General features: G+C 54.4%; 4 protein-coding genes and 3 long non-coding RNA genes across 7 annotated transcripts; all 7 read right to left on the bottom strand.

Moving 5' to 3' along the window:
• Window positions 1-3,248: 3,248 nt before the first annotated feature.
• Window positions 3,249-8,380, bottom strand: PRNP (prion protein (Kanno blood group)). The gene is made up of 3 exons (XM_080568358.1): window positions 8,184-8,380; window positions 7,213-7,292; window positions 3,249-5,528 (listed from the first exon to the last, which is right to left on the bottom strand). Exon 3 carries the CDS (start codon window positions 5,524-5,526, stop codon window positions 4,759-4,761), a length of 768 nt encoding a protein of 255 aa, XP_080424484.1. The 5' UTR covers window positions 5,527-5,528; window positions 7,213-7,292; window positions 8,184-8,380; the 3' UTR covers window positions 3,249-4,758.
• A 12,245-nt stretch (window positions 8,381-20,625) lies between these two features.
• On the bottom strand, window positions 20,626-27,341 carry PROM2 (prominin 2). The gene is made up of 24 exons (XM_080568346.1): window positions 26,897-27,341; window positions 26,626-26,675; window positions 26,290-26,492; window positions 26,048-26,168; window positions 25,831-25,894; window positions 25,664-25,753; window positions 25,360-25,559; window positions 25,210-25,284; window positions 25,059-25,122; window positions 24,789-24,948; window positions 24,540-24,692; window positions 24,121-24,244; window positions 23,500-23,591; window positions 23,333-23,417; window positions 23,068-23,214; window positions 22,877-22,948; window positions 22,711-22,803; window positions 22,572-22,625; window positions 22,115-22,195; window positions 21,892-21,960; window positions 21,706-21,795; window positions 21,409-21,515; window positions 21,226-21,304; window positions 20,626-20,862 (listed from the first exon to the last, which is right to left on the bottom strand). The coding sequence occupies exons 1-23, from the start codon at window positions 27,111-27,113 to the stop codon at window positions 21,241-21,243; spliced, it is 2,475 nt and encodes an 824-aa protein (XP_080424472.1). The 5' UTR covers window positions 27,114-27,341; the 3' UTR covers window positions 20,626-20,862; window positions 21,226-21,240.
• A 4,060-nt stretch (window positions 27,342-31,401) lies between these two features.
• On the bottom strand, window positions 31,402-33,314 carry LOC308183116. Its single transcript, XR_013942296.1, has 2 exons — window positions 32,082-33,314; window positions 31,402-31,993 (listed from the first exon to the last, which is right to left on the bottom strand). It is a non-coding gene; the product is annotated as an uncharacterized lncRNA (long non-coding RNA).
• A 7,019-nt stretch (window positions 33,315-40,333) lies between these two features.
• Window positions 40,334-41,472, bottom strand: LOC308183128. Its single transcript, XR_013942300.1, has 2 exons — window positions 41,014-41,472; window positions 40,334-40,925 (listed from the first exon to the last, which is right to left on the bottom strand). It is a non-coding gene; the product is annotated as an uncharacterized lncRNA (long non-coding RNA).
• A 4,966-nt stretch (window positions 41,473-46,438) lies between these two features.
• Window positions 46,439-48,750, bottom strand: LOC308183045 (uncharacterized protein). Its single transcript, XM_080568580.1, has 2 exons — window positions 47,823-48,750; window positions 46,439-47,660 (listed from the first exon to the last, which is right to left on the bottom strand). Exons 1-2 carry the CDS (start codon window positions 48,303-48,305, stop codon window positions 47,187-47,189), a joined length of 957 nt encoding a protein of 318 aa, XP_080424706.1. The 5' UTR covers window positions 48,306-48,750; the 3' UTR covers window positions 46,439-47,186.
• An 8,693-nt stretch (window positions 48,751-57,443) lies between these two features.
• Window positions 57,444-59,196, bottom strand: LOC308182852. The gene is made up of 2 exons (XR_013942130.1): window positions 58,124-59,196; window positions 57,444-58,035 (listed from the first exon to the last, which is right to left on the bottom strand). It is a non-coding gene; the product is annotated as an uncharacterized lncRNA (long non-coding RNA).
• A 4,358-nt stretch (window positions 59,197-63,554) lies between these two features.
• Window positions 63,555-65,866, bottom strand: LOC308183048 (uncharacterized protein). The gene is made up of 2 exons (XM_080568585.1): window positions 64,939-65,866; window positions 63,555-64,776 (listed from the first exon to the last, which is right to left on the bottom strand). Exons 1-2 carry the CDS (start codon window positions 65,419-65,421, stop codon window positions 64,303-64,305), a joined length of 957 nt encoding a protein of 318 aa, XP_080424711.1. The 5' UTR covers window positions 65,422-65,866; the 3' UTR covers window positions 63,555-64,302.
• Window positions 65,867-68,431: the final 2,565 nt, after the last annotated feature.

Genomic DNA, 68,431 nt, shown 5'->3' with positions numbered 1-68,431 from the left:
GGTGATGTAAATGATAAGCCTGAATTTACATCTTCCAACCCATGTTTTGCATCCTGACCTGCCCAGGCTAGATGGCAGGACCATGCTACGAGCATCCTCCACTCAACCATCTGATTTGCAGCCTGAGTTCAGAGATGCCACAGCTTCATGCAGTCCCACCTTTTTCTTGCTTTCTTCCTCCGAAGGGTATGCAACACATAGGGCATGCACAACCACCACCCCCAACCACCTTTTTATGAAAGCAACAGCAGGCGAGGAAAGGGCATTTTTCATTCCTTTTCCTCTGAAATAACAACTCCTGAGACATCAGAGCTGCCTTGGGAGGTGTATTCGGGAATAAGAGCATTGCAAAAACATCTCCAGGGCTGCTGTTTGGAGCTGGGGCACAGCTCGGACAGGAGATGGAGCTGTCGTCCGCTTGGCGGCAAGTGTCCGGCAGCGATGCATGTCCTGCACATCCCCTGCACATCCCTCCTCCAGCTCTGTGCCAACTGTCCAGCTGTAACATCACTTGCACTAAAAACACACTTTTTAGAGGGTTTCGGGTGTTTTGTTTGTTTGTTATTTGGTAGAAAAAAAGTGTGGTGTTGTTCAGCCTCCATAGGGAATGCTTATTTGTCAAGTGAGGGTTTTACCTTGATAAAGAGATTTCAAAGACAGCAGAAAAAAAACTACCTCTAAACTATTGCATTTGCACTTTATTTCTCCTTTATCAGCATGGTAAATCAGAAACACTTTCTGTTTGTTTGGCAGCAAAGCTCCACGAACACTGCAGGATTTGCAGTATTTAGCCAATTAATTCAGTGCTGTGTGGGCACAGAGGGTGGACATAGTTTTTTTGAGCCTCCTCCAAGCATTGCCGAAGTCAGTGTTTCCACCTGCCTTGCTGGCCCTGGAGCAGCTTCATCTACTTTGAGTGAAGTGCAGGAAAATGTCTGGCTTCTGGGGGTCTGGAAATAACCATTTTGTGTTGCTGTGTGCTGAGGTCAGACCTTCCCTTACTGGAACTTGGGAACGACCCAACTTGCCATGCAGATGTTGCTAGCCCCAATATCAGTACACTCATCTTGAAAATGTGTTTTTCTTTTTTTTCTTTCTTTTTCTTTCTTTCTTTCTTTCTTTCTCTTTCTTTCTTTCTTTCTTTCTCTTTTTCTTTCTTTCTTTCTTTCTTTCTTTCTTTCTTTCTTTCTTTCTTTCTTTCTTTCTTTCTTTCTTTCTTTCTTTCTTTCTTTCTTTTTCTTTCTTTCTTTCTTTCTTTCTTTCTTTCTTTCTTTCTTTCTTTCTTTCTTTCTTTCTTTCTTTCTTTCTTTTCTTTCTTTCTTTTCTTTTTTTCTTTCTTTCTTTTTCTTTCCTTCCTTCCTTCCTTTTCCTTCCTTCCTTTCTCTCTCTCTCTTCTCTCTTTCTCTTTCTTTCTCTCTCTCTTTCTTTCTCTCTCTCTCTCTCCCTCTTCCCCCTTTTTCCCCATTTCCCTCTCTCTTTCCCTCTTTCTCTTTCTCTCTTTCATTTTGTTTTAAATGTTGAGCTTACCTGCAGTTTGCTGGAACAGGATCTGGGTCCTCTAAGCCCAACCCCAAAGAACCATGCCTTCACTGCTACCATTTTATATTTATTTGAAGTTTGAAGTTGCTCTTGTTTCTCGGTTTGCAATGTGTTAATTAATAAGAAAGGTTAGATAAAGCTTCCCCAGCGTGCAGAGAACAGCCATGCAGGCCATTCCTTGGCCATCTGCAAAGACATTTTCTCCACTTCCCCTTGGGGAAGCATCCTGCAACATCTGTCTGGAGATGGAAGGGACGAGCTGCTCCTGTGCACCTTGCACTTGGAGCAATGAGAAATCCCACCCAGGATCACAAGCAGGGCTGGGGCAGCTAAAGTGGTGTGTTTTGGGGTGCTGCATCTCTTTGCACCCCTAAAATGACCTGGGAGCATTCTAAGATATTCAACTGCAATTATTTAGGCTAACCGACCTGCTGAAGGCTGGGTTTGGGTGGCGGCTGGGTTGCTTTCACAACTGAATTGGTGCAGGAGAAAAGCTGAGTAGCAGTCCCAGGGAAGCTTAGGGAAGAGCCAACAAAGTCATAGGGGCTTTTTATTCCCCAAATCCTCCTCTTCATCACCATTTTTTTTGCATTGCTCTGGAACAGCAAGGATGTAATGTTGGAGATCTTATTTATTCCCCCTCACTTTGGTAACTAGCTCCAAATAATAAAATTTGCTCATTTCTTGCCTGCCATCTATTTTTTCACCCCACTCCCCATTTGGGGCTCCTTACCGATAGTCAGAGATAATGTGGTTACACCCAGTAGCTAATTTCAAGGAAGAAAAAACTTTTGCTCTTTCCAGACACCTATGGGAGCTCTCGATCCCTGTTAACGACTTCTTGTGGTTTCCTTCTCTGAGCAGGCTTCTTGCACTCAGAAATAATAATCTATTTAGTGCTGAATATTTTTTTTTCCCCGCCAGAAGTATGAAAAAGAGACACTTTGGGGGTTTACCTGGAGCACTGCTTGAAGACCAAATCCTTTAGTGTCCTTGTGGGAAGGGGGTTTTGCAGTACAATTAATAGCATTCTGCATGGGCTCAAACCAAACCAGTCCAAGCTGCAAAAAAAGGCACCATCACGCTGAGGTGCCCAAACCCTTCAGTTCGTTTAATTGCAATCTTTAAGCTTCGCTACATTCCAAATGGCCCAAAAGTTGTGCTGTTTTTTGAACTATGGGAGATTCCAATTTCTGGCAGCAGTAAGTATGGTTTGAGGCTTCATGTGACGTTGTTCAGCATTATCTCCACTGAAATAGCAAACATGAAAGCTCTTTTATTGGACAAGCAGAGGGAGGAATACAAGGTTCAAATGGGGAGAAGATATCCTGGTCCTCAGCTGTTGTTTTGGCTTTATTAGAAAATGTTTGTTGGATGGCACTGAAGCCAGTTGTGGAAGCAGGGGAGGAGAGGTTAACTCAGATTGTGGTTTCTGGGTTAAATTCAGTGTTAAAGGGGAACAATATGTCCACGTGATGGGAGGCAGGGTCAGAAAGGGCAAAAGAAAGCTGCTTCTATCTGAAGCACATCCCTACAGAATGCTTCCGAGAGAGAAAGTGGGCAAGAAGCGGGGAAAAGGGGAAGAAAATGGGGAAAACAGGTGATGAGACCAGGATGTCACCAAAGCCCTGGGATGGGGTGTGGGATCTCAAGATGGCAAGAGCTAAAACTGCAGGGAGGCGTTCGCATGAAGGAGGCTGACCTGCACCTTCGCTTCACCTGTTTTAATTTGCACCAGATGTCGAACACTTAGAAAAGTATTGGAAGGTAAAATGCAGTGCATGCGCTGTTACAAATTTACAAAACAGTCGCGTATCACAAAGTACATGTTAACTCCATGTCCTGCTTTTGCAGTGAATATCCCAAAAGATTTTGTTGCTCTGTGTTTATGTATATCTCCACTTAGCTTACACTGATGCGAAAATCATTTAGAATGGTTTGATATCGCCAACAGGGGCATTCAGTGCCAAAATACATGATATATATCAGATCTATGCGGTGTTAAATAGCTTGACAAGTGTAACTTTACATATACTACAGCCTATATACAAATCAGCATCAACCAAAGCACAAGAAGCAATAGTTTCAGCTGCCATTGCCATGGCAGCTGTGCCGTGAGTGTGTCAAATTATTTGTGAAAGGTGGTTTTCCAGCATCGCCAGTTCCTCAGGGTTCATTTTATCAATGCTGTTTGCTGTATCAGTCCAGTTTAGGTGATTTAAGTCCCTCCCTGTGTGACTGATCCCCCTGGGAATCCCTTTGGATATATTTTTGCATCCTTTGGGTTACAGTGCTGATGGCAAATAATGACCATGCTTCCATGACTGACTGCGCAAGATGCACTCAACACCCATAGCACTTAAGGAAAAGCATTTTCTCGGGCTGTAACATTGCAGGTGTTACTTTGGGGGGCTTTTCTTGGGCATTCAGGTATTCACACTTGCCTCCTTTGGGCAGGCTACAAAAGGCAGCAAGGCTCAGCTGAAAGCAAAGTGGTGCGGGGCGATATTCCAAACCCAGCCCTGGTGGGACTCGGAAAGTAGCTGTGGCTTCAGCCTTGCTATTCCAAACCCACTTTTTTGGGGGTGGGGTGCTGCTGCAAGAGGTATTTGCAGCATGCCAGCTGCAGCATTGATATGTTCCTATGTACATCGTGAGGGTGGTTTTGGGGGATTAAAGGGTTAAAACTACACCCAGCAGCCCAGGGTCTTGCTTGGAGCACCCCAAAACCCATAAAACCCCATGGAATGCAAGAGTGCTGAGCATTCGTGCTCAGAGTTGCAACACTGGCGTGTCCCAGGGAAAGGCGTTTTGGTGTTGCTGTTGCTAAACGGATTAGGTAAAACCCTGCTTCCTAGCAAAGAGGATTTTCAGAAATGCTCTTGCAGGGATGATGAAGGCTGGGCAAGCCCATCTCTGTTGGGCCCATCACTCTTGGGGTGACCCCAAAGAGGAGGAGGAGGAGGTGGTGATGACTGTTTTTTGGGCATCCTACTCCATCACTGGCAGCTGTCCTGACACAACCAGGACAGGGCAAAATTTACTCATGGTTGCCCAAGTTGGAGCCTGTAGGGAGGCAGTGGGGGACATCAGTGCCCACTCACCCTGACAGCTCTTCACCAAAGGTGGACAAAGTGAGGACAGGGGAGGGGAACCCCTCGGGTGGGCTCAGGGACATGAAGACATCTCACCGTTGCAGGGCCGGGGTGCAACACCCTATCAGTGCATGGCAAAGAGGGTGGCAAGCAGGAGGAGGAGGGCGAGCCAAGCATCGGCAGGGTGCAGCCGGATGCCCGAGGCCAGGCGGTACTCGCGGTACTGCTGCACGCACATCTCACGGATCACTTTCGTCACCACCTTGGTCTCCAGCTCCGTCTCCGTTTGGTTTGCCCCTGGGCCTGCCTCCGAGCCGTTCTTCTTGGCAGCGGGGCCAATGTTGTACTCGGTCACTGTGATGTTGAAGCAGTCAGCAACGAACATGTCCTGTGTCACAGGGCTGGTGTAATCCCGGTAGTAAACCCGGTTGGGATAACGTGCTGAGTTCTCGTTCCACCACCTGTACTCGTCGGGGCTGTCGAAGTGGTAGTGCATCCCCGACATGACGCGCCCCATGGCGTAGCCCCCCAAGCCCCCCACCACAGCACCTGCTGCTGCTGCCCCAGCCACATGCTTGAAGTTGGTCTTTGGGGGTTTCCACGGCTTTTGGTGGTGATAGTTTCCTCCGCTGGATGGGTTGTATCCCCAGCCGGGATTGTGGGGGTACCCTGGGTTATGTGGGTACCCTGGGTTGTGGGGATACCCCGGGTTGTGGGGATAGCCAGGGTTTTGGGGGTAGCCAGGCTGGCGGGGGTAGCTGGGCTGGCGGTGGCTCCCAGTGCCCCAGCCACCCCCACTGGGTTTGCCTTTACCCTTCTTGGAGAGGGCAACATCAGTGCAGGCACCAAGGAGCAGGGCCACCAACCAGCAGGTGACGAGGAGCCTGGCCATGGCTGCAGGTACAAGGACAAGCAGTGTGTTAGGGGCAGGGGACAGAGACCCCCAGCTGTTGTCTGCACCATTTGTAAGCATGACAGGCTTTATGCTTGCTTGCATCCAAATCATGCATCATATAAAACACACATCATCCCCTTTAATCTAGCTACAGAATGAACAGTTTGAGCTTAAATGCTTGTTTACTCCCTTCTCCCTCCCCCCAGAACCCCTGTATCTCTACCTTCCCTTGCTTGGAACCTCCTGTACAGCTTTCCATAAGCCACAAGGGCCAGCTCTGCTGCTAACAGCAATTCTCAATAGTGGAAAAAAGAATTTTGGGAAAAATGCTTAACCAGACCTGAGGTTTACACTCAGGCTCTCCCTGGAGATCTTCTGCAAAAGAATGAAATTCACTGTGTTTTGCCCAAGTCCCTGTTTATGCACAACAGACCTTAACTGAAAACCAGCTGGTGGTGTCTTTCTGGTTAATGTGTTTGCAAAGCTGCTTACTCAGCATTTTGCTGCTGGCATCCCGGGGCATGCAGGATGCCAGGAGTCCCTTACACTTACAGTAGCTGGTGGGAGGAAGAAATGCCACTTTAATGAGCTGTTATCTCCCTGTGAAACAGTGAAGGAGTAATAAACACCAGGTCTATGCCTTTGGAAAACACCTTCTGAACTGAAAACCCCCTTCAGGTTCCACACGCAGCACGAAGGAGCATCAAGTTACTGCAATCCTCATGATCAGTAAGCGTGTCCAGTAATACAAAAGGGTAGACAACGTGCTGGGCATGCTTTCTGGCTCATCTTGCAGCAAGAAGTAACCGCATTTTGGATCTTGAGTGTTTTTTGCAGGCATTAATGGTCACAAGTAAATCCAAAGACAAGTTTAATGCAGATAACAGATGGCTCTTGTGAGATATTGCTTTTAACAGAGCAAACAGCCACAACAATTTCCTCTTGAAGCCAGAACTTTTTCCTTTTGCATACCAGCTAAGGTTTTATGCTCCATGAAAAAGGACACTAATCTCTTTCTATTCAGGTAGTAATGCCCTTTTACCCCTCAGAAAATTCTGGCCTGAAACAATCTAGGAAATCTTGAATTGCGGCACTTTAACAGCAGCATTTTGGTTGGGATCACTAGCAAGAGTCTTAAATAACAACAGGGAGGATTCAGTGAGGTGACCCCTGTGATGGGGAGGAAACCCAGTCTTGGCAGCTGCTTTTCACCAGGTTTGCTGCTTTCCCAGTCCCACAGTACCCACCCACTTGGGAGCAAGCAACAATGAGATCAGCTAGTTTAAAAATAGCCAGAAGACATGTCAAAAAATTTGGATGGGTGAATGCTCCCTTGGGATCTCAAAGAAGGATTTGGAAAATAGGGAAAAAAAAAAAGCAGCAAGTTGGCAGCTCATTTTAAGACATGTGACTTCCTGAAGCAAGTTGCAAGGGGTGGAAAAATAACCCTAAAACACAGCCTTGATGAAAACAGGTTTTGGGAAGGCCCCAAAGGATATTCCAGCCCGGCAGTACCGACCTGATCCCCTAATTGTATTTCAGCTCTGACAAACCCCGGGGGGGGGGGGGGGGGGTTCGGTTGTGTTTGCACAGCTAATTACTGAGCTCCTCAGGTGGCTGAGCTTCTCCCTTAATAAACGCAATTAAAACCCTGCAAGAGATAAGGAATGCGGATGCACTTACCTGGGGGTGAGGTGCCTGGTCTCAGTAGCTGCTTTCTTTGTTTCAGAGATAATATTTATGATGTGACTGATCTGAGAAGCCTTGAATGGAGATGATTGATTAATTCAGCTGATTTATGGCACTCAGGGAGGGGTAGGAGGAGGGTTTTATGTCTGCACCCGTGTTTACAACCACAGTGCCAGCATGGCAGAAGGGAAAGGGAAAATGGAGGTTGCATAGAGCGATTGCGAACAGCAATTACATGTGTGGGAGTGTGCAGCTGTGCGGGGGGCTGTCAGATACAGCTTTGGCCCCGGGGAGGAAATCCAGCACCCCCTGCCAAAATCACCCCAGGCCAGGCCTTGCTACAGTGCCCTGGGCCCAGATGAGGGTAAAGGAGAAAAGAGAGAAGGTGGAGAAGGGGAAGGGCAAGGGCAAGGCGGAGGAGCAGTGGGGTAGAGGGGAAGACGCTCGGTTTGTGCTTCGAGCCGAGCCCCCTCTGCAATGCTGGGAATTGCTGAGTGCCGGTGGCACCGGGGCCACAAAAACAGGGCTGGGGGAGGTGTAAGACATGACAGCTGCTTTCTGATAATAACATCCCTGCCTTTCAGAAATCCCCCCTTTTTCCACCCCCCCCCAGCACCAGGGAAGCACAATTTTGCACCACTGGGCCCCAGGCTCCCACAACACCGGGCGAATAAAACACCGGGGGTCGACCGGGGGGGGGGGGGGGGAGCGACGACATTTTTCCACCAGAATCAGCCCGGAATCGGAATAACCAAGCAGCGGCAAGCAGCAGAGCTCTTTTAAGGCTGGCAGTCTCCTTCGGAGCTGGAAATGCCTATTTTAGGCAGCGAAGGGAGGGCAGCCCTCATCCCCTAAAGCGATTCAGCCGTCAACGCCGCGCAGAGCCCAGCTCCGACCATCGCCCCGGCTGCCCCCCAGCCCCCGCCTGGCTTCGTGCCCCCCAGAGTCCCTGCCCCGGCACTCACCACCGCCTGCTCGGCTCAGGGTGATCCAGTCCCGGCCGCAGAGACGGGGGAAGGAATAAATAGCGAGAGGGAGGAGCCGGCTGCCGAGCACAAGCTGCACAGCCTGGCCAGCACCCTCCTTCCCCTCGGAGAGCACAGCGTTTTGGGTTCTTCCCTATCTCTCCCGGCGTGTACGAGCAATGCAAGAGGCAAAACTGGAAAATTGCAGCGCTTGGCTGGTTTATTCACGAGTTGTTTCTATTCGGTGATATTCAAGAGTTGTTTGTATTTGGGATTTGGGGCTGGGTTGGAAAGCTCAGTGTCAGGGCTCTGGGTGTCGCAGTATGAGAAGCAAAGGAAGCTTTTAGTGGTGCCGTTTGTATCCAAATCCATTAGCTTGTAAAAACCCATCCACTGTAAAATATACAGAGAGAGATACTCTGCAGCTTGATGAGTAGAGAATAAAATAGACTTAGACCGACAGCAGAAATGATGGGTCTGTCTTCTGAGTTCATCTTGCTTTGATTGAGTGAAACGGCAGAGCAGTTGCAGAGCTCCTGTAGATGTGTGTTTTGAGGTATGCCTCTACCACAAACACTAATTAAAAATGATATGTGATGCTCATGACAAGCTTATATAGCCCCCTTTGTTTGGAGGATAAGGGAATGTATGGCTATAGTGCGCTAATGGCTCAGGCAAGTTTTTCATCTGGCCTTAATTCCCATCCTTTAGGTTAGGCTACGGTAAAAGGGTTGAGCCTGGAGCACCCAGGGGCACTGGCACAGTGGTTAGGAGATGCAATTGCACCTTGAAGCTAATTGCACCCAGATGGATTTCTGCATGGCCGCCCTGGTGGTGCTCCCACCACTGGATTACACAGTACATCTGGCCATAAAGAGGACTTCCAGCCCCTTGCTCCATGTGCTTCTCTATCCATCTGACCAGATTATATTTGAAAAAAAAATTAAAAAAAAAAAAAAAAAAAGAAACTTCTGTCTGGCAGGAAGTGGGTTGTGCTGGGTGGTTTGGCTGTGCCTGCTTGACATACATATTCATTTCTATATGAAAAAAATAAATAACTGGGTCAGGATTAAGGTCAGCTATTACAGGCCGATTGAATATTTTTCCTGTAATATGTAGACACATTCATTCCTCTTGTGGGTGCACAGATGGTTCCTGATTCCCTGGGTTTGGCTTAAGCACTCATCAGTGGACTATCTATCTAAAATCCAAAGCATCTGTGAAGGAAATACAGCACCAGGGATTGGACGGTTGAGATCAATCCAACAGTGACTTCTAAAAAACAAAATCTCTCCACCATAATCTGTTTCAGAGGAACTTCTCACCTTGTTTGGGGAAATAGAGAAACTCTGTTGGATCCCAGCTGCAGTTAGAACAGGACCAGCCAACTGATTTATTTTATTGTAGAAGTTAGCAATACTGAAAGCACCCAAACCTGCAGCATCTCTTTAACCGAGCCACACAAACTCTTTCTGCAGTGTTCCCTGCTTTAAGTATCTTGGGGTGAAATTTCTACTGGCAGAAACCTGAGAGCTGTATCGATCTGTGCTGGAGGTCAGCCCTTCTTCATCTTCAGCCTCAGCCACAGCTTAGGCGGATGCAGTAATGCAATGTTAAGTGAGGAGGGAGTTGGTGCCAGGCTAGAAAGCATTAATGGGCTGTTTTTTCTTGTAACAAATAGAAAGAACTGACTTTGTTTTAATAATGAGAGCTGTGCAAGAGCTGCAAGAGGACCCAGATCCATGTGACCCTACTTCATTGCTTCTCATTGATTTTTTTTTTTCTGAAATTTTGGTTTAATTCATGCACAACGCTTCAGTTCACATAGTGCACTCTGGCAATTTGGCTCGCCTGGGGAAAGCCACAGCTTGTAAATGCAGGGGAAAGCATGAAAATAGTTTGCGTGAGGTTTACTGGATATAAGTTTTTGGGGTGATCTGACAGGTTTTGGAGGTGGGGATTAGATCACCAAGTCTCACAGCCCATCCCTGTCCTGCAGTTGCTCCCTGGAGCTGGGAACACATCTGGGCTTGAGCTGGCTCAAGCACAGTCACCTCATCAGGAAACCTCTTTAGAATAGAATAGAAAAGAAATTTAATTTAGTTTAGTTGTAAGAGACCTTCAAATACCATCAAGTCCAACTGCCTGACCATTTCAAGGCTAACCAAAAGTTAAAGCATATTCTTAAGAGCATTATTCAAATGCCTCTTGAACACTGGAGCATCAGTCATGGAGCTCAAAGCATGGAACATCAATCACCTTGCTAGGAATCAGCTAGGAAAACATTCCCTCCATAGGAAATGCTTTAAACCCTTCAAGGGCAATAATAGCTGCAAACAGTCTTCCCTTTATGTGCTTGAAGGGTTAATGAAATACATTTTTGTATTTGTAAATTGGTTTATTTTCTGGTATCACCACTGAACAATCTCTTATGTGAAATGCTCTACTTCGGGATTTTCTTGAGAAGGCAATATCTCAGTGATATCTGGCTCTTGCCTCAATGAGAGCAGAGAAAAGGCAATCTGGGGAATAAATGGGGCAATGGCAGTGCAGGGAAGGAAAGCACCAGGGGCAACTGTACAAGAGAAAAGGACAGATGTCATTCAGTCAGGCTTAATTTTCCATGTCATTGTTCAATTAAAAACAAAACAAAACAAAACAACTATTAAGGGATTTTGCATAGGGCTTCATTGCACACACAGGGTAAAGCTCCACCAGGGTTCAAGTCCCTGGGGACCGCAGGAAAGGCAGGTCCCTACCAACAAACAAGAAATGCCGCACTGGGCCCATTTTTAGAACAAGGGGGTTTTCCACAAGGCTCTGAAGAATTACATAGAAATCTTGAATTGCACATTTATTCTGCATTGGAATGCATGAGGGGAAAGTGCAGCTCATGGATGGTGTTTCTCCTCCACTCTTGAGTGCAGTAAGTTTTCCTGTTAAAAACAAATAAATAAAAAGACTGTACAAATTTGTAGCCCTTTGCCATTGGTGGAAGCAAGCCATGATGCTCCTTACAAAACTGGTGTGAGCAGGACACTGAATGCATGCACCTTCACTCTATCACAGGCAGCAACTGCACGACCTCTGATCCTGTGGAGAAGTCACAGCTAGTTCCTAATCCTGGAGACAGACAAGGACACAAATGGCCCAAAAATGTGCCAGGAGAGGAAACACGAGGGAAAAGCAAGCAAAGCAATTTTTTCAAGCGCCATCTCATGCTGTTTCCAGGATTTTATTTTTTAACAGATGCAGCTCTGTTGCAAAGCCAAAAGCTGGAATGGAAAAATGAAAGAATAAATCAATTCATGCCTGCCCCAGCAAATGAGACTGCCTGCAGCCATGGTTCTGGGGCAGGGGGAGGAATTATATCCCCCATGCTTGTATCTCCTTTGGGTTGCAGGTCTCTGCAGCACATTCTTGCAAATCACTCCACAGGCAGACGGGGCTCAGGTACTGGTGTGACGTGATGCTGTGGGCGGAAGGCTCCTATTGAGGGCATAGCTGGGTGAGCATTGAAAGGCATTACTGCTTTTTGCAAATAAGTGAGGTAGCTTTCTTATTGCGTTTCCAAGCCACAGCTTGATCCTTGAGGAAGCAAGTTAGCTGAAGTAGTTGAATGTGAGCTTCTTTTGGAGAACATACCCTCTACTATTAGAGAACTATCTTAAAAGAGCTATAAATATACAGCCACTTGCTACAATCTGATTAGGAGTATAACAAGCTCTGTTGGTGTACACCTGCTATTCCAAGCAGGGGCATGCCTAAGCTCTTTACAGATGGGGGCATCCCTGACTACAGGCTGATGCCTTCCCAGTGATGCACTGCAGCTTTAAAAGATAATCTGCAAGGAGTACAACCCCCCCAGAATTTGCAGGGAGTGGCCCTGCTGGCTCTAGTGACATCACTCAGGTGCTGTAACTGTTTTTATTTTTTAAATAACTGCTTTTTAAAAAAATATAAAATAAAATAAAATAAAATAAAATAAAATAAAATAAAATAAAATAAAATAAAATAAAATAAAATAAAATAAAATAAAATAAAATAAAATAAAATAAAATAAAAGCTTTTTTTTTGGGGGGGGATACTTTTTCATTTTGGAATAAGCATTGGTAATAAAAGTGCTTTGAAAGAGGAAAAAAAAATCAAGTCTGGGTTCTGCAAGCAATAGCTAGATGAATTTATGGAGAAATCAGGCTACATGGATAAGTAAATCACGATCCTTCAAGGAAGAAGTTTGCTGTCTGAATTCAGATTCAGTATGATATTTTGTTTAAAAATAACTTGTCCTGTGCCTCTGGAGAAGCTGCCATGGGACACTCAGGGTCAGTGCCTTTGGGGGTGAACAATTTGCTTCTGTGTCTGGGAGCATGAGCATGTAGAAGAACCAAAATCCTTAACAGAAAGAGCACATTATGTCCTTTCCTCTCAATAACTTGCTTGTTTGTTTGAAAAGACAAGGACAGGCAGCATTTGGGCTCTTTTAAAGCTCCGTAAAGCTGCAGGAACAAATACTCAGCCAGTGATGCTTTAATCCAGCTTCCTATAAACTTACTCACAGACCTTCCCCAAGTAGCGCAGGACCGACCTGTTGGATCCTGTGCAGGAAAAGCTGAATATCTTTGCCTTTTTTTTTTTTTTTTTCAGGGCTAGTAATATCTGACTCACCAGGAGGCTTTCCTTCACCTCTCCCATTTATTTTTAACTTGCAATCCCCTTGGAAGACTTTCAGAAACGGGAGCATGATCAGATGACATAGTGCGGCAGCACTGAGGTCAGCTCCTTAAAAATAATCCAGGGCACACCCCAGGCGGGCGAAGGCACTCCCATTTTCATTGTTTTTACATAAATCATCTGTGCCAGTCTCAGATGCAGTTTCAGGAAATTGCTTCAGTGCCAGTTCCTATCCAGATGGACGTCAGCTGCGAGCTGAAAGCGTGCAGGAGCTTGCCGAAAGCCCAGCTGACGTATTGGAACATTGTCCCTGCAGTGGGAAGGGCGATGGGAGCAGAGATGATGCAGCAGTCCCTGGGGCTGCCTCTGAAATGGGTCTGGTTTGAACTGGGAGAGGGGTAAAACTAATCAGTTTCCCCTATGGGAATTTCAGAAAACACAGGCTGTTTTGTTTTTAATTAAGAAAAAAAAAAAAGACTGATATGACACAAGATTGGAGATGGTGAAATGATAAAGAGAACTGTAAAGTGCTTTTTTTTTAAAATCCGTATTTTTTTTCTATACATAATTTTGGTCTAGATCTCTGCTTTGTTTATTCACAGGATTTGTTTATTCACAGGAGACTGAATCAAACTCTCACTCCCAGTGACATGGTTTCTAATTCAAGTGCTTGGGTAGGATGAGATGATTAAGCCCACTTCTCTCGCCAAACGTGTGTGCAAATCTCCTTAGCCCAGCTGCTCCTGCCCTAATCTCCCCCTCTTCCCACAGGTAAAGTTTTCCAGGGCCATGTCCACCTTGTTTTCTACCACTGCCACTGCTGAGCATTCATCCCTCTTTCCTCCAGGTATCAGTAAAACAAGCAAAAATAAACTGGGCTTGGGCAATGTGTGCCTTCAGGGCAATTATTATATTTTTTTTAGGCTTACAGCTATTAGGGTTTTTAACACACTGAAACAGTTTCCCACATGATGTGCACCTTTCCATGCATTTTGACGCATCTTCCAGCTGGGAAGCTGACAGGCTTTTTGTGAGGCTTGTGCTGTGGGTCAGGCTCATGCTGAGATGGACCTGGGGGAGCAGTCCCAAGGTAAGGGTGAGGTTGCCATCAAATATATCAATGGCAAGAGGAGGGCCAAAGAGAATCTCCATTCTTTACTGGGTGCAGGGGGAATATGACTATAGAGGATAAGGAAAAGGCTGATGTTCTTAACGCCTTCTTTGCATGTCTTTACTAGCCAGACCACTTATCCTCAGGGTATTCAGCCTCCTGAACTGGAAGTCTGGGATGAGGAGCAGAAGAACCTTCCCACAGTTCAGGTGGAAACAGTTAGAGACCTGCTACTCCACCTGGACTGTCACAAGTCCGTGGGGACCTGGATAGGATGGGTCAATGGACTGAGGCCAACGGCATGAGGTTCAACATGGCTAAGTGCCTACTCTGCTCTGGTGAGGCCACACCTCAAGTGCTGTGCTCAGCTTTGAGCCCCTCACTACAAGAAGGACATCGAGGCCATGGAGCATATCCAGAGAAGGGCTACAAAGCTGTTGAAGGGCCTGGAACACAAGTCCTGTGAGGAGCGGCTGAGGGAACTGGGGTTGTTTAGTCTGGGGAAGAGGAGGCTCAGGGGAGACCTTATTGCTCTCTGCAGCTACCTGAAAGGAAGCTGTGGGGAGCTGGGGGTCAGCCTCTTCTCGCAGATAACTAGCGATAACACAAGAGGGAATGGCCTCAAGTTGTGCCAGGGGAGGTTCAGGTTGGAAATGAGGAGACATTTCTTCTCAGAAAGAGCAGTCAGGCATTGGGATGGGTTGCCCAGGGAGGTGGTGGAGTCACCGTCCCTGGGGGTGTTTAAGGAAAGGTTGTACGTGATGCTTGGGGACATGGTTTAGTGGGTGACATTGGTGGTAGGGGGATGGTTGGACCAGATGATCTTGGAGGTCTCTTCCAACCTTAAAGGTTCTATGATTCTATGTTATATGTCAAGGAGATATTATATACCAAAGAGACGTTATATATCAAATACTCAGAGACGTTAGTACCAAATCTGCTCCGTGTTTCATTCTTTGCCCTTTTATTTTGGAAGGGGAATTGCTGCTGGGGAAAAGCTTTACTGTCCCCTGCGTGGGAGCAAGAACAAGCCAGTAATCATGGTCTAATGCAGGGAAGAGACTAGGGAGAAGCATGCTGCTCCAAAGATGCTCCAGATGCTCATGCAGAGTTGTCATGGGCACGGTGCTCCCCATAGCCATCTCCATGGCTACCTCAGCGCTGAGCATTGGAGATGCAAGTGTTGCAGAAACTACGTTGTTAGCTTAAAAGCTGCGTGCTCACTCTTACCTGGTATAAACAAGCACCATTTGGGATGATCCAAAAGGTTTATCCCCAGGGATGCTAGCTGTGAGCTTGAAGGCAGCTGAGATTTGCAAATTTTTTATTTATAAAAAACTGAGATTTGTAACATCACGCCTCAGATGCACTGTTACAGTGAGTGTACTGGGGTGCAGATGCAGCTCATTTTTTTTTTTTTTAATGCAGTGTGATAAACAAAAAAACCCACACATAATATTCCTGCTTTTAGAATCAAGCCAAGATTATCCCATGGGCATGACTTTCCTAAAGGGAAAAAAAAAAAAAAAAAAGCTACCTCCCAATTAGTCCAGCATGCAGATAAGGAAGTTGAACTTTGCTTGGGGTGTGGAAAAAAATCATTTAGAATTGTGTTTTCTTCCCTGGGTAGCAATTACCTGTAAGCAACAGCAAAGACTTCGCACCATAGCAACATCTAGATTTTGTCAACCAGTTAATATATCTGCAACTGAGATGTGTTAGCATGAGTGGCTGAGCTGATACACTATAGCCTGCAACTCTCCTAAAGGATTTATTCCTTATTTCTATCTCCTGCTAACTCCCACCACCTCTCAGCTGTAGCGTAAATGCCGTGTCTTGCAGACTGCTTGGAGAAAGCTGGGATAAGAAAAGTTATGTTAAATCTGTACAGAACCACTATGGATTAGATTACAAGGATAGAAACATGTAGGCTTGTCAGGGCTTGGAGTTGCTATCTAGCAGGGCTTAAGGAGGATGGAGGAACATAAATCTTGCCAACGGACCAGGAAGATTGCTCACACCAGGCTTGGCACAATGAGGTATCTTGCAAGCAAAGCCCCATCTGCGACCATTAAATAGGAAATAATAATCAGTGCTAATAATACAACATGGTTTATAATTCCCAGGGTATTTTATTGTCTGTATTCTGGCCAGAAACATCTGCACCATTCAAAATATTTTTACGGTATCAATAGTCCAAGGATTTTGTCACGTAAAAAATAAATTAAGCTGGAGCAAATCCTCTGGGACTTGAATTCTCACCAAGCTCAGCATGTGTGGGAGCTGGAGTTATTCTGCTAAAGATTCATTAGGTCATCCATTGCACAAAAAGAACCAAAGATGTTTAGTTTGATACAATCATGTCAACTCCTCAGCAGAGATTAAATTATGTAAAGCTGCAAATTGGAGTATTATTGCTCCCTCAGTAACCACTGTAACTCTTCTGCAAAAATAGCTTTAAAGGGAATATCTTGGCGACTGGGATGAGAATGAAGTTTGGAGTAACATTTTGCTGCAGCTGTTTCTTCTGGAGATGCTACAGTTTTAGCTTTTGGAGATATTTTAAGGAGATGATGAGAGAAGTAGATGTAAAAGGACAGAAGTCCTTTTTCTGGAGAAAAAATGAGGTCGGTGTTCCTTGAAAAATAGAAAGGAATAAAAGGAAAATGAAACAACAATAGTAAGCCCTCATGTTATTTTAATTCCAAAAATAGGCAGATTGTGGTAGAATTGGCTGTATTTCCTGTATTTTTTCCTTAGTTCCCACCAGTTCCTTATTTCTGGGACTAAGGAAAAGGGATTTATGTCTCAAAATAGGTGTTGGTGGGGAACTGCACCTGGGCTAGCGCCAGAGCTCCTGGCTCCTGCTGCTGTCTAGCCATTGAATTATTGATATTCTGTAGACACTTCTCAGGGTCAGTCACAGAGCACAAGGAAGGTGAGGTGCTGCAGTGGTTGAATTTCAAGAGAGAAGATATGAGAAGGGAAATGGTTTAATGGTTTAGTTAAATGCACAGAACACAGATCCCATACAAAACAAGATAGAGGAAAAAAAAAAAAAAACAAACTCTGATGAAGGAGATAACTACTTTTTGTAAAACACACTGCATCCAGGAGCTGGAAATAAGTCATTTCTAGTCTTTATGTTATCAATAAATGAGCAGGGGAAAGGTGTGTCAGCCTACAGAAGGGAGTGTACGGGGTCTGACAGGGATGGAGTTCATTTCACCACAGTGTTGTGTTCTGCTCTTCTAGCTAGATCAGTGTTGATACCTCACCGACATTTTGGCTCCTGCTGGCACAGAATCAAGGCTGTCTCTTGAGCCCCTTCCTCCCCCCCAAAAAGATAGTAGGCTGGGGCTAGGCAAGAGCTCAAGGGGACATCACTGTTGCAGCCAACCTAAACTGACCAAAAAGATATTCCATACTGTATAATGTCATGCTCTGCAATAAAAGCTGGGGAAGTGAAAGCAGAAGGGTGTGTGTGTGTGTATGTGTCTCTTGTTATGAAAGTGTCTGTCTTTCCAAGCAACTGCTACATGTATTGAGGCCCCTCTTCCCAAGAAGTGGCCGAACATCACTTCGTAATGGGAATTAGAGACTAATTTTTTCTCCTTTTGGTTCTGTGAAGTCTTCTTTTTTTTTTTTTCAGGTGGAGTGAGAGAGTGGGCCGTTCACTGGTGAGAGTGGTCGTGCCCATTGGTTGTTAAACCACTGTAGGAGGCCCCTTTGGGAAGGAATCAGAAGTTATTCATAAACCTCATGACCTTGCTTCAGCTGAGGAATCATTAACCAGCTTGTCCGCATTTTCATTTTTTTCCTAAAAAATAAAATGAATCCCCAGTCTATTTGGTTTAGAACAATTTTCTGGATTATTCATTGGTTATTTACTACTAACCCAGAGATGCAACCAGTCATGTTTTTAATCTGTCTATCTACCAAGCAGGAAACAGCACTACGGTACTTCTGACCATGCATATTCATAACAATCATCTCTCTTGGGATGAACTCCTCTCTTATTCATTGCTCATCTGTGTGGCACTTCATTTACTATGGTCCAGCTACAAGAAATAACTTTGGTAAGAAGAACTAATTGAATTAGTCTCCTTTGTTTGCACACCTGTATGGTTTTTTAATCAATGGATCAGCCCAACAAATATTTTCAGTTACTCACCTTCTCAGGTAGATAAGCCCTTTGCTCTTCTATACCACATATTGAGTATAATTTTATTTAAAATGTAGTACTGCTGTTGAGAGGGGCTTAAAAAAGTGAGGTATACCTTTCCTTTATAATTTTGTAAGAATTACATGATTGTAAGCCTTCAAAATATACCCAGAAGGTTTGTAGATGTGTTTTCTAATTGAATTCCAGGTACTGACATCTCTTCTCTGTACCCCACTGTGGTACCCCTGCCTCTCCCCTCCACCAGCCTTTCTCTGAAGACAAAATCACAGAATCATTAAGGTTGGAAAAGACTTCCAAGATCATCTGGTCCAACCATCCCCCCACCACCAATGTCACCCACTAAACCATGACCCTGAGCACCAGGTCCAACCTTTCCTTAAACATCCCCAGGGACGGTGACTCTACCACCTTCAGTTCCAATGCCTGACTGCTCTTTCTGAGAAAAAAAATTCTCTTCATTTTCAACCTGAACTTCCCCTGGTGCAATTTGAAGCCATTCCCTCTTGTGTTATCGCTAGTTATCTGCAAGAAGAGGCCGACCCCCAGCTCCCCACAGCTTCCTTTCAGGTAGCTGCAGAGAGCAATAAGGTCTGCCCTGAGCCTCCTCTTCCCCAGACAAAACAACCCCAGTGCCCTCAGCTGCTCCTCACAGGACTTGTGTTCCAGACCCTTCAACAGCTTTGTAGCCCTCTCTGGATATGCTCCATGGCCTCGATGTCCTTCTTGTAGTGAGGGGCTCAAAGCTGAACACAGCACTTGAGGTGTGGCCTCACCAGAGCAGAGTAGGCACTTAGCCATGTTGAACCTCATGCCGTTGGCCTCAGTCCATCGACCCATCCTATCCAGGTCCCTCTGCAGGGCCACCCTACTATCTTGGAAGATTGACAATACCCTCCAGTTTGGTGTCATCTGCAAACTTACTGAGGGTGCACTCAATTCCCTTATCCATATCATCAGTAAGGGTATTAAAGAGGATGGGTCCCAACACCGACCCCTGGGGAACACCACTCATGACCGGTTGCCAGCTGTAAATGATTCATTTTAAAGACAATTTTTGCTGGTGACACCACCACATAGTTTTTATATGGGCTGAAGACATCCCATTGGGTTCCTGCAGAAATTCTTTGGGCAAGCACTCACCAAAGCCCTTCTTTGCAAAAAGGCTTTGCAATACTGACCTCTGCTGGCAAATACTGAGTAGAACCAGATGGCTTTGGGCAGCAACAACCTAAATAATGCATAACATAGGTATTTTATGCATTATTGATGGCTTTGGGTAGCAATAGTCCTTTAATAATGCATAAAACGGGGTATTTCCCTGTCAGTTACCAAGTAGAGAGTATTTCAGTTAGGGAAATGCAGGGAAATCCTCACTCACTTTGAAGGCACAGATCTGTCAACTCCTTTATAGATTTCGTAAATAATAACTTGCTGAAAGGGTCAAAGTGCTTTAAAGATTATGGAGGATACTACAGAAATTTTAGACATTTCCTACCACAAAGCCATAAATGCTGTAAATTGGAAGTCAAAGGCTCCGGCTGTATTTCCTTGCGGGGATGCAGCTTCCGAACCACAAAACATATGAAACACATACCATTTCAGCTAGTGGAGCTTGAAAATGATCCCCAGGTCTGGCAGGTTCTCCTACCCACAAAATTGAGGACTTATCCTGATTTTTTGCCCCCCGCTCCCCCCCCCCCCCAACTTACCTCTAATTAATTTTAAGAGGTGAGTTTACTTATGTCTCATCTTTCAGGCCTTGGGCAAAGGGGTTTCTTGCTTCCCAAAATCCCTGCAACCACCACAGGGGCTGCTTTTTTTCACCAGCCTCTTCGAGGACTACCAGAAACACCAGCCAGGGCCAAGCAATAATAATTAATGATCATAAATGCTGGTGAATATCTCCAGTGCACTGAGGACCCAGCCTGGAGGGTCCCCAGCCCCACAGGGGTTCTGGGTCTCCATTCCTGTGACTCCAGCATGTCTACACCAAGGCCCCCGCCTGGGTATGGGTGGCTGGAGCCGGGGTCCCGTGGGTAGCTGGGCCCAGCCTCGCCACTTCTTGATGATGCCCTGCCCCAGAGTCCTTGAGCCGCCACCTTCCCTTGGCTGCAGAGCGTTCCCAGCCCCGGAGCTCCAGAGGCCACTACTCCGAGGCCTCTCCTCCCTGGCATGGCCATGGAGTGCCCCAGTCATGGCCTCTCATGGCCCTCATGGCACTCCCGCAGCATCTCCTCAGCCTTCCCAACCCGCAGCTCCCCTCAGCCCCAGATCCCTCCCCTGGCTCTGGAGCCCCTATAGCCATGGCCTCACCCCCACCATGGGCAGCCTCAGCCCTGGAAGCCTCTGAGGGGGCAGAGGGGACTGTGGGCCCAGCGTGCTCCCCCCAGGGGCTGCATCCCTCAGGCCCAAACGGTTCCCTACAAAGACCCAGCACTGGTGATCGCAAAAAAAAAAAAGGCAGGTGGTGGTGGGTTTGGCATGGGAGGGTTTAATGTGCTCCATTCCTGGGTCCATCCTGGGAGCAGAGAAGCATCGCAGTGTGCTGCTGCAGGAGGGCTGCGGTGGGTGGGAGGGAGTCGGGTATGCATCCCAGCAGGGTCTGCATGTGCAGCGGGAGCACCAGCGGTCAGCGGGATCTGCGGGGGCACGTCCTGGCACCCTCCATCAGCCAGGCTCTGGGGGTGTCCCTGATGAGTGCTCAGACACTGAGGAAGAGACGTCACAGGGATCTGGGGTCCCACAATGCATGGACACAAGTGCCCCTGTGCCCAAGAAGGTTGTACAGACCCCAAGGACACTGAGGAAGGGTTGTTGGAGGGACCTGGATCCCTACAGCACATGGACACAAGTGCCCTGTGACTGGGAAGGATTCTCAGACCCTGAAGGACACTGAGAAATAGAAGTCAGAGGGACCTGGAACCCTACAACACCTGAGTGTCCTATGCCCAGGAAGGATGCTCAGACCCCCAAGGACACTGAGGTGGAGGAAGCCCTGTAATGTTTGGACATGAGTTTGACAGGCAGGAGCTCCTGAAGCAAGTGCCCCAGGTCTCAGCCTGCCACCATACCTGGCAGAGCCTGGCCTAGAGCTTGAGTGCTGTGACACGGGGGATATGGAAAGGACAGGTCTCCTCTGACCCCGTAGAGCTGTAGAGGGAGAAGGAGAAACAATCAGATGGTCGAGGAGGAGCACACAACTCCCCTCCTTGCATCATCCTAGGGAGTCTGCCCACCCTGTGTCCACTGCTTACATGAGTCTGTTGCGGATGGGGCGGAAATGTTTGGTGAGCCTTATGGCGAAGATGATGTTGGGGATGAGGAAGAAGGTGCAGCATCCCAGGCTGAACCAGAAAGCATTCTGCAAGGAGAGAGCACACAGGTCCTGCTTGGCTGTTCAGGGAGAGGCAGGCCCAGAGGGGTCTAGGGAGTCTTGTGTTAGCTGGTCCTGATGTGGGGGCATCAGGGCTGCTGTCGGCTTCAGCTGCACTGAATATGTGCTACTTTGGATAAGGGCATCCACAGAGGGACCACGACCACAGGGTCCTTACCCAGGGGTCAGCAATGCGGTCACACAGGATCACCCGCCCATTGTCCAGGGCCGTGGCAAGTGGCTGGCATGAAGCCACATCCTCCCTCAGCTGGAACAAAAAGTGAGGAGGCAAAGTGTAAAATCACTCCCAGCTCAGGGAGATGCAGTTTACTTCCTCAACTCCACAGCAAAGGCATGGACTTACCGTGTGCCCAACCCAGTGTAGGTACTGCGCAAAGTACCTCAGCTCCTTCCTTGTGAAGCAGCCAATCTCCTGGGCAGAGGGAAGGCAGCATGGAGGTGAGGCTTGGAAATGAGGGCTGGAGGTTCCAGGTGCCCCTTCCCTTCTTCCAGAGCCTCTTTACCACTTTTCCTTTCTGGCTGTGGGGAATTGTATCCCCCTGAGGCCTCATCCAGCCCTGGCTCACCTGCCGGAGGATCTGCTGGGCTTGCAAGGGCAGCTGGGCTTCCACCGAGGCTGTGGTGGCCAGCGTTGTCTTCACCCGCTCCTGGAGAAGCACAGGGAGCACAGAACACCTTTAGAGCAGTGAGCATCACTGGTCTAGTGGGACAGGTGCCCCAGGTGTGTGGGGAGCAGAATGTGCAGAGTGAGGCTTCAAATTGGGTCTGATTGTTGGTAGGCAGAGAGAGAGAAAACTCCTGGCAGGGAGTGGGCTAAACAACATGGGATGGCTCTGTCAGGGATGCAGCTTTGAGTGCTGCAAGGGGGTTCTAATTTGCAGCAGCGAAACTGAGTCACTGAAGAAACCAGTCCTCCTGGGGTTACATCTTTCCTGGGCTTCCATCACCCTATAAATCACTTCTGGGATGCTGGGTAGCAAGACCCATATGGCACTGCATATTTTTTGGAACTGAAAATAGTACCTGGAGGTGTGGTGCCAATTGAGAGAGGAACCGGATGCTTTCTCCCAGCTTCACCTGCAGGACAGAGAGGTGAAATAACTGCAAAATCCCTGTTCCCCCCTCCACAGGGACACAAGATGCCCGTCAGACATGGACTCACCACCAAAGCCTCCTGTGTTTGCACCGTGGAGTTTTGCATCTGCCACAGGGCTTGGGCCTCGGTAGCCAGCCGCCCTGCCACTGTGCCATTCCTCTGCAGGGAACAGTGGGATGAGGACAGCCCTCTGGGCATGCAGGTAGCCCCTGCTGCCTGCCCTGCCACTCACCTGCATTTTCTGCAGCCCCTCCAGGCTCCTTGCAAGGCCAGGGAGGCTGGTCTGCACTACAGGGATTTTCATCTAGAGGAAGATAGAGTCATAGTCTGCCTGAAAACCAGCCCTGGAAAGTGCCCCCCTGTTGGGCTGGCCGCAACATGCCCACCAATGGGGGGACCATCTCCCTGTCAGCATCCCCTCACCTCCTCCTGGAAGCGTCCATAGTCTACCTCGTCCACGCCGCTGCGGGCAAAGGTCTCCAGATCCTGCCTGCCCTCACTGCGGAGGAGCCGCACATCACCAAGGTGCGTTGTGAAGTCACCCAGGCGTTTTTGGAAGTTGGCCGTGTACTGCAGGCGTGAGATAGGGGGATGCCACAGGTTTGGGACCAGGTACCTCCATCCCATTAGCCTCAATAAAGCTCTTGCATTCCCCTTCCCAGAAGCTCTGGTTGAAGCCAGCCCTCACCTTGGGGGTTTTGAGGTGCTCATCCAGGTCATAGGACTTCTCTAGCTGCAGCACCTCCCACAGACCTGCACCACTCTTGCACTCCCTGCAAGTTGAAGGGACAGTGGCAGCATCACCACAAGCCTCACACTAATTAGGGGCAGAGGTGGTATCCTGTGAGCACCTACCAGTAAGTGGTGCTGAGGTTGGAGTCTCTCCTGAGGTTGAGCTGGCGGGTGAGGTTCATGGATGGAGGCAGGTTCCCAGGGGTGTCAATGAACTGGGCAAAACAGTAAGAAAAAGAGGGGTAGGGTCAGACACAGGCACTCCCAGACATGATTTTGGGATTGCTCTGCCCTCACAGGTGCATGCTGGGGTACCCCATCCCATGTGGAGCTAATCTTGCATATATTTGTATGATGTTGGGAAGGGAAGCAGAGGAGAGCCCTTTGCACGGCCCTGCCTGTGTGTGCATGACTGCAGGATAAAGCCTGGTGCCATTCCCAGCCCCACAGCAGCATGTCACCAGTCACAAGCACCTCAGAACACCCCAGCCACCCCCAGCATCCCCAAACACCCAGGGGATAGGGGTGAAGGTGGGATCATTGTCACTCCAAACAAATTAACCAGCACAAAGCCAATTTCCTGCTGCTGTTGCAAATCCAGCGGCCTAATCCTCATCTTAATATTCTGGTCTAGGATAAGGCTTTCCAAGCAGGGTTCAGGGAGAGGAGGCAGAGCATTTGTAGGCATCTTGGTGTACCCAAGCAGACGTGTATGGAGTGATGGACAGATGCATGGCTACCCACCTTATAAATCTCCTGGTTGACCCAATTCCTGCAAACCAATGTCTGGATGTTGCCCCCAACCAGGAACGTGGCAAAAACCAAGAGGATGAGGAGCCAGGAGAACAGGAAACCCAGGCCTACGCCACTGAAAGAGGGAGAGGAGGCACGGAGGCACTGCTGGTAGCTTTGCAGACCTGAGCAGGCTTGCGGCAACCTGCCCAGCCCTGCGGCTCCTTCCTGCGCCTGGGCATGCTGGCTGGGCGCGGGAGCTGCGGGCTCCCAGGGAGGAGCAGCTTCTCCCAGACCTGCTGGCGCAGGCGGTGGCTACAAAAGCCTTTCTGCTCAGGTGGCTCCAGGTTTGTCCCTTTGATTTTGACCCCCTCTGTTTTTGGGGTGGCATGAGATGGCTACAGACCCCTGGGACCCAGAGGGATGCTTACACCATAAGGAACTTGGCGCCAGCTTCTCCTCGGCACTCGTAGTCACTTGGGTCCTCCCGCTTGGAGAGACCATATGCCCCCAGGGCCATCCCCACCACGTTGCAGGCAGTGATGAGGAGGATGATGGAGCACAGTGCCATGCCCGTGATCCACCTGGAGAAAGTTGCAGTCTAGCGATACGGTCCCAGATATGGCTCATGGGGGCTCAGCACCCACCTCCACTGCACCCCCAGCACCCATTTGTGTCACCTGTACCGCTCAAAGCGCTCCACCTCACGGAGGAAAGGCTGGCTCCGGTTCTCTGCCTTCAGCAGGGCCTCGCTGACATGCCAGGTATAGTCAGGGAGGGGGAAGCCATCGGCAATGCTCTGCACCTTCTCTGACACTTGGGTCATCTCCTCCCGCAGCTCTGCAGGACCAAGACCATGGTGAAGGGGGTCCGTGTGTCCCATGCCACCTCCCTAAATCCAAATTTATCCCACGGAGGGCAACACTGATCTGCATGGGGATCTTGCTCACCCTGAATGACCTGTGCCATCCTCTCCACAGCCAGCTCTGGGATAGAGTTGAAGGTACCGTTGCCCTGTGAGGAGAAGAGAGGGTAGGAGCAGCTCAGATGGGGCTGCCTATGGGCACTGGGCTACCCCACTTCAACCCCATCTGCCCTCACCTGCCGAATCATCTCCGCAAAATCACTTCGGGGCAGACCAGCCAATGTCTTCAAAACCTTCTCCACTGAGGGCACCTAGGTGGTGGGAGAAAGCATCCCATGAGCCTTGTGGGTGCCAGAGGGGCAGGGGCGACCAGCACCCTGTCTCACCTTGCTGTAGTCAGCACCCAGCTCCAGGCTCTGTGCCCTGCCCAGGATGCTGGCGCAGGAGGTGCAGCGTGGGTCGTCTAGGAGTGCGACCACACGCTGCCGCCGTTCCCGCAGCACTGGCTCCAGCTCAGCCCGTGCCGCTGTCAGCACCCGCACCGTCTTGTCGAGAATCTGTAAATGGTGCAGCGAGGTCTGTAGGTCTTAAAGAGAAAGCCCAAGGCTAGTTCTCACTGCTCCACTTGGCCACCCCAGTCCCTGGCAAGGCTTTGACAGTGGCCCAAGGGAGAGCCATGCTCAGCCATACCTCCTGCCCTGTCCTGCAGGTCTGCCAGTGCTGTGTAGGTCATTGCCTTCAGCTGTGCATGGATGGAGAGTCCCACGCTGCGACTTACTCCTGCAAGGCACCGTGATACCATCAGCTGCTTGTCCCAGCCCAGGCTGGGGTGCACTGGGAGCTTGTACAATGCTTACCCGCCAGGTCAGAGATTATCCGCTGCCGGGGCACTTCAAACTGGTCCACCACCATCTGCACACCCTGCAAAGAGAGAGGAGCTGGTGTACGGGGGCACATGGCAGTAGCATCCTCCAAGAGGGGATGAAACCATACTTTTCCATTAAAAATGCACCAGCTTCACCTGACCTCCCAGTTTGCTCCACCCTGGGATAGCAGAGTTGCTTGGGGACCCACCTGGGGGACATTGTCAATGTGCTGCCGCAGTGTGCGCAGTGTGTCTGGAACAGCACCAAGCCCTGGCTCCATCTGCTCCTTCACCCGTTGGTTGGTGACCAAGGCACAGATGGCACTGGTCCTGCCAGGGACAAGCAGGCAGTGATGGGGGGGTCCCACAGAGCAACCCCATCCCTGTCCCCATGGGCACGGTCCACCCTGGGGCGAGGGGGGACAGTGGTGGAGGGCTTTGGGGCACTCACAGGATGATGAGGGAGGTGATGGAGAGGCAGATGAGAAGGCAGCGGCGCCGGCAACCCAGTGAGCGCCGATGGGCACGCAGGCGGCCCCCACACCGCTGCTGGCTCCGGCAGTAGCAGAAGCACAGCCCAGCCACCGGAACAGCCACAGTGAAGAGCAGAGCCACTGCAGCACAGATGACGTAGCCCAGCTCGTACTGCACGACCTGTGTGACGGCAGAGCACAGTCAGCATGGTCACATGCAGATTTTGGGGCACTCCATCCACTCACTGTCATGAATTCCCCATCCTGGGCAGGTGCCACTACCATGGCTTCCCTGTCCCCATGTCCCTGCTCACCTGTGATGTCCGAACTGAGCTGGGGTCATTCAGGGCTGTCCTGAGCAGCTCTGTAAAAGAAACCATGGTGCCAGTGAATGCCCTGGGGGCAGCTTCCATGTCCCACAAGACGCATCCCCATCCCTCCCCTGGCAGTGTGCCACTCGGTGCAGGGACAAAGCAGCTCAGACCCCGCTGACCATTCCTAGGTGACTAGCACAGGGATTGCAGAGGGGCTCCAAGGGATGGTGGCACCCACAGAGGTAATGTCACAGGTCCCTGGGAGACTCACCTGTGGGCAGAGGGTTTTGCTGGATGAGGTCCAGATAGTGTCGGACGAGGCTGTAGAGGGGGTCGAGTGAGCTGGCCACCCGGTGCAGTGCTGGTACCCGGATTTCGGCATGGGTGTCGGTGAAGCGGAGGATGCTGCCAGGGCTGCTGGGGTGGCATTGCTGGGTGCCGGCCGGGCGCAGCAGCACCCAAGTGAGGAGCAGCCCGGCCGCCTGCATGGCTTCGGCGGTGAGGAGAGAGCCGGGCGGCCCCGTCAGCCTGCGAGCGCACGGAGGGGCATGCCTGGTCCTGGCTGGCTTCTCTGGCTGCTCTGGGAAACCTGCCTGACAGGTCGGCTGCTGTGTCGAGCCCAGACGCTGCCGCGGCTGCTCCCCAGGGCTCCCTGGGGCATCTGGGCTTGGCTTGGCTGTGCAGAGGCGGGGTTATGAGCCACACAGTTTTCCAAACCATCCCAGGCCTGTTTTACAACCACTGAGTCCCCCCCAGTCCCCACCATCCCCATGGGCAGCAAAGCCCCCTCACCCCGGGCTGGAGGAGTCCAAGGGCTGCATCCTGCAAGCCAGCATGGGCTGAGCACTAGTGGCAGGGACGGCTGGAAGCAAGACTGCTTCCCCTGGGGGGCAATGTGCAGTGTGGTGCAGTTCCCCCCAAGAAAAGGCACTTTTTCCCCAGCCAGGGGTGCTTGCAGCACCTTACTGGAGAAGATGGGGGACACCAAGTGCTCCTCCTCACAGCCCTTCTGGGAATGAGATGCACAATGGACTGGAAAATCCTGCCCTGGACATACAGGCTTGACTGAGTCCCTGTCCTGGGACAAAACTACCAGGACTAGAAAAGCATGGAGTCAGAAGAGCAATTACATGCAAGGCATCTGTACAAGTCTATATGTCTGCAAAGCAGCCCCAACCACCCCCGCTTCCCTGTACCATGGGAACCACTCCTCCTGCCACTCCCTAAGTCTCCCATGGGTGTCCATGACCCAGGGCAATTCTCTACCCATACATTGACGCCTTTCCTTGGCGGCCATCCCCACACAAATTCATGGGGTAAGCATGGGAAGCGGGAGTGGACTGTGTTAGGGCACCCACTGCATTAATTCTATGAATGACTGCAGGCAGAGACATTAAAAAGTGAACAAAAATTATTTAATAATATATTAAACAGAGCAACAGATACGGGAAATGACAATAAATGAGAAAAAAAATCCAATCCCAGTGATTTCCCAACCCAATAATCATTTACTATCCCAAATATTCCCCACTTCCCATGCTAACAATTCCTGAACCCAGTGAGGACTGTTGGGGAGGGGTGACTTTTGGAGTGGAAGGGATGGGGCTGGTGGCAGCGGCCCTTGGACACTGGCATGTGTCGTGCCCCATCCTGCACCACAGGTGGGCATGAATGGCTGGGGGCTGTTTTGTCCTCCTGCTCTGCACCCGAGGGGTGACCGTGCAGCTCCCAGCTCGGCTGCAGGTGGGTCCATGGCAACGACACTGGGAGAGCCACTGCCAGCCCAGACTAAGGATGCAGGTGGTGGGGATGCTGTTGCCAGTGTTGGGCAGAGATGCAGGTGGTGGTGCTGGTGCTGGCATGGGATGCCAGGAGTGACAAAAAGGAATGCGAAACACTAATTAGCTACAGCACTAAAGAAGGGAAAGGGCAAGTGAGAGGGCTGAAGAGTGTGGCTGAAGCTGAAGCAGATGCCTGCAGAGGTCTCTGCGCCTGCGTCCTGAGCGGGTCTGGGTGCTGCGGGGGCCGTCAAGGAGTGCAGGGTCATGGGTAGCCATAATACTTGGCTATGACGTGGTCCTTCTGCTGCTGCACGAAGAATTGAACGGGGCCGATCCTCTGCAGGGGGGCGGCAATGCTGCTTCTTGCCCCCCAGCAGCCCCTGGGCTTCGGGCTCTCTTGCTGGGTGCCATGGTGCTGCTGATCGCCGACTGCTCCGTGCCGCTGCCACTTGCCTGCTCCTGCCAGCCATGGTACTGTCGCCACCCGTCTTCCCCTGGCATGGCATCTTGTGGCCGTGGACACCCTGGCCCAGCAGCATCTTCCTCTCCTTGCCGGGGGTTTCTCTGTCATCAGCCTCTTGTGCTGCGAGCTCTCCGCTGTCCCAGGGGTGCTGGTGGGCACGGGGCGCTTGGTCCCCCGCTTGGTGCCGGTGGACACAGGGGCAGCCAGGGGGCTCTTGAGGGGACCCAGGGGGCATTTGGGCAGGGGTGTCCTCTGCTCACTGAGGACTTGGGTGTCAGGGGACCTCTTGGGGGGACTCAGGGGGGGTTTGGGCAGGGGTCTACTAGGGGAACTGAGGACCTGGGTGTCAGGGGACCTCCTGGGGGGACTCAGGGGTGGACTGGGTAGGGGTCTACTAAGGGCACCGGGCAGGGGACTGGCTGCAGGGCTGAGCGGGGGGCTCAATGCCAGCACAACAGGGGACTGCACCAACAGCCCACCCCCAACCTTCTCGGGGTACACCCCAGGGGTTGAGGGTACCTCACCGAGGGCTCCTGTGGCTTCCAGTCCCTGCGTGCTCGGCTCCTCGATGTCCTCGGAGAGGTCGGGCAGCTGGGAGAGGAGGCGGCTGAGGGCAGGACTGCTGGGCGAATCGGGGAAGGCGTCCTGGGGCTCCACGGCCTCGAGCCAGCTGAACAGCTCCTCCGTGCCAGGGATGTCCAGGTCGGCCAGGAGCTGGTCCTGCAGGTGCTGCAGCAGCTGGCTGTCCCCTGCCAGCTCTGGAAAGGCCTCGGCGAAGGCATCAGGGCCCAGCTCGGGCAGCTGCGGGGGCTCCTCAGGCACCTGCGGGGCTGTCGCCGCTGAGGACGAAGCAAGAAAATCCCCCAAGACGGGCGATGTCAGCTTTCCCATGGCTCATGGGTGTGGGGCGACAACCGGGCGGCTGTGCCAGCGCCAAACTCACCGTCGGGCGTCGCCGTCTGGGTGCTGCGGGTCGATGGAGCCAGGAAAGGCTCGGGGGGAGTGGGGTCAGGCAGCGGGGGCCCCTGGTCCTCGCTGAGCCCCACGGCGTGGTCGCAGGGCTCCGGCAGCTGCCCCTGGCTGCTGGTCACGGTGCGGGGCGTGGGGAGCGCCTGCCCCCGGAGCCGAGGCCCCGGGACGAGGGGTGGCGGGGGCCTGCGGTGGGCGGGGGCCTGCAACAGGCAGGTGCCTGCGGGGTGCAGGGGCTCCCCGTGGAGCACGGCCCTGGGCCCCAGCCCCAGCGCATGGTGGGGCACCAGTGTCCCCGTCACCATGGGCTGTCCGCACTGGCAGACAGGGGCACAGGGAAGAGCGGTGTGGGGGAGCTGCCCCACGGGGGGGAGCTGCACCGGCTGCAGGTTATGCTCCTCGGGTGGGAGGTGCACCACCTGCAGGTTATGCCCCACGGGTGGGAGCTGCACCACCTGCAGGTTATGCCCCACGGGGGGGAGCTGCACCGGCTGCAGGATATGCCCCACAGGGGGGAGCTGCACCAGATGCAGGTGGTGCCCCTCGGGTGGGAGGTGCCCCCCAGGTGGCAGCTGCGCCACGGGTGGGAGCTGCAGCACCTGCCCCTGGACCTCCGGCACCACGTGCCAGACGGTGGCCTGGGGCAGCGCGTAGGAGAGGGTGGGTACCTGGGGGGGCTGCAAGGGCACCGCCATCGCTCCGGGGAAGGAGGGCAGCAGCCAGGCAGCCACCGTTGGCGGCTCAGCTGGGACAACGAAGGGGGAGTTGGGCGTCTGCGGCACCGGCGGCAGCCGTCTGGGGAATCTCTCTGTGAGGAAAAAGGGCGCTGGGCCGAGCTCTCGGGTGCTGGGCTTGGCAGCTCACTGCCATCTTGGTGATGATTGCAGTTTCTTTAACTGAGCAGGCTACCCAGCGCAATCATTTTCCATCCCCATGAGCCTTTCCGGTCCCAGTCCTCATTTGCCAGGCCCAGGGGGGTTTCGCACTCCAACACTTTCCCCTCCCAAGGATTTTCCATCCCAAGACTTTTCCATCCCAAGACTTTTCATCCTCCCGGCGATTTCCCATCCCGACAGTTTCACAGCCCAACAGATTCCCATGCAAACTATTTCCCATCAGCACGAAGCGTTTCTTAATCCCATGAGATCTCATCCCAAAGACTTCCCATCCCTTGGATTTCTTTTCCAACTATTTCCTACCCCAATGAATCTTACCCACCCCATTCAGGATTTCCCATCCCAATAATTTCCCATCCCAAGAGAGATTTCCCTACCCCAATGTTTTTCCTTTCCGATGATTTTCTCCCCAAGGAAGATTTCCCATCCCAATGCTTTTCTTTCCCAAGGAAGCTTTCCCATCTCTTCCATTTCCTAGCCCCATGGCTTTCCAGCCCAAGGAAGTCTTCCCATCCCAGCAATCATTTCTCATCCCACTCATCATTTCCCATCCCCACGATTTCCAATTTTCACTATCCAAAAGACAGCTTAGCCAGCCCACAGCTAGAGAGAGATCCCAACAGGGATTTGCATGATTCTGGTAGATTCAAGGGCATGGACACTTGGCGTGCTAACGATTGCACTTTATTCCAGAGCAACACAGATCAGCGGTACCAAGAGCGCTATGATGAATCTGGCGAAGATGTAGATAGATGGTTCTTGCAGGTATTACCAGGAAATAAACAGGTGTCTGCACTTCTCTCTAGCTACCTTAGTAAAAGATCGGAAGGGTAGAGCACTAATTAACAGTAGCATTATTAGAGGCACTACTGTGGCAGTGAAAATCCATCAGGAGGGCCAACTTACCAATGCCTGCAAGGCAAATGCACTTAGGATGGGTTTTCTTTGTCAAGACTAAACTTACAAGAGGTTCAAGCTCTCCGCAGCAGTAGCTGTGCCCGCAGGACTCAGGTGCTGCCTCGGCCAGCAGGCCCAGGCAGGTGGGGCACGTCTCATCCCCGGGGGCCTCTGCTGTCAGCCCGCGGGGCGGCTGGCTCGTGCTGCCCGCGGCCTCCCTGCCGTGGAGATGCTCGGCCACCGGGATGGAGGCTGCCCACTCCTAAGCACCTCTAACCAGCAGGACCTCGAACCCTGAAGTCTCCTCTTCCACCAGCAGGACGTCAGCGTCTCTTGTTCCACCAGCAGGACATCGGCGTCTCCTATTCCACCACCAAGACCTCCATGCCTTGAGTGCCACCAGCAGTACTCCATGCGAGCTGGACGCTCAGGGCACTTATGGCCACCCACCTTTGTGAGGTCAAAGGCTGACAGTGACTCTCTGCTGACCTCACACGGCTCTCGGGCACCCCGATGGCAGCACTGACGGCGCTAAGCTGACTGCCATGAGCAAAGGCTGACATGAAATGGCTGCTGCGCAACGCCAGGAGCAATGTCTGCCGGGCCGGGGGTTCGGATGGGAGCTCGGCCTTCGGCCTGGGAACTGCGCCTGGGAGCCAGGGACGTCCTCGATGTGCAGCTGGACACCTGGGCCTGAGAAAGCAAGGTTTCTTGAAAGAAAATTGGAAACATCGTCACCTAGTGGCTGTCTCAGGGGGACGGATCGAAACGCACAGCATCTCTTGGTTACCTGAAGTGCTGGTGTCCTACGCCCTCGTATGTCTCAATGACATAAAAAGGGACAGATTTTTACCCCAAATGCAGCTCCTTTCTGTGGGAAGCTTCCCGTGCTGCGCATCCTCCTCTCTTTCTAGCGTGTGGCTTCGACTTTAGGCGTGTTGTTTTTTCTCCTTGTGAGAAACAAAGTTGTGTTTTTGCAATAGAAGGTGTTTTTGCAGTGGAAAAATCCACTAACCTTGCATATGCAAAAGTGGCATTGTGTGTGGCATAGCAGTGGGGACTCTGTTAAGCAGATAAGGGGAAGGTCCCACTGTCCCAAAATCACGAGGATAGCTAAGAAAAACAGGATGAGCAGTGCGAGATCAGTAAAAGCAAAGATCACGGGCCCTCTAGTCACAAGAGAAGAAGGAAAAAATAAAAGGATAAGGAGAAATTAACGGTTGGTCAAATAAAATTGTACATATATGGTATAGTAGTGCGTCGAGTAGGCTGTGAGCCTGTAGTACTCAGCCAATGAAGAAACAGGGGAGAAATCAGGTGTCGGGTAATAGGGAATACACGGTTATGATAAACTTTTACTGCGCACTCCTGCTTGCAGGACGCCCGCCATTGCAATCGCGAATAAAAAAGCTCCACAGAAGATCCTGTCTGAAGAAAATTATTGAGATTTTTCTCAGGGTTTAGGGGCTCGTCCCGGATCTTGTTGCCTACCAGAGAGTTCTTGCTACCACAGACAGGAAGGTGCACCCTCTGATTTCAGCGGTCCCGTCAGGGGTGGTGGCTTGTCTCGGGATGGCTGACAAAGGACTGAGACTGTTCATCTGAAGACAGGCTCTGAGAAGAACTGGGGAGAAAGGAGGCCAATACAGACAGACCACAGAGCACAGCCCAGACACAGCCCAGCCAGAGCACGTACACAGCCCAGACACAGCCCAGCCAGAGCACGTACACAGCACAGACACAGCACGGACACAGCACAGAGAGCACAGACACAGCCCGGACAGAGCCCAGACACAGCTCAGACACAGCACAGAGAGCACAGACACAGCCCAGCCAGAGCCCAGACACAGCTCAGACACAGCACAGAGAGCACAGACACAGCCCGGACACAGCACAGACAGAGCCCAGCCAGAGCACAGACACAGCACAGGCACAGCACAGACGGAGCCCAGACAGAGCAGAGAGAGCACACACACAGCACAGAGCCCAGACACAGCACGGACAGAGCCCAGACACGGCCCAGACACAGCCCAGACACAGCCCAGACACAGCACGGACACAGCACGGACAGAGCACGGACAGAGCACAGAGAGCACAGGCCCAGCACAGAGCACAGGCACAGCACAGACACAGCCCGGACACCGGAGCCGTTATCCCAGCATGGCAGCAGCAAGGTGACAATGTGCTCGCCTGGAGGACAGCTGAAATCTTTCCGCATGTCTCACAGCTCACCCAGAGATCGGGATCACCTGGTTACTGCTGCTTTTAGATGGTGGTCTTCAGCCTGCTGTTCCCTAGGACGGCCCTCCACTGGGGTAGTCTGCTTCGCCTTCCTATTGCTCCTTCCCCTTCTCAGTAGGACTCTCTTCCCTTACTAAACGAGATGACTTGTGCATCCATTCTTTCATCTTGTGTGTATCGGTGCCTGGGAATGCCACAGGGCAGTCCCCGGAGCCAGCTGTAGGGTCCGTCAGAGGGTTGGAGTGGCTGCAGGGCCTGTCAGCGGGGCTGGAGAGGCCGCAGGGCCCGTCAAAGGGGTTGGAGTGGCTGCGGGTAACATCCCAGGGCTCGGAAGGGCCTCAGAGCCCATCCCAGGGCTTGGAGGGCCTTCAGGGTGCGTCACAGGCTTGCATCAGATCAAGACGCATTTTCATAGACCCACACAATTTCTCTTGAAGGTGCTGAATTGGACTGAATAGTCTTCAAAACACACAGAGCAGACCCAGCAAACAAGCCGCTGGTGCTAGGAACTGGTTTTGTGTTGTTTGTTTGTTTGTTTGTTTTTCGTTAACTTTGTTTCATGAGAACAGATACCAAATGGGTATTTTCAGGCAAGGGCAAAGATGACCCTGGAGTTGGAGCTATCTAAAGGATGAATAACTAGGAATCTATTTACTCGAGAAGACCCTTTTGTAAGGAAAAATCCTACACACGTGCACTGGAGTTTGATACTAATCCATTTGTTGGAAACCACTGGAAAACAATGGAAAGCTATTCTAAGACGAAGTACCCTCATTCTAATACAAAAAATCACAGCCCTAGAGTGAGAGACCCCAGCCCAAGAGGAGACCCTTCCCCTCTGAGGATGCGCAGAATCATTTTGTCATGTCAGCCGTAGGCTAATTCTGGAACCTGTGAGAAGTTAGGGGATTGTACTAGCATGGAAATGTAGTGATAAAAGATTGTATCAAGCGTGGCGTGGAAAATCTTTCCATGTGCTGGCTTTGTGGGAAACCACCTGGTACCCAGACTCGCGCAGTTCTGAAAGAAAACTGTGTCTCGACCTGGTGTCTGGATTGGCTTCTTGCGCATCGGGTAACAAATCCAAACTTTTCTCGGACAACTTGGCGAGCTGTAAATCTCTGGCACTGCCAGCATCGGGGCACACCTTTCTAAAACCTTTTAGCAGCGCCGTAGGATACCACATTTGTTCAGGGCTGAATTCCAAAGCCATCGGAGGTGGCAATCGTGATAAAAACCGGCCCACATCCCCCCCCAGCCCTTGCCACATGTAGCCATCCTGCCTCAGGGCTGATCGCTGGCTGGAATTTTTAACTCCTTGTCTAACCACAGAGGTTGTCATTCGGGGACAAATACTGGGTTAAGTTCACCGTCGGTGCAAGAGGAGCACGTGCTACCTGCAAATGGGCAAAACCATCAACAAACATAGGCCAGCCCCCAGGGATCATAAACAACAAGAAAGGGATTAAGAAAAAGCACCTAAAAAGCACAGAAAAACAACACTAGAAAGGAAAAAATCAACATTGTGACCAGCAACTATCAATCTCAGAGAAAGCTTATAAGAAACACTCTTTTAAAACATTCCGGTCAGATGTGACGTTAGCTCAACCCTTTGTGCCCCAGCTTGGCTGCCAAAAAGTCTGTTGTGGTGTAACCCGGCAGGCCGCTCAGCACCACACATCTGTTCGCTCACGTCCCCCCAGCCTGAGTGAACATGCAGAGAATCGGAAGGAAAATAAAAGCTCATAGGCATTGATAAAGAGTTTAATAATAAAGGAATAGAAAATAATAATACAAATCATACAATACATTAAAAAGACAATCAATAAAATTTATTAATGTAAACAATTTTTTCCCAGCCTAATGCTCTCCTATCACCACCATGATCACAACATCACAAAATATCACAAAAAATCCACCATGATCACAATATCACAAAATCACCTAGCAATTTCCCATCCCATCATTTCACACTAATGAATCCCCATCACCGTCATGACTTCCCATCCCACTGATCATTTCCTATCCCAGCAACCTCCCATTGCTGATCCCAAGGCTCAGTTCCCAACTCCCATCCATCCATCCATCCATCCATCCATCCATCCATCCATCCATCCATCCATCCATCCATCCACCCATTTTCTCCCGTCCGTGCTGGCCATGCCCACATCCATTCACGGACTGAGCATGGGCAGCGGGAGCGGGCTGCATTAAATCCCCTCGGCATCCCACTGCCAGAACAACTGCAGGCAGAGGCGTTGCTGAGTGAACACCTACACTAGAGGAATTTAAGAAAAAAGGCTATAAAGCAGAGAAAGGACCAGAAAGGAAGAAATAAGCTTTCAATCCCTGCCATTTTGTGTCCCAACAAGCAGTTCCCATGCCCAAACTTGCCCATGCCAGGTATTGCCCATCCCAACAGCTTCCATCGCAACACTCCCAACACTCATTCGTGACCCCCCCATCTCCCATCCCCCCCCGTTGCCCATCCCTGACAGTGAGAAACACTGACTAGCTACAGCACTAAAGAAGGGTAAGGGCAAGCGAGAGGGGAAAGGGCTGAAGAGTGCGGCTCAAGCTGGAGCAGGTGCCTGCAGAGGTCTCTGTGCCTGCGTGCTGAGCTCAGCGCCACTGGGTGCTGCAGGGGCCGTCGAGGAGCGCAGGGTCACGGGTAGCCGGCATACTTGGCTATGGCCCCGTCTTTCTGCCGCTGCGCGAAGAATTGCACAGGGCCGATCTTCATCTGGTGGGCCGCCCGCTGCCGCTCCTCCTGGGCCAGCTGCTTCAGGCGCTCCCGCTCGGGACGCTGCTGCAGCGTGATGGGCACCGGCTCCTCCTGCTCCTCCAGCGGCGTGGGCGCCGCGTCACCGCCTGCCCAGGGCCCCACGCAGGGCACGTAGTCCACGCGGGGCCGTGCCAGGGGCTGCAGCATGCGCGGCTGTGTGGGCAGAGCCCCCCGCTGCGCTTGGCCCCCCGCGGCTGGCAGGCACAGCGCTCTGGGCGCCTGCTCTAGGGCAGCGTCCCCTGTTCACGCCGTGCTGCCTGGTGGTGCCGGCACCACCTTCTCTTTGCCGCCAGCTGGGGATTGGGGGGCAGCGGGCACAGCTGGCACTGTCTGCGCGGCGCTGGGCATCGTGCTGGGGCTGCTGGAGGTGGGCTGCGGCTGCACGCAGGGCAGCTGGCGCCCTGGCCCCAGCGCCTTCGCCCTGGCCCCCAGCGGCTGCAAAGTCTCGCTGGGGGTCTTTGTGCCCCGGCGCTGGCGCTGCAGCGTCTTGGCCCTGACGCCTTGGGGACAGAGGCTGTCCTGGGGCCGCACAGCACCGGGCTCCGCGCTCGGAGTCTCCGGCAGCAGCCGCGCTCTGCGGGGAGGCGGCGACGCTGCTCCTTGCCCCCCAGCAGCCCCCGGGCTTCGGGCTCTCTTGCTGGGCGCCCGGCTGTTGTTGGTCGCTGGCTGCTGCCTGCCGCTGCCGTCTTTCCTGCTGCTGCCACGGCGTCCTGGGGCCTTGGACATCCTGGCGTCCCTGGCACGGCGTCCCTGGCAAGGCGTCTTGGGGCCTTGGAGACCCTGGCCCAGCAGCATCTTCCTGTCCTTGCCGGGGGGTTTCTCTGTTGCTGGTCTCTTGGGCTGGGAGCTCTCCGCTGTCCCGGGGGTGCTGGTGGGCGCGCGGCGCTTGGCCCCCCGCTTGGTGCCGGTGGACGCAGGGGCAGCCAGGGGGCTCTTGAGGGGACCCAGGGGGCATTTGGGCAGGGGTGTCCTCTGCTCACTGAGGACTTGGGTGTCAGGGGACCTCTTGGGGGGACTCAGGGGGGGTTTGGGCAGGGGTCTACTAGGGGAACTGAGGACCTGGGTGTCAGGGGACCTCCTGGGGGGACTCAGGGGTGGACTGGGTAGGGGTCTACTAAGGGCACCGGGCAGGGGACTGGCTGCAGGGCTGAGCGGGGGGCTCAATGCCAGCACAACAGGGGACTGCACCAACAGCCCACCCCCAACCTTCTCGGGGTACACCCCAGGGGTTGAGGGTACCTCACCGAGGGCTCCTGTGGCTTCCAGTCCCTGCGTGCTCGGCTCCTCGATGTCCTCGGAGAGGTCGGGCAGCTGGGAGAGGAGGCGGCTGAGGGCAGGACTGCTGGGCGAATCGGGGAAGGCGTCCTGGGGCTCCACGGCCTCGAGCCAGCTGAACAGCTCCTCCGTGCCGGGGATGTCCAGGTCGGCCAGGAGCTGGTCCTGCAGGTGCTGCAGCAGCTGGCTGTCCCCTGCCAGCTCTGGAAAGGCCTCGGCGAAGGCATCAGGGCCCAGCTCGGGCAGCTGCGGGGGCTCCTCAGGCACCTGCGGGGCTGTCGCCGCTGAGGACGAAGCAAGAAAATCCCCCAAGACGGGCGATGTCAGCTTTCCCATGGCTCATGGGTGTGGGGCGACAACGGGGCGGCTGTGCCAGCGCCAAACTCACCGTCGGGCGTCGCCGTCTGGGTGCTGCGGGTCGATGGAGCCAGGAAAGGCTCGGGGGGAGTGGGGTCAGGCAGCGGGGGCCCCTGGTCCTCGCTGAGCCCCACGGCGTGGTCGCAGGGCTCCGGCAGCTGCCCCTGGCTGCTGGTCACGGTGCGGGGCGTGGGGAGCGCCTGCCCCCGGAGCCGAGGCCCCGGGACGAGGGGTGGCGGGGGCCTGCGGTGGGCGGGGGCCTGCAACAGGCAGGTGCCTGCGGGGTGCAGGGGCTCCCCGTGGAGCACGGCCCTGGGCCCCAGCCCCAGCGCATGGTGGGGCACCAGTGTCCCCGTCACCATGGGCTGTCCGCACTGGCAGACAGGGGCACAGGGAAGAGCGGTGTGGGGGAGCTGCCCCACGGGGGGGAGCTGCACCGGCTGCAGGTTATGCCCCATGGGGGGGAGCTGCACCGGCTGCAGGTGGTGCCCCTCGGGTGGGAGGTGCACCGGCTGCAGGATATGCTCCTCGGGTGGGAGCTGCACCACCTGCAGGTTATGCCCCACGGGTGGGAGCTGCACCGGCTGCAGGTTATGCCCCACGGGGGGGAGCTGCACCGGCTGCAGGTTATGCCCCTCGGGTGGGAGGTGCACCACCTGCAGGTTATGCCCCACGGGGGAGAGCTGCACCGGCTGCAGGTTATGCTCCTCGGGTGGGAGGTGCACCACCTGCAGGTTATGCCCCACGGGGGGGAGCTGCACCACCTGCAGGTTATGCCCCACGGGGGGGAGCTGCACCGGCTGCAGGATATGCCCCACAGGGGGGAGCTGCACCAGATGCAGGTGGTGCCCCTCGGGTGGGAGGTGCCCCCCAGGTGGCAGCTGCGCCACGGGTGGGAGCTGCAGCACCTGCCCCTGGACCTCCGGCACCACGTGCCAGACGGTGGCCTGGGGCAGCGCGTAGGAGAGGGTGGGTACCTGGGGGGGCTGCAAGGGCACCGCCATCGCTCCGGGGAAGGAGGGCAGCAGCCAGGCAGCCACCGTTGGCGGCTCAGCTGGGACAACGAAGGGGGAGTTGGGCGTCTGCGGCACCGGCGGCAGCCGTCTGGGGAATCTCTCTGTGAGGAAAAAGGGCGCTGGGCTGAGCTCTCGGGCGCTGGGCTCGCCGGCAGGGCCGCAGCCCCGGGAGGAGCGGGAGCCCGCTGCTGTACCTGCCATGGTCGCTGGAGAGTGGGGCGGTTCGTTGGGGAACCCGGGCAACGGGGGCTCCGCCCCAACGGCTGACCAGCCCCTCACCGCCATCTTGGTGAGGACTGCAGTTTCTCTACCCAAGCAGGCTTCCCAGCGCCATCAGTTTCCATCCCCATGAGCCTTTCCCGTCCCAGTCTTCATTTGCCAGGCCCAGGGGGGTTTCGCACTCCAACACTTTCCCCTCCCAAGGATTTTCCATCCCAAGACTTTTCCATCCCAAGACTTTTCATCCTCCCGGCGATTTCCCATCCTGACAGTTTCACAGCCCAATAGATTCCCATGCAAACTATTTCCCATCAGCACGAAGCGTTTCTTAATCCCATGAGATCTCATCCCAAAGACTTCCCATCCCTTGGATTTCTTTTCCAACTATTTCCTACCCCAATGAATCGTACCCACCCCATTCAAGATTTCCCATCCCAATAATTTCCCATCCCAAGAGAGATTTCCCTACCCCAATGCTTTTCCTTTCCAATGATTTCCTCCCCAAGGAAGATTTCCCATCCCAATGCCTTTCCTTAAGGATGACTTCCTCCCCAAGGAAGGTGTCTCATCCCAATGCTTTTCCTTCCCAAGGAAGCTTTCCCGTCTCTTTCATTTCCTAGCCCCATGGCTTTCCAGCCCAAGGAAGTCTTCCCATCCCAGCAATCATTTCTCATCCCACTCATCATTTCCCATCCCCACGATTTCCCATTTTCACCATCCAAAAGACAGCTTAGCCAGCCCACAGCTAGAGAGAGATCCCAACAGGGATTTGCACGATTCTGGTAGATTCAAGGGCATGGACACTTGGCGTGCTAACGATTGCACTTTATTCCAGAGCAACACAGATCAGCGGTACCAAGAGCGCTATGATGAATCTGGCGAAGATGTAGATAGATGGTTCTTGCAGGTATTACCAGGAAATAAACAGGTGTCTGCACTTCTCTCTAGCTACCTTAGTAAAAGATCGGAAGGGTAGAGCACTAATTAACAGTAGCATTATTAGAGGCACTACTGTGGCTGTGAAAATCCATCAGGAGGGCCAACTTACCAATGCCTGCAAGGCAAATGCACTTAGGATGGGTTTTCTTTGTCAAGACTAAACTTACAAGAGGTTCAAGCTCTCCGCAGCAGTAGCTGTGCCCGCAGGACTCAGGTGCTGCCTCGGCCAGCAGGCCCAGGCAGGTGGGGCACGTCTCATCCCCGGGGGCCTCTGCTGTCAGCCCGCGGGGCGGCTGGCTCGTGCTGCCCGCGGCCTCCCTGCCGTGGAGATGCTCGGCCACCGGGATGGAGGCTGCCCACTCCTAAGCACCTCTAACCAGCAGGACCTCGAACCCTGAAGTCTCCTCTTCCACCAGCAGGACGTCAGCGTCTCTTGTTCCACCAGCAGGACATCGGCGTCTCCTATTCCACCACCAAGACCTCCATGCCTTGAGTGCCACCAGCAGTACTCCATGCGAGCTGGACGCTCAGGGCACTTATGGCCACCCACCTTTGTGAGGTCAAAGGCTGACAGTGACTCTCTGCTGACCTCACACGGCTCTTGGGCACCCCGATGGCAGCACTGACGGCGCTAAGCTGACTGCCATGAGCAAAGGCTGACATGAAATGGCTGCTGCGCAACGCCAGGAGCAATGTCTGCCGGGCCGGGGGTTCGGATGGGAGCTCGGCCTTCGGCCTGGGAACTGCGCCTGGGAGCCAGGGACGTCCTCGATGTGCAGCTGGACACCTGGGCCTGAGAAAGCAAGGTTTCTTGAAAGAAAATTGGAAACATCGTCACCTAGTGGCTGTCTCAGGGGGACGGATCGAAACGCACAGCATCTCTTGGTTACCTGAAGTGCTGGTGTCCTACGCCCTCGTATGTCTCAATGACATAAAAAGGGACAGATTTTTACCCCAAATGCAGCTCCTTTCTGTGGGAAGCTTCCCGTGCTGCGCATCCTCCTCTCTTTCTAGCGTGTGGCTTCGACTTTAGGCGTGTTGTTTTTTCTCCTTGTGAGAAACAAAGTTGTGTTTTTGCAATAGAAGGTGTTTTTGCAGTGGAAAAATCCACTAACCTTGCATATGCAAAAGTGGCATTGTGTGTGGCATAGCAGTGGGGACTCTGTTAAGCAGATAAGGGGAAGGTCCCACTGTCCCAAAATCACGAGGATAGCTAAGAAAAACAGGATGAGCAGTGCGAGATCAGTAAAAGCAAAGATCACGGGCCCTCTAGTCACAAGAGAAGAAGGAAAAAATAAAAGGATAAGGAGAAATTAACGGTTGGTCAAATAAAATTGTACATATATGGTATAGTAGTGCGTCGAGTAGGCTGTGAGCCTGTAGTACTCAGCCAATGAAGAAACAGGGGAGAAATCAGGTGTCGGGTAATAGGGAATACACGGTTATGATAAACTTTTACTGCGCGCTCCTGCTTGCAGGACGCCCGCCATTGCAATCGCGAATAAAAAAGCTCCACAGAAGATCCTGTCTGAAGAAAATTATTGAGATTTTTCTCAGGGTTTAGGGGCTCGTCCCGGATCTTGTTGCCTACCAGAGAGTTCTTGCTACCACAGACAGGAAGGTGCACCCTCTGATTTCAGCGGTCCCGTCAGGGGTGGTGGCTTGTCTCGGGATGGCTGACAAAGGACTGAGACTGTTCATCTGAAGACAGGCTCTGAGAAGAACTGGGGAGAAAGGAGGCCAATACAGACAGACCACAGAGCACAGCCCAGACACAGCCCAGCCAGAGCACGTACACAGCACAGAGCGCACAGACACAGCCCGGACACAGCACAGACACAGCACGGACACAGCACAGAGAGCACAGACACAGCCCGGACAGAGCCCAGACACAGCTCAGACACAGCACAGAGAGCACAGACACAGCCCAGCCAGAGCCCAGACACAGCTCAGACACAGCACAGAGAGCACAGACACAGCCCGGACACAGCACAGACAGAGCCCAGCCAGAGCACAGACACAGCACAGGCACAGCACAGACGGAGCCCAGACAGAGCAGAGAGAGCACACACACAGCACAGAGCCCAGACACAGCACGGACAGAGCCCAGACACGGCCCAGACACAGCCCAGACACAGCCCAGACACAGCACGGACACAGCACGGACAGAGCACGGACAGAGCACAGAGAGCACAGGCCCAGCACAGAGCACAGGCACAGCACAGACACAGCCCGGACACCGGAGCCGTTATCCCAGCATGGCAGCAGCAAGGTGACAATGTGCTCGCCTGGAGGACAGCTGAAATCTTTCCGCATGTCTCACAGCTCACCCAGAGATCGGGATCACCTGGTTACTGCTGCTTTTAGATGGTGGTCTTCAGCCTGCTGTTCCCTAGGACGGCCCTCCACTGGGGTAGTCTGCTTCGCCTTCCTATTGCTCCTTCCCCTTCTCAGTAGGACTCTCTTCCCTTACTAAACGAGATGACTTGTGCATCCATTCTTTCATCTTGTGTGTATCGGTGCCTGGGAATGCCACAGGGCAGTCCCCGGAGCCAGCTGTAGGGTCCGTCAGAGGGTTGGAGTGGCTGCAGGGCCTGTCAGCGGGCCTGGAGAGGCCGCAGGGCCCGTCAAAGGGGTTGGAGTGGCTGCGGGTAACATCCCAGGGCTCGGAAGGGCCTCAGAGCCCATCCCAGGGCTTGGAGGGCCTTCAGGGTGCGTCACAGGCTTGCATCAGATCAAGACGCATTTTCATAGACCCACACAATTTCTCTTGAAGGTGCTGAATTGGACTGAATAGTCTTCAAAACACACAGAGCAGACCCAGCAAACAAGCCGCTGGTGCTAGGAACTAGTTTTGTGTTGTTTGTTTGTTTGTTTGTTTTTCGTTAACTTTGTTTCATGAGAACAGATACCAAATGGGTATTTTCAGGCAAGGGCAAAGATGACCCTGGAGTTGGAGCTATCTAAAGGATGAATAACTAGGAATCTATTTACTCGAGAAGACCCTTTTGTAAGGAAAAATCCTACACACGTGCACTGGAGTTTGATACTAATCCATTTGTTGGAAACCACTGGAAAACAATGGAAAGCTATTCTAAGACGAAGTACCCTCATTCTAATACAAAAAATCACAGCCCTAGAGTGAGAGACCCCAGCCCAAGAGGAGACCCTTCCCCTCTGAGGATGCGCAGAATCATTTTGTCATGTCAGCCGTAGGCTAATTCTGGAACCTGTGAGAAGTTAGGGGATTGTACTAGCATGGAAATGTAGTGATAAAAGATTGTATCAAGCGTGGCGTGGAAAATCTTTCCATGTGCTGGCTTTGTGGGAAACCACCTGGTACCCAGACTCGCGCAGTTCTGAAAGAAAACTGTGTCTCGACCTGGTGTCTGGATTGGCTTCTTGCGCATCGGGTAACAAATCCAAACTTTTCTCGGACAACTTGGCGAGCTGTAAATCTCTGGCACTGCCAGCATCGGGGCACACCTTTCTAAAACCTTTTAGCAGCGCCGTAGGATACCACATTTGTTCAGGGCTGAATTCCAAAGCCATCGGAGGTGGCAATCGTGATAAAAACCGGCCCACATCCCCCCCCAGCCCTTGCCACATGTAGCCATCCTGCCTCAGGGCTGATCGCTGGCTGGAATTTTTAACTCCTTGTCTAACCACAGAGGTTGTCATTCGGGGACAAATACTGGGTTAAGTTCACCGTCGGTGCAAGAGGAGCACGTGCTACCTGCAAATGGGCAAAACCATCAACAAACATAGGCCAGCCCCCAGGGATCATAAACAACAAGAAAGGGATTAAGAAAAAGCACCGAAAAAGCACAGAAAAACAACACTAGAAAGGAAAAAATCAACATTGTGACCAGCAACTATCAATCTCAGAGAAAGCTTATAAGAAACACTCTTTTAAAACATTCCGGTCAGATGTGACGTTAGCTCAACCCTTTGTGCCCCAGCTTGGCTGCCAAAAAGTCTGTTGTGGTGTAACCCGGCAGGCCGCTCAGCACCACACATCTGTTCGCTCACGTCCCCCCAGCCTGAGTGAACATGCAGAGAATCGGAAGGAAAATAAAAGCTCATAGGCATTGATAAAGAGTTTAATAATAAAGGAATAGAAAATAATAATACAAATCATACAATACATTAACAAGACAATCAATAAAATTTATTAATGTAAACAATTTTTTCCCAGCCTAATGCTCTCCTATCACCACCATGATCACAACATCACAAAATATCACAAAAAATCCACCATGATCACAATATCACAAAATCACCTAGCAATTTCCCATCCCATCATTTCACACTAATGAATCCCCATCACCGTCATGACTTCCCATCCCACTGATCATTTCCTATCCCAGCAACCTCCCATTGCTGATCCCAAGGCTCAGTTCCCAACTCCCATCCATCCATCCATCCATCCATCCATCCATCCATCCATCCATCCATCCATCCACCCAGTTTCTCCCGTCCGTGCTGGCCATGCCCACATCCATTCACGGACTGAGCATGGGCAGCGGGAGCGGGCTGCATTAAATCCCCTCGGCATCCCACTGCCAGAACAACTGCAGGCAGAGGCGTTGCTGAGTGAACACCTACACTAGAGGAATTTAAGAAAAAAGGCTATAAAGCAGAGAAAGGACCAGAAAGGAAGAAATAAGCTTTCAATCCCTGCCATTTTGTGTCCCAACAAGCAGTTCCCATGCCCAAACTTGCCCATGCCAGGTATTGCCCATCCCAACAGCTTCCATCGCAACACTCCCAACACTCATTCGTGACCCCCCCATCTCCCATCCCCCCCCGTTGCCCATCCCTGACAGTGAGAAACACTGACTAGCTACAGCACTAAAGAAGGGTAAGGGCAAGCGAGAGGGGAAAGGGCTGAAGAGTGCGGCTCAAGCTGGAGCAGGTGCCTGCAGAGGTCTCTGTGCCTGCGTGCTGAGCTCAGCACCACTGGGTGCTGCAGGGGCCGTCGAGGAGCGCAGGGTCACGGGTAGCCGGCATACTTGGCTATGGCCCCGTCTTTCTGCCGCTGCGCGAAGAATTGCACAGGGCCGATCTTCATCTGGTGGGCCGCCCGCTGCCGCTCCTCCTGGGCCAGCTGCTTCAGGCGCTCCCGCTCGGGACGCTGCTGCAGCGTGATGGGCACCGGCTCCTCCTGCTCCTCCAGCGGCGTGGGCGCCGCGTCACCGCCTGCCCAGGGCCCCACGCAGGGCACGTAGTCCACGCAGGGCCGTGCCAGGGGCTGCAGCATGCGCGGCTGTGTGGGCAGAGCCCCCCGCTGCGCTTGGCCCCCCGCGGCTGGCAGGCACAGCGCTCTGGGCGCCTGCTCTAGGGCAGCGTCCCCTGTTCACGCCGTGCTGCCTGGTGGTGCCGGCACCACCTTCTCTTTGCCGCCAGCTGGGGATTGGGGGGCAGCGGGCACAGTGCTGGAGCCTGGCACTGTCTGCGCAGCGCTGGGCATCGTGCTGGGGCTGCTGGAGGTGGGCTGCGGCTGCACGCAGGGCAGCTGGCGCACTGGCCCCAGCGCCTTCGCCCTGACCCCCAGCGGCTGCAAAGTCTCGCTGGGGGTCTTTGTGCCCCGGCGCTGGCGCCGCAGCGTCTTGGCCCTGACGCCTTGGGGACAGAGGCTGTCCTGGGGCCGCACGGCACCGGGCTCCGCGCTCGGAGTCTCCGGCAGCAGCCGCGCTCTGCGGGGAGGCGGCGACGCTGCTCCTTGCCCCCCAGCAGCCCCCGGGCTTCGGGCTCTCTTGCTGGGCGCCCGGCTGTTGTTGGTCGCTGGCTGCTGCCTGCCGCTGCCGTCTTTCCTGCTGCTGCCACGGCGTCCTGGGGCCTTGGACATCCTGGCGTCCCTGGCACGGCGTCCCTGGCAAGGCGTCTTGGGGCCTTGGAGACCCTGGCCCAGCAGCATCTTCCTGTCCTTGCTGGGGGGTTTCTCTGTTGCTGGTCTCTTGGGCTGGGAGCTCTCCGCTGTCCCGGGGGTGCTGGTGGGCGCGCGGCGCTTGGCCCCCCGCTTGGTGCCGGTGGACGCAGGGGCAGCCAGGGGGCTCTTGAGGGGACCCAGGGGGCATTTGGGCAGGGGTGTCCTCTGCTCACTGAGGACTTGGGTGTCAGGGGACCTCTTGGGGGGACTCAGGGGGGGTTTGGGCAGGGGTCTACTAGGGGAACTGAGGACCTGGGTGTCAGGGGACCTCCTGGGGGGACTCAGGGGTGGACTGGGTAGGGGTCTACTAAGGGCACCGGGCAGGGGACTGGCTGCAGGGCTGAGCGGGGGGCTCAATGCCAGCACAACAGGGGACTGCACCAACAGCCCACCCCCAACCTTCTCGGGGTACACCCCAGGGGTTGAGGGTACCTCACCGAGGGCTCCTGTGGCTTCCAGTCCCTGCGTGCTCGGCTCCTCGATGTCCTCGGAGAGGTCGGGCAGCTGGGAGAGGAGGCGGCTGAGGGCAGGACTGCTGGGCGAATCGGGGAAGGCGTCCTGGGGCTCCACGGCCTCGAGCCAGCTGAACAGCTCCTCCGTGCCGGGGATGTCCAGGTCGGCCAGGAGCTGGTCCTGCAGGTGCTGCAGCAGCTGGCTGTCCCCTGCCAGCTCTGGAAAGGCCTCGGCGAAGGCATCAGGGCCCAGCTCGGGCAGCTGCGGGGGCTCCTCAGGCACCTGCGGGGCTGTCGCCGCTGAGGACGAAGCAAGAAAATCCCCCAAGACGGGCGATGTCAGCTTTCCCATGGCTCATGGGTGTGGGGCGACAACGGGGCGGCTGTGCCAGCGCCAAACTCACCGTCGGGCGTCGCCGTCTGGGTGCTGCGGGTCGATGGAGCCAGGAAAGGCTCGGGGGGAGTGGGGTCAGGCAGCGGGGGCCCCTGGTCCTCGCTGAGCCCCACGGCGTGGTCGCAGGGCTCCGGCAGCTGCCCCTGGCTGCTGGTCACGGTGCGGGGCGTGGGGAGCGCCTGCCCCCGGAGCCGAGGCCCCGGGACGAGGGGTGGCGGGGGCCTGCGGTGGGCGGGGGCCTGCAACAGGCAGGTGCCTGCGGGGTGCAGGGGCTCCCCGTGGAGCACGGCCCTGGGCCCCAGCCCCAGCGCATGGTGGGGCACCAGTGTCCCCGTCACCATGGGCTGTCCGCACTGGCAGACAGGGGCACAGGGAAGAGCGGTGTGGGGGAGCTGCCCCACGGGGGGGAGCTGCACCACCTGCAGGTTATGCCCCACGGGTGGGAGGTGCACCACCTGCAGGTTATGCTCCTCGGGTGGGAGCTGCACCGGCTGCAGGATATACTCCTCTGGTGGGAGCTGCACCACCTGCAGGTTATGCCCCACGGGGGGGAGCTGCACCGGCTGCAGGATATGCCCCACAGGGGGGAGCTGCACCAGATGCAGGTGGTGCCCCTCGGGTGGGAGGTGCCCCCCAGGTGGCAGCTGCGCCACGGGTGGGAGCTGCAGCACCTGCCCCTGGACCTCCGGCACCACGTGCCAGACGGTGGCCTGGGGCAGCGCGTAGGAGAGGGTGGGTACCTGGGGGGGCTGCAAGGGCACCGCCATCGCTCCGGGGAAGGAGGGCAGCAGCCAGGCAGCCACCGTTGGCGGCTCAGCTGGGACAACGAAGGGGGAGTTGGGCGTCTGCGGCACCGGCGGCAGCCGTCTGGGGAATCTCTCTGTGAGGAAAAAGGGCGCTGGGCTGAGCTCTCGGGCGCTGGGCTCGCCGGCAGGGCCGCAGCCCCGGGAGGAGCGGGAGCCTGCTGCTGTACCTGCCATGGTCGCTGGAGAGTGGGGCGGTCGGTTGGGGAACCCGGGCAACGGGGGCTCCGCCCCAACGGCTGACCAGCCCCTCACCGCCATCTTGGTGAGGACTGCAGTTTCTCTACCCAAGCAGGCTTCCCAGCGCCATCAGTTTCCATCCCCATGAGCCTTTCCCGTCCCAGTCCTCATTTGCCAGGCCCAGGGGGGTTTCGCACTCCAACACTTTCCCTCCCAAGGATTTTCCATCCCAAGACTTTTCCATCCCAAGACTTTTCATCCTCCCGGCGATTTCCCATCCCGACAGTTTCACAGCCCAACAGATTCCCATGCAAACTATTTCCCATCAGCACGAAGCGTTTCTTAATCCCATGAGATCTCATCCCAAAGACTTCCCATCCCTTGGATTTCTTTTCCAACTATTTCCTACCCCAATGAATCGTACCCACCCCATTCAAGATTTCCCATCCCAATAATTTCCCATCCCAAGAGAGATTTCCCTACCCCAATGCTTTTCCTTTCCAATGATTTCCTCCCCAAGGAAGATTTCCCATCCCAATGCCTTTCCTTAAGGATGACTTCCTCCCCAAGGAAGGTGTGTCATCCCAATGCTTTTCCTTCCCAAGGAAGCTTTCCCGTCTCTTTCATTTCCTAGCCCCATGGCTTTCCAGCCCAAGGAAGTCTTCCCATCCCAGCAATCATTTCTCATCCCACTCATCATTTCCCATCCCCACGATTTCCCATTTTCACCATCCAAAAGACAGCTTAGCCAGCCCACAGCTAGAGAGAGATCCCAACAGGGATTTGCACGATTCTGGTAGATTCAAGGGCATGGACACTTGGCGTGCTAACAATTGCACTTTATTCCAGAGCAACACAGATCAGCGGTACCAAGAGCGCTATGATGAATCTGGCGAAGATGTAGATAGATGGTTCTTGCAGGTATTACCAGGAAATAAACAGGTGTCTGCACTTCTCTCTAGCTACCTTAGTAAAAGATCGGAAGGGTAGAGCACTAATTAACAGTAGCATTATAAGAGGCACTACTGTGGCAGTGAAAATACCAGCAGGACATCGGCGTCTCCCATTGCACCATGCAGACCTCCATGCCTTGAGTGCCACCAGCAGTACTCCATGCGAGCTGGACGCTCAGGGCACTTATGGCCACCCACCTTTGTGAGGTCAAAGGCTGACAGTGACTCTCTGCTGACCTCACACGGCTCTCGGGCACCCCGATGGCAGCACTGACGGCGCTAAGCTGACTGCCATGAGCAAAGGCTGACATGAAATGGCTGCTGCGCAACGCCAGGAGCAATGTCTGCCGGGCCGGGGGTTCGGATGGGAGCTCGGCCTTCGGCCTGGGAACTGCGCCTGGGAGCCAGGGACGTCCTCGATGTGCAGCTGGACACCTGGGCCTGAGAAAGCAAGGTTTCTTGAAAGAAAATTGGAAACATCGTCACCTAGTGGCTGTCTCAGGGGGACGGATCGAAACGCACAGCATCTCTTGGTTACCTGAAGTGCTGGTGTCCTACGCCCTCGTATGTCTCAATGACATAAAAAGGGACACATTTTTACCCCAAATGCAGCTCCTTTCTGTGGGAAGCTTCCCGTGCTGCGCATCCTCCTCTCTTTCTAGCATGTGGCTTCGACTTTAGGCGTGTTGTTTTTTCTCCTTGTGAGAAACAAAGTTGTGTTTTTGCAATAGAAGGTGTTTTTGCAGTGGAAAAATCCACTAACCTTGCATATGCAAAAGTGGCATTGTGTGTGGCATAGCAGTGGGGACTCTGTTAAGCAGATAAGGGGAAGGTCCCACTGTCCCAAAATCACGAGGATAGCTAAGAAAAACAGGATGAGCAGTGCGAGATCAGTAAAAGCAAAGATCACGGGCCCTCTAGTCACAAGAGAAGAAGGAAAAAATAAAAGGATAAGGAGAAATTAACGGTTGGTCAAATAAAATTGTACATATATGGTATAGTAGTGCGTCGAGTAGGCTGTGAGCCTGTAGTACTCAGCCAATGAAGAAACAGGGGAGAAATCAGGTGTCGGGTAATAGGGAATACACGGTTATGATAAACTTTTACTGCGCGCTCCTGCTTGCAGGACGCCCGCCATTGCAATCGCGAATAAAAAAGCTCCACAGAAGATCCTGTCTGAAGAAAATTATTGAGATTTTTCTCACAGTCTAGGGGCTCGTCCCGGATCTTGTTGCCTACCAGAGAGTTCTTGCTACCACAGACAGGAAGGTGCACCCTCTGATTTCAGCGGTCCCGTCGGGGGTGGTGGCTTGTCTCGGGATGGCTGACAAAGGACTGAGACTGTTCATCTGAAGACAGGCTCTGAGAAGAAGTGGGGAGAAAGGAGGCCAATACAGACAGACCACAGAGCACAGCCCAGACACAGCCCAGCCAGAGCACGTACACAGCACAGAGAGCACAGACACAGCCCGGACAGAGCCCAGACACAGCCTGGACACAGCACAGACAGAGCCCAGCCAGAGCACAGACACAGCGCAGGCACAGCACAGACGGAGCCCAGACAGAGCAGAGAGAGCACACACACAGCACAGAGCCCAGACACAGCACGGACAGAGCCCAGACACAGCCCAGACACGGCCCAGACACAGCCCAGACACAGCCCAGACACAGCACGGACAGAGCCCAGACACGGCCCAGACACAGCACAGACACAGCACAGACACAGCACGGACACAGCACGGACAGAGCACGGACAGAGCACAGAGAGCACAGGCCCAGCACAGAGCACAGGCACAGCACAGACACAGCCCGGACACCGGAGCCGTTATCCCAGCATGGCAGCAGCAAGGTGACAATGTGCTCGCCTGGAGGACAGCTGAAATCTTTCCGCATGTCTCACAGCTCACCCAGAGATCGGGATCACCTGGTTACTGCTGCTTTTAGATGGTGGTCTTCAGCCTGCTGTTCCCTAGGACGGCCCTCCACTGGGGTAGTCTGCTTCGCCTTCCTATTGCTCCTTCCCCTTCTCAGTAGGACTCTCTTCCCTTACTAAACGAGATGACTTGTGCATCCATTCTTTCATCTTGTGTGTATCGGTGCCTGGGAATGCCACAGGGCAGTCCCCGGAGCCAGCTGTAGGGTCCGTCAGAGGGTTGGAGTGGCTGCAGGGCCTGTCAGCGGGGCTGGAGAGGCCGCAGGGCCCGTCAAAGGGGTTGGAGTGGCTGCGGGTAACATCCCAGGGCTCGGAAGGGCCTCAGAGCCCATCCCAGGACTTGGAGGGCCTTCAGGGTGCGTCACAGGCTTGCATCAGATCAAGACGCATTTTCATAGACCCACACAATTTCTCTTGAAGGTGCTGAATTGTACTGAATAGTCTTCAAAACACACAGAGCAGACCCAGCAAACAAGCCGCTGGTGCTAGGAACTGGGTTTTGTTTTTGTTTGTTTGTTTGTTTTTCGTTAACTTTGTTTCATGAGAACAGATACCAAATGGGTATTTTCAGGGCAAAGATGACCCTGGAGTTGGAGCTATCTAAAGGATGAATAACTAGGAATCTATTTACTCGAGAAGACCCTTTTGTAAGGAAAAATCCTACACACGTGCACTGGAGTTTGATACTAATCCATCTGTTGGAAACCACTGGAAAACAATGGAAAGCTATTCTAAGACGAAGTACCCTCATTCTAATGCAAAAAGTCACAGCCCTAGAGTGAGAGACCCCAGCCCAACAGGAGACCCTTCCCCTCTGAGGATGCGCAGAATCATTTTGTCATGTCAGCCGTAGGCTAATTCTGGAACCTGTGAGAAGTTAGGGGATTGTACTAGCATGGAAATGTAGTGATAAAAGATTGTATCAAGCGTGGCGTGGAAAATCTTTCCATGTGCTGGCTTTGTGGGAAACCACCTGGTACCCAGACTCGCGCAGTTCTGAAAGAAAACTGTGTCTCGACCTGGTGTCTGGATTGGCTTCTTGCGCATCGGGTAACAAATCCAAACTTTTCTCGGACAACTTGGCGAGCTGTAAATCTCTGGCACTGCCAGCATCGGGGCACACCTTTCTAAAACCTTTTAGCAGCGCCGTAGGATACCACATTTGTTCAGGGCTGAATTCCAAAGCCATCGGAGGTGGCAATCGTGATAAAAACCGGCCCACATCCCCCCCCAGCCCTTGCCACATGTAGCCATCCTGCCTCAGGGCTGATCGCTGGCTGGAATTTTTAACTCCTTGTCTAACCACAGAGGTTGTCATTCGGGGACAAATACTGGGTTAAGTTCACCGTCGGTGCAAGAGGAGCACGTGCTACCTGCAAATGGGCAAAACCATCAACAAACATAGGCCAGCCCCCAGGGATCATAAACAACAAGAAAGGGATTAAGAAAAAGCACCGAAAAAGCACAGAAAAACAACACTAGAAAGGAAAAAATCAACATTGTGACCAGCAACTATCAATCTCAGAGAAAGCTTATAAGAAACACTCTTTTAAAACATTCCGGTCAGATGTGACGTTAGCTCAACCCTTTGTGCCCCAGCTTGGCTGCCAAAAAGTCTGTTGTGGTGTAACCCGGCAGGCCGCTCAGCACCACACATCTGTTCGCTCACGTCCCCCCAGCCTGAGTGAACATGCAGAGAATCGGAAGGAAAATAAAAGCTCATAGGCATTGATAAAGAGTTTAATAATAAAGGAATAGAAAATAATAATACAAATCATACAATACATTAAAAAGACAATCAATAAAATTTATTAATGTAAACAATTTTTTCCCAGCCTAATGCTCTCCTATCACCACCATGATCACAACATCACAAAATATCACAAAAAATCCACCATGATCACAATATCACAAAATCACCTAGCAATTTCCCATCCCATCATTTCACACTAATGAATCCCCATCACCGTCATGACTTCCCATCCCACTGATCATTTCCTATCCCAGCAACCTCCCATTGCTGATCCCAAGGCTCAGTTCCCAACTCCCATCCATCCATCCATCCATCCATCCATCCATCCATCCATCCATCCATCCATCCATCCATCCATCCACCCATTTTCTCCCGTCCGTGCTGGCCATGCCCACATCCATTCACGGACTGAGCATGGGCAGCGGGAGCGGGCTGCATTAAATCCCCTCGGCATCCCACTGCCAGAACAACTGCAGGCAGAGGCGTTGCTGAGTGAACACCTACACTAGAGGAATTTAAGAAAAAAGGCTATAAAGCAGAGAAAGGACCAGAAAGGAAGAAATAAGCTTTCAATCCCTGCCATTTTGTGTCCCAACAAGCAGTTCCCATGCCCAAACTTGCCCATGCCAGGTATTGCCCATCCCAACAGCTTCCATCGCAACACTCCCAACACTCATTCGTGACCCCCCCATCTCCCATCCCCCCCCGTTGCCCATCCCTGACAGTGAGAAACACTGACTAGCTACAGCACTAAAGAAGGGTAAGGGCAAGCGAGAGGGGAAAGGGCTGAAGAGTGCGGCTCAAGCTGGAGCAGGTGCCTGCAGAGGTCTCTGTGCCTGCGTGCTGAGCTCAGCACCACTGGGTGCTGCAGGGGCCGTCGAGGAGCGCAGGGTCACGGGTAGCCGGCATACTTGGCTATGGCCCCGTCTTTCTGCCGCTGCGCGAAGAATTGCACAGGGCCGATCTTCATCTGGTGGGCCGCCCGCTGCCGCTCCTCCTGGGCCAGCTGCTTCAGGCGCTCCCGCTCGGGACGCTGCTGCAGCGTGATGGGCACCGGCTCCTCCTGCTCCTCCAGCGGCGTGGGCGCCGCGTCACCGCCTGCCCAGGGCCCCACGCAGGGCACGTAGTCCACGCGGGGCCGTGCCAGGGGCTGCAGCATGCGCGGCTGTGTGGGCAGAGCCCCCCGCTGCGCTTGGCCCCCCGCGGCTGGCAGGCACAGCGCTCTGGGCGCCTGCTCTAGGGCAGCGTCCCCTGTTCACGCCGTGCTGCCTGGTGGTGCCGGCACCACCTTCTCTTTGCCGCCAGCTGGGGATTGGGGGGCAGCGGGCACAGCTGGCACTGTCTGCGCGGCGCTGGGCATCGTGCTGGGGCTGCTGGAGGTGGGCTGCGGCTGCACGCAGGGCAGCTGGCGCCCTGGCCCCAGCGCCTTCGCCCTGGCCCCCAGCGGCTGCAAAGTCTCGCTGGGGGTCTTTGTGCCCCGGCGCTGGCGCTGCAGCGTCTTGGCCCTGACGCCTTGGGGACAGAGGCTGTCCTGGGGCCGCACGGCACCGGGCTCCGCGCTCGGAGTCTCCGGCAGCAGCCGCGCTCTGCGGGGAGGCGGCGACGCTGCTCCTTGCCCCCCAGCAGCCCCCGGGCTTCGGGCTCTCTTGCTGGGCGCCCGGCTGTTGTTGGTCGCTGGCTGCTGCCTGCCACTGCCGTCTTTCCTGCTGCTGCCACGGCGTCCTGGGGCCTTGGACATCCTGGCGTCCCTGGCACGGCGTCCCTGGCAAGGCGTCTTGGGGCCTTGGAGACCCTGGCCCAGCAGCATCTTCCTGTCCTTGCCGGGGGGTTTCTCTGTTGCTGGTCTCTTGGGCTGGGAGCTCTCCGCTGTCCCGGGGGTGCTGGTGGGCGCGCGGCGCTTGGCCCCCCGCTTGGTGCCGGTGGACGCAGGGGCAGCCAGGGGGCTCTTGAGGGGACCCAGGGGGCATTTGGGCAGGGGTGTCCTCTGCTCACTGAGGACTTGGGTGTCAGGGGACCTCTTGGGGGGACTCAGGGGGGGTTTGGGCAGGGGTCTACTAGGGGAACTGAGGACCTGGGTGTCAGGGGACCTCCTGGGGGGACTCAGGGGTGGACTGGGTAGGGGTCTACTAAGGGCACCGGGCAGGGGACTGGCTGCAGGGCTGAGCGGGGGGCTCAATGCCAGCACAACAGGGGACTGCACCAACAGCCCACCCCCAACCTTCTCGGGGTACACCCCAGGGGTTGAGGGTACCTCACCGAGGGCTCCTGTGGCTTCCAGTCCCTGCGTGCTCGGCTCCTCGATGTCCTCGGAGAGGTCGGGCAGCTGGGAGAGGAGGCGGCTGAGGGCAGGACTGCTGGGCGAATCGGGGAAGGCGTCCTGGGGCTCCACGGCCTCGAGCCAGCTGAACAGCTCCTCCGTGCCGGGGATGTCCAGGTCGGCCAGGAGCTGGTCCTGCAGGTGCTGCAGCAGCTGGCTGTCCCCTGCCAGCTCTGGAAAGGCCTCGGCGAAGGCATCAGGGCCCAGCTCGGGCAGCTGCGGGGGCTCCTCAGGCACCTGCGGGGCTGTCGCCGCTGAGGACGAAGCAAGAAAATCCCCCAAGACGGGCGATGTCAGCTTTCCCATGGCTCATGGGTGTGGGGCGACAACGGGGCGGCTGTGCCAGCGCCAAACTCACCGTCGGGCGTCGCCGTCTGGGTGCTGCGGGTCGATGGAGCCAGGAAAGGCTCGGGGGGAGTGGGGTCAGGCAGCGGGGGCCCCTGGTCCTCGCTGAGCCCCACGGCGTGGTCGCAGGGCTCCGGCAGCTGCCCCTGGCTGCTGGTCACGGTGCGGGGCGTGGGGAGCGCCTGCCCCCGGAGCCGAGGCCCCGGGACGAGGGGTGGCGGGGGCCTGCGGTGGGCGGGGGCCTGCAACAGGCAGGTGCCTGCGGGGTGCAGGGGCTCCCCGTGGAGCACGGCCCTGGGCCCCAGCCCCAGCGCATGGTGGGGCACCAGTGTCCCCGTCACCATGGGCTGTCCGCACTGGCAGACAGGGGCACAGGGAAGAGCGGTGTGGGGGAGCTGCCCCATGGGGGGGAGCTGCACCGGCTGCAGGTTATGCCCCATGGGGGGGAGCTGCACCGGCTGCAGGTGGTGCCCCTCGGGTGGGAGGTGCACCGGCTGCAGGATATGCTCCTCGGGTGGGAGCTGCACCACCTGCAGGTTATGCCCCACGGGGGAGAGCTGCACCGGCTGCAGGATATGCTCCTCGGGTGGGAGGTGCACCACCTGCAGGTTATGCCCCACGGGGGGGAGCTGCACCACATGCAGGTTATGCCCCACGGGGGGGAGCTGCACCGGCTGCAGGATATGCCCCACAGGGGGGAGCTGCACCAGATGCAGGTGGTGCCCCTCGGGTGGGAGGTGCCCCCCAGGTGGCAGCTGCGCCACGGGTGGGAGCTGCAGCACCTGCCCCTGGACCTCCGGCACCACGTGCCAGACGGTGGCCTGGGGCAGCGCGTAGGAGAGGGTGGGTACCTGGGGGGGCTGCAAGGGCACCGCCATCGCTCCGGGGAAGGAGGGCAGCAGCCAGGCAGCCACCGTTGGCGGCTCAGCTAGGACAACGAAGGGGGAGTTGGGCGTCTGCGGCACCGGCGGCAGCCGTCTGGGGAATCTCTCTGTGAGGAAAAAGGGCGCTGGGCTGAGCTCTCGGGCGCTGGGCTCGCCGGCAGGGCCGCAGCCCCGGGAGGAGCGGGAGCCCGCTGCTGTACCTGCCATGGTCGCTGGAGAGTGGGGCGGTTCGTTGGGGAACCCGGGCAACGGGGGCTCCGCCCCAACGGCTGACCAGCCCCTCACCGCCATCTTGGTGAGGACTGCAGTTTCTCTACCCAAGCAGGCTTCCCAGCGCCATCAGTTTCCATCCCCATGAGCCTTTCCCGTCCCAGTCTTCATTTGCCAGGCCCAGGGGGGTTTCGCACTCCAACACTTTCCCCTCCCAAGGATTTTCCATCCCAAGACTTTTCCATCCCAAGACTTTTCATCCTCCCGGCGATTTCCCATCCTGACAGTTTCACAGCCCAATAGATTCCCATGCAAACTATTTCCCATCAGCACGAAGCGTTTCTTAATCCCATGAGATCTCATCCCAAAGACTTCCCATCCCTTGGATTTCTTTTCCAACTATTTCCTACCCCAATGAATCGTACCCACCCCATTCAAGATTTCCCATCCCAATAATTTCCCATCCCAAGAGAGATTTCCCTACCCCAATGCTTTTCCTTTCCAATGATTTCCTCCCCAAGGAAGATTTCCCATCCCAATGCCTTTCCTTAAGGATGACTTCCTCCCCAAGGAAGGTATCTCATCCCAATGCTTTTCCTTCCCAAGGAAGCTTTCCCGTCTCTTTCATTTCCTAGCCCCATGGCTTTCCAGCCCAAGGAAGTCTTCCCATCCCAGCAATCATTTCTCATCCCACTCATCATTTCCCATCCCCACGATTTCCCATTTTCACCATCCAAAAGACAGCTTAGCCAGCCCACAGCTAGAGAGAGATCCCAACAGGGATTTGCACGATTCTGGTAGATTCAAGGGCATGGACACTTGGCGTGCTAACGATTGCACTTTATTCCAGAGCAACACAGATCAGCGGTACCAAGAGCGCTATGATGAATCTGGCGAAGATGTAGATAGATGGTTCTTGCAGGTATTACCAGGAAATAAACAGGTGTCTGCACTTCTCTCTAGCTACCTTAGTAAAAGATCGGAAGGGTAGAGCACTAATTAACAGTAGCATTATTAGAGGCACTACTGTGGCAGTGAAAATCCATCAGGAGGGCCAACTTACCAATGCCTGCAAGGCAAATGCACTTAGGATGGGTTTTCTTTGTCAAGACTAAACTTACAAGAGGTTCAAGCTCTCCGCAGCAGTAGCTGTGCCCGCAGGACTCAGGTGCTGCCTCGGCCAGCAGGCCCAGGCAGGTGGGGCACGTCTCATCCCCGGGGGCCTCTGCTGTCAGCCCGCGGGGCGGCTGGCTCGTGCTGCCCGCGGCCTCCCTGCCGTGGAGATGCTCGGCCACCGGGATGGAGGCTGCCCACTCCTAAGCACCTCTAACCAGCAGGACCTCGAACCCTGAAGTCTCCTCTTCCACCAGCAGGACGTCAGCGTCTCTTGTTCCACCAGCAGGACATCGGCGTCTCCTATTCCACCACCAAGACCTCCATGCCTTGAGTGCCACCAGCAGTACTCCATGCGAGCTGGACGCTCAGGGCACTTATGGCCACCCACCTTTGTGAGGTCAAAGGCTGACAGTGACTCTCTGCTGACCTCACACGGCTCTCGGGCACCCCGATGGCAGCACTGACGGCGCTAAGCTGACTGCCATGAGCAAAGGCTGACATGAAATGGCTGCTGCGCAACGCCAGGAGCAATGTCTGCCGGGCCGGGGGTTCGGATGGGAGCTCGGCCTTCGGCCTGGGAACTGCGCCTGGGAGCCAGGGACGTCCTCGATGTGCAGCTGGACACCTGGGCCTGAGAAAGCAAGGTTTCTTGAAAGAAAATTGGAAACATCGTCACCTAGTGGCTGTCTCAGGGGGACGGATCGAAACGCACAGCATCTCTTGGTTACCTGAAGTGCTGGTGTCCTACGCCCTCGTATGTCTCAATGACATAAAAAGGGACAGATTTTTACCCCAAATGCAGCTCCTTTCTGTGGGAAGCTTCCCGTGCTGCGCATCCTCCTCTCTTTCTAGCGTGTGGCTTCGACTTTAGGCGTGTTGTTTTTTCTCCTTGTGAGAAACAAAGTTGTGTTTTTGCAATAGAAGGTGTTTTTGCAGTGGAAAAATCCACTAACCTTGCATATGCAAAAGTGGCATTGTGTGTGGCATAGCAGTGGGGACTCTGTTAAGCAGATAAGGGGAAGGTCCCACTGTCCCAAAATCACGAGGATAGCTAAGAAAAACAGGATGAGCAGTGCGAGATCAGTAAAAGCAAAGATCACGGGCCCTCTAGTCACAAGAGAAGAAGGAAAAAATAAAAGGATAAGGAGAAATTAACGGTTGGTCAAATAAAATTGTACATATATGGTATAGTAGTGCGTCGAGTAGGCTGTGAGCCTGTAGTACTCAGCCAATGAAGAAACAGGGGAGAAATCAGGTGTCGGGTAATAGGGAATACACGGTTATGATAAACTTTTACTGCGCACTCCTGCTTGCAGGACGCCCGCCATTGCAATCGCGAATAAAAAAGCTCCACAGAAGATCCTGTCTGAAGAAAATTATTGAGATTTTTCTCAGGGTTTAGGGGCTCGTCCCGGATCTTGTTGCCTACCAGAGAGTTCTTGCTACCACAGACAGGAAGGTGCACCCTCTGATTTCAGCGGTCCCGTCAGGGGTGGTGGCTTGTCTCGGGATGGCTGACAAAGGACTGAGACTGTTCATCTGAAGACAGGCTCTGAGAAGAAGTGGGGAGAAAGGAGGCCAATACAGACAGACCACAGAGCACAGCCCAGACACAGCCCAGCCAGAGCACGTACACAGCACAGAGCGCACAGACACAGCCCGGACACAGCACAGACACAGCACGGACACAGCACAGAGAGCACAGACACAGCCCAGCCAGAGCCCAGACACAGCTCAGACACAGCACAGAGAGCCCAGACACAGCCCGGACACAGCACAGACAGAGCCCAGCCAGAGCACAGACACAGCACAGGCACAGCACAGACGGAGCCCAGACAGAGCAGAGAGAGCACACACACAGCACAGAGCCCAGACACAGCACGGACAGAGCCCAGACACGGCCCAGACACAGCCCAGACACAGCCCAGACACAGCACGGACAGAGCCCAGACACGGCCCAGACACAGCACAGACACAGCACAGACACAGCACGGACACAGCACGGACAGAGCACGGACAGAGCACAGAGAGCACAGGCCCAGCACAGAGCACAGGCACAGCACAGACACAGCCCGGACACCGGAGCCGTTATCCCAGCATGGCAGCAGCAAGGTGACAATGTGCTCGCCTGGAGGACAGCTGAAATCTTTCCGCATGTCTCACAGCTCACCCAGAGATCGGGATCACCTGGTTACTGCTGCTTTTAGATGGTGGTCTTCAGCCTGCTGTTCCCTAGGACGGCCCTCCACTGGGGTAGTCTGCTTCGCCTTCCTATTGCTCCTTCCCCTTCTCAGTAGGACTTTCTTCCCTTACTAAACGAGATGACTTGTGCATCCATTCTTTCATCTTGTGTGTATCGGTGCCTGGGAATGCCACAGGGCAGTCCCCGGAGCCAGCTGTAGGGTCCGTCAGAGGGTTGGAGTGGCTGCAGGGCCTGTCAGCGGGGCTGGAGAGGCCGCAGGGCCCGTCAAAGGGGTTGGAGTGGCTGCGGGTAACATCCCAGGGCTCGGAAGGGCCTCAGAGCCCATCCCAGGGCTTGGAGGGCCTTCAGGGTGCGTCACAGGCTTGCATCAGATCAAGACGCATTTTCATAGACCCACACAATTTCTCTTGAAGGTGCTGAATTGTACTGAATAGTCTTCAAAACACACAGAGCAGACCCAGCAAACAAGCCGCTGGTGCTAGGAACTGGTTTTGTGTTGTTTGTTTGTTTGTTTGTTTTTCGTTAACTTTGTTTCATGAGAACAGATACCAAATGGGTATTTTCAGGCAAGGGCAAAGATGACCCTGGAGTTGAAGCTATCTAAAGGATGAATAACTAGGAATCTATTTACTCGAGAAGACCCTTTTGTAAGGAAAAATCCTACACACGTGCACTGGAGTTTGATACTAATCCATTTGTTGGAAACCACTGGAAAACAATGGAAAGCTATTCTAAGACGAAGTACCCTCATTCTAATACAAAAAATCACAGCCCTAGAGTGAGAGACCCCAGCCCAAGAGGAGACCCTTCCCCTCTGAGGATGCGCAGAATCATTTTGTCATGTCAGCCGTAGGCTAATTCTGGAACCTGTGAGAAGTTAGGGGATTGTACTAGCATGGAAATGTAGTGATAAAAGATTGTATCAAGCGTGGCGTGGAAAATCTTTCCATGTGCTGGCTTTGTGGGAAACCACCTGGTACCCAGACTCGCGCAGTTCTGAAAGAAAACTGTGTCTCGACCTGGTGTCTGGATTGGCTTCTTGCGCATCGGGTAACAAATCCAAACTTTTCTCGGACAGCTTGGCGAGCTGTAAATCTCTGGCACTGCCAGCATCGGGGCACACCTTTCTAAAACCTTTTAGCAGCGCCGTAGGATACCACATTTGTTCAGGGCTGAATTCCAAAGCCATCGGAGGTGGCAATCGTGATAAAAACCGGCCCACATCCCCCCCCAGCCCTTGCCACATGTAGCCATCCTGCCTCAGGGCTGATCGCTGGCTGGAATTTTTAACTCCTTGTCTAACCACAGAGGTTGTCATTCGGGGACAAATACTGGGTTAAGTTCACCGTCGGTGCAAGAGGAGCACGTGCTACCTGCAAATGGGCAAAACCATCAACAAACATAGGCCAGCCCCCAGGGATCATAAACAACAAGAAAGGGATTAAGAAAAAGCACCGAAAAAGCACAGAAAAACAACACTAGAAAGGAAAAAATCAACATTGTGACCAGCAACTATCAATCTCAGAGAAAGCTTATAAGAAACACTCTTTTAAAACATTCCGGTCAGATGTGACGTTAGCTCAACCCTTTGTGCCCCAGCTTGGCTGCCAAAAAGTCTGTTGTGGTGTAACCCGGCAGGCCGCTCAGCACCACACATCTGTTCGCTCACGTCCCCCCAGCCTGAGTGAACATGCAGAGAATCGGAAGGAAAATAAAAGCTCATAGGCATTGATAAAGAGTTTAATAATAAAGGAATAGAAAATAATAATACAAATCATACAATACATTAACAAGACAATCAATAAAATTTATTAATGTAAACAATTTTTTCCCAGCCTAATGCTCTCCTATCACCACCATGATCACAACATCACAAAATATCACAAAAAATCCACCATGATCACAATATCACAAAATCACCTAGCAATTTCCCATCCCATCATTTCACACTAATGAATCCCCATCACCGTCATGACTTCCCATCCCACTGATCATTTCCTATCCCAGCAACCTCCCATTGCTGATCCCAAGGCTCAGTTCCCAACTCCCATCCATCCATCCATCCATCCATCCATCCATCCATCCATCCATCCATCCATCCATCCACCCATTTTCTCCCGTCCGTGCTGGCCATGCCCACATCCATTCACGGACTGAGCATGGGCAGCGGGAGCGGGCTGCATTAAATCCCCTCGGCATCCCACTGCCAGAACAACTGCAGGCAGAGGCGTTGCTGAGTGAACACCTACACTAGAGGAATTTAAGAAAAAAGGCTATAAAGCAGAGAAAGGACCAGAAAGGAAGAAATAAGCTTTCAATCCCTGCCATTTTGTGTCCCAACAAGCAGTTCCCATGCCCAAACTTGCCCATGCCAGGTATTGCCCATCCCAACAGCTTCCATCGCAACACTCCCAACACTCATTCGTGACCCCCCCATCTCCCATCCCCCCCCGTTGCCCATCCCTGACAGTGAGAAACACTGACTAGCTACAGCACTAAAGAAGGGTAAGGGCAAGCGAGAGGGGAAAGGGCTGAAGAGTGCGGCTCAAGCTGGAGCAGGTGCCTGCAGAGGTCTCTGTGCCTGCGTGCTGAGCTCAGCACCACTGGGTGCTGCAGGGGCCGTCGAGGAGCGCAGGGTCACGGGTAGCCGGCATACTTGGCTATGGCCCCGTCTTTCTGCCGCTGCGCGAAGAATTGCACAGGGCCGATCTTCATCTGGTGGGCCGCCCGCTGCCGCTCCTCCTGGGCCAGCTGCTTCAGGCGCTCCCGCTCGGGACGCTGCTGCAGCGTGATGGGCACCGGCTCCTCCTGCTCCTCCAGCGGCGTGGGCGCCGCGTCACCGCCTGCCCAGGGCCCCACGCAGGGCACGTAGTCCACGCAGGGCCGTGCCAGGGGCTGCAGCATGCGCGGCTGTGTGGGCAGAGCCCCCCGCTGCGCTTGGCCCCCCGCGGCTGGCAGGCACAGCGCTCTGGGCGCCTGCTCTAGGGCAGCGTCCCCTGTTCACGCCGTGCTGCCTGGTGGTGCCGGCACCACCTTCTCTTTGCCGCCAGCTGGGGATTGGGGGGCAGCGGGCACAGTGCTGGAGCCTGGCACTGTCTGCGCAGCGCTGGGCATCGTGCTGGGGCTGCTGGAGGTGGGCTGCGGCTGCACGCAGGGCAGCTGGCGCACTGGCCCCAGCGCCTTCGCCCTGACCCCCAGCGGCTGCAAAGTCTCGCTGGGGGTCTTTGTGCCCCGGCGCTGGCGCCGCAGCGTCTTGGCCCTGACGCCTTGGGGACAGAGGCTGTCCTGGGGCCGCACGGCACCGGGCTCCGCGCTCGGAGTCTCCGGCAGCAGCCGCGCTCTGCGGGGAGGCGGCGACGCTGCTCCTTGCCCCCCAGCAGCCCCCGGGCTTCGGGCTCTCTTGCTGGGCGCCCGGCTGTTGTTGGTCGCTGGCTGCTGCCTGCCGCTGCCGTCTTTCCTGCTGCTGCCACGGCGTCCTGGGGCCTTGGACATCCTGGCGTCCCTGGCACGGCGTCCCTGGCAAGGCGTCTTGGGGCCTTGGAGACCCTGGCCCAGCAGCATCTTCCTGTCCTTGCTGGGGGGTTTCTCTGTTGCTGGTCTCTTGGGCTGGGAGCTCTCCGCTGTCCCGGGGGTGCTGGTGGGCGCGCGGCGCTTGGCCCCCCGCTTGGTGCCGGTGGACGCAGGGGCAGCCAGGGGGCTCTTGAGGGGACCCAGGGGGCATTTGGGCAGGGGTGTCCTCTGCTCACTGAGGACTTGGGTGTCAGGGGACCTCTTGGGGGGACTCAGGGGGGGTTTGGGCAGGGGTCTACTAGGGGAACTGAGGACCTGGGTGTCAGGGGACCTCCTGGGGGGACTCAGGGGTGGACTGGGTAGGGGTCTACTAAGGGCACCGGGCAGGGGACTGGCTGCAGGGCTGAGCGGGGGGCTCAATGCCAGCACAACAGGGGACTGCACCAACAGCCCACCCCCAACCTTCTCGGGGTACACCCCAGGGGTTGAGGGTACCTCACCGAGGGCTCCTGTGGCTTCCAGTCCCTGCGTGCTCGGCTCCTCGATGTCCTCGGAGAGGTCGGGCAGCTGGGAGAGGAGGCGGCTGAGGGCAGGACTGCTGGGCGAATCGGGGAAGGCGTCCTGGGGCTCCACGGCCTCGAGCCAGCTGAACAGCTCCTCCGTGCCGGGGATGTCCAGGTCGGCCAGGAGCTGGTCCTGCAGGTGCTGCAGCAGCTGGCTGTCCCCTGCCAGCTCTGGAAAGGCCTCGGCGAAGGCATCAGGGCCCAGCTCGGGCAGCTGCGGGGGCTCCTCAGGCACCTGCGGGGCTGTCGCCGCTGAGGACGAAGCAAGAAAATCCCCCAAGACGGGCGATGTCAGCTTTCCCATGGCTCATGGGTGTGGGGCGACAACGGGGCGGCTGTGCCAGCGCCAAACTCACCGTCGGGCGTCGCCGTCTGGGTGCTGCGGGTCGATGGAGCCAGGAAAGGCTCGGGGGGAGTGGGGTCAGGCAGCGGGGGCCCCTGGTCCTCGCTGAGCCCCACGGCGTGGTCGCAGGGCTCCGGCAGCTGCCCCTGGCTGCTGGTCACGGTGCGGGGCGTGGGGAGCGCCTGCCCCCGGAGCCGAGGCCCCGGGACGAGGGGTGGCGGGGGCCTGCGGTGGGCGGGGGCCTGCAACAGGCAGGTGCCTGCGGGGTGCAGGGGCTCCCCGTGGAGCACGGCCCTGGGCCCCAGCCCCAGCGCATGGTGGGGCACCAGTGTCCCCGTCACCATGGGCTGTCCGCACTGGCAGACAGGGGCACAGGGAAGAGCGGTGTGGGGGAGCTGCCCCACGGGGGGGAGCTGCACCACCTGCAGGTTATGCCCCACGGGTGGGAGGTGCACCACCTGCAGGTTATGCTCCTCGGGTGGGAGCTGCACCGGCTGCAGGATATACTCCTCGGGTGGGAGCTGCACCACCTGCAGGTTATGCCCCACGGGGGGGAGCTGCACCGGCTGCAGGATATGCCCCACAGGGGGGAGCTGCACCAGATGCAGGTGGTGCCCCTCGGGTGGGAGGTGCCCCCCAGGTGGCAGCTGCGCCACGGGTGGGAGCTGCAGCACCTGCCCCTGGACCTCCGGCACCACGTGCCAGACGGTGGCCTGGGGCAGCGCGTAGGAGAGGGTGGGTACCTGGGGGGGCTGCAAGGGCACCGCCATCGCTCCGGGGAAGGAGGGCAGCAGCCAGGCAGCCACCGTTGGCGGCTCAGCTGGGACAACGAAGGGGGAGTTGGGCGTCTGCGGCACCGGCGGCAGCCGTCTGGGGAATCTCTCTGTGAGGAAAAAGGGCGCTGGGCTGAGCTCTCGGGCGCTGGGCTCGCCGGCAGGGCCGCAGCCCCGGGAGGAGCGGGAGCCTGCTGCTGTACCTGCCATGGTCGCTGGAGAGTGGGGCGGTCGGTTGGGGAACCCGGGCAACGGGGGCTCCGCCCCAACGGCTGACCAGCCCCTCACCGCCATCTTGGTGAGGACTGCAGTTTCTCTACCCAAGCAGGCTTCCCAGCGCCATCAGTTTCCATCCCCATGAGCCTTTCCCGTCCCAGTCCTCATTTGCCAGGCCCAGGGGGGTTTCGCACTCCAACACTTTCCCTCCCAAGGATTTTCCATCCCAAGACTTTTCCATCCCAAGACTTTTCATCCTCCCGGCGATTTCCCATCCCGACAGTTTCACAGCCCAACAGATTCCCATGCAAACTATTTCCCATCAGCACGAAGCGTTTCTTAATCCCATGAGATCTCATCCCAAAGACTTCCCATCCCTTGGATTTCTTTTCCAACTATTTCCTACCCCAATGAATCGTACCCACCCCATTCAAGATTTCCCATCCCAATAATTTCCCATCCCAAGAGAGATTTCCCTACCCCAATGCTTTTCCTTTCCAATGATTTCCTCCCCAAGGAAGATTTCCCATCCCAATGCCTTTCCTTAAGGATGACTTCCTCCCCAAGGAAGGTGTGTCATCCCAATGCTTTTCCTTCCCAAGGAAGCTTTCCCGTCTCTTACATTTCCTAGCCCCATGGCTTTCCAGCCCAAGGAAGTCTTCCCATCCCAGCAATCATTTCTCATCCCACTCATCATTTCCCATCCCCACGATTTCCCATTTTCACCATCCAAAAGACAGCTTAGCCAGCCCACAGCTAGAGAGAGATCCCAACAGGGATTTGCACGATTCTGGTAGATTCAAGGGCATGGACACTTGGCGTGCTAACAATTGCACTTTATTCCAGAGCAACACAGATCAGCGGTACCAAGAGCGCTATGATGAATCTGGCGAAGATGTAGATAGATGGTTCTTGCAGGTATTACCAGGAAATAAACAGGTGTCTGCACTTCTCTCTAGCTACCTTAGTAAAAGATCGGAAGGGTAGAGCACTAATTAACAGTAGCATTATAAGAGGCACTACTGTGGCAGTGAAAATACCAGCAGGACATCGGCGTCTCCCATTGCACCATGCAGACCTCCATGCCTTGAGTGCCACCAGCAGTACTCCATGCGAGCTGGACGCTCAGGGCACTTATGGCCACCCACCTTTGTGAGGTCAAAGGCTGACAGTGACTCTCTGCTGACCTCACACGGCTCTCGGGCACCCCGATGGCAGCACTGACGGCGCTAAGCTGACTGCCATGAGCAAAGGCTGACATGAAATGGCTGCTGCGCAACGCCAGGAGCAATGTCTGCCGGGCCGGGGGTTCGGATGGGAGCTCGGCCTTCGGCCTGGGAACTGCGCCTGGGAGCCAGGGACGTCCTCGATGTGCAGCTGGACACCTGGGCCTGAGAAAGCAAGGTTTCTTGAAAGAAAATTGGAAACATCGTCACCTAGTGGCTGTCTCAGGGGGACGGATCGAAACGCACAGCATCTCTTGGTTACCTGAAGTGCTGGTGTCCTACGCCCTCGTATGTCTCAATGACATAAAAAGGGACACATTTTTACCCCAAATGCAGCTCCTTTCTGTGGGAAGCTTCCCGTGCTGCGCATCCTCCTCTCTTTCTAGCATGTGGCTTCGACTTTAGGCATGTTGTTTTTTCTCCTTGTGAGAAACAAAGTTGTGTTTTTGCAATAGAAGGTGTTTTTGCAGTGGAAAAATCCACTAACCTTGCATATGCAAAAGTGGCATTGTGTGGCATAGCAGTGGGGACTCTGTTAAGCAGATAAGGGGAAGGTCCCACTGTCCCAAAATCACGAGGATAGCTAAGAAAAACAGGATGAGCAGTGCGAGATCAGTAAAAGCAAAGATCACGGGCCCTCTAGTCACAAGAGAAGAAGGAAAAAATAAAAGGATAAGGAGAAATTAACGGTTGGTCAAATAAAATTGTACATATATGGTATAGTAGTGCGTCGAGTAGGCTGTGAGCCTGTAGTACTCAGCCAATGAAGAAACAGGGGAGAAATCAGGTGTCGGGTAATAGGGAATACACGGTTATGATAAACTTTTACTGCGCGCTCCTGCTTGCAGGACGCCCGCCATTGCAATCGCGAATAAAAAAGCTCCACAGAAGATCCTGTCTGAAGAAAATTATTGAGATTTTTCTCACAGTCTAGGGGCTCGTCCCGGATCTTGTTGCCTACCAGAGAGTTCTTGCTACCACAGACAGGAAGGTGCACCCTCTGATTTCAGCGGTCCCGTCGGGGGTGGTGGCTTGTCTCGGGATGGCTGACAAAGGACTGAGACTGTTCATCTGAAGACAGGCTCTGAGAAGAAGTGGGGAGAAAGGAGGCCAATACAGACAGACCACAGAGCACAGCCCAGACACAGCCCAGCCAGAGCACGTACACAGCACAGAGAGCACAGACACAGCCCGGACAGAACCCAGACACAGCCTGGACACAGCACAGACAGAGCCCAGCCAGAGCACAGACACAGCGCAGGCACAGCACAGACGGAGCCCAGACAGAGCAGAGAGAGCACACACACAGCACAGAGCCCAGACACAGCACGGACAGAGCCCAGACACAGCCCAGACACGGCCCAGACACAGCCCAGACACAGCCCAGACACAGCACGGACAGAGCCCAGACACGGCCCAGACACAGCACAGACACAGCACAGACACAGCACGGACACAGCACGGACAGAGCACGGACAGAGCACAGAGAGCACAGGCCCAGCACAGAGCACAGGCACAGCACAGACACAGCCCGGACACCGGAGCCGTTATCCCAGCATGGCAGCAGCAAGGTGACAATGTGCTCGCCTGGAGGACAGCTGAAATCTTTCCGCATGTCTCACAGCTCACCCAGAGATCGGGATCACCTGGTTACTGCTGCTTTTAGATGGTGGTCTTCAGCCTGCTGTTCCCTAGGACGGCCCTCCACTGGGGTAGTCTGCTTCGCCTTCCTATTGCTCCTTCCCCTTCTCAGTAGGACTCTCTTCCCTTACTAAACGAGATGACTTGTGCATCCATTCTTTCATCTTGTGTGTATCGGTGACTGGGAATGCCACAGGGCAGTCCCCGGAGCCAGCTGTAGG

This window comes from Anser brachyrhynchus, assembly GCF_964034855.1.
Source record: "Anser brachyrhynchus genome assembly, chromosome: 26".
NCBI lineage: Eukaryota > Metazoa > Chordata > Aves > Anseriformes > Anatidae > Anser > Anser brachyrhynchus.
This window is presented reverse-complemented; position numbering and strand designations above follow the sequence as displayed.

Excerpts from the sequence above, each read along its gene's own strand:
- PRNP (XM_080568358.1), bottom strand. The coding sequence starts at position 5,526 with ATGGCCAGGCTCCTCGTCACCTGCTGGTTGGTGGCCCTGCTCCTTGGT.
- PROM2 (XM_080568346.1), bottom strand. The coding sequence starts at position 27,113 with ATGCAGGCGGCCGGGCTGCTCCTCACTTGGGTGCTGCTGCGCCCGGCC. Across the intron at positions 25,560-25,663 it reads CCTGCAGGACAGGGCAGGAG|ACCTACAGACCTCGCTGCAC; the intron begins GTATGGCTGAGC and ends TTTCTCTTTAAG. Across the intron at positions 22,949-23,067 it reads ATGGACGCTTCCAGGAGGAG|ATGAAAATCCCTGTAGTGCA; the intron begins GTGAGGGGATGC and ends ATCTTCCTCTAG.
- LOC308183045 (XM_080568580.1), bottom strand. The coding sequence starts at position 48,305 with ATGGCGGTGAGGGGCTGGTCAGCCGTTGGGGCGGAGCCCCCGTTGCCC. Across the intron at positions 47,661-47,822 it reads ATCTGGTGCAGCTCCCCCCT|GTGGTGCAGCTCCCCCCCGT; the intron begins GTGGGGCATATC and ends CATAACCTGCAG.
- LOC308183048 (XM_080568585.1), bottom strand. The coding sequence starts at position 65,421 with ATGGCGGTGAGGGGCTGGTCAGCCGTTGGGGCGGAGCCCCCGTTGCCC. Across the intron at positions 64,777-64,938 it reads ATCTGGTGCAGCTCCCCCCT|GTGGTGCAGCTCCCCCCCGT; the intron begins GTGGGGCATATC and ends CATAACCTGCAG.